General features: G+C 48.9%; 2 protein-coding genes across 6 annotated transcripts; one reads left to right on the plus strand and one right to left on the minus strand.

Annotated features, from left to right (window-relative positions):
* Positions 1 to 4,139: 4,139 nt before the first annotated feature.
* Positions 4,140 to 41,114, minus strand: AKAP1 (A-kinase anchoring protein 1). 5 transcript variants are annotated; one of them, XM_053570389.1, is made up of 11 exons: positions 41,097 to 41,114; positions 17,409 to 19,044; positions 14,291 to 14,424; positions 12,610 to 12,736; positions 11,939 to 12,066; positions 9,668 to 9,845; positions 8,211 to 8,361; positions 7,729 to 7,796; positions 6,024 to 6,097; positions 5,766 to 5,828; positions 4,140 to 5,226 (listed from the first exon to the last, which is right to left on the minus strand). In XM_053570389.1, the coding sequence occupies exons 2-11, from the start codon at positions 19,018 to 19,020 to the stop codon at positions 5,152 to 5,154; spliced, it is 2,610 nt and encodes an 869-aa protein (XP_053426364.1). In that variant the 5' UTR covers positions 19,021 to 19,044; positions 41,097 to 41,114; the 3' UTR covers positions 4,140 to 5,151. The 5 variants fall into 5 exon arrangements, with proteins under 5 accessions (XP_053426364.1, XP_053426360.1, XP_053426361.1 ...); XM_053570385.1 differs by lacking the exon at positions 41,097 to 41,114 and adding an exon at positions 40,850 to 41,068; XM_053570386.1 differs by lacking the exon at positions 41,097 to 41,114 and adding an exon at positions 40,135 to 40,630.
* Positions 41,115 to 54,778: 13,664 nt separating this feature from the next.
* On the plus strand, positions 54,779 to 55,344 carry LOC128570859 (thymosin beta-4-like). Its single transcript, XM_053570394.1, has one exon. It carries the CDS (start codon positions 54,841 to 54,843, stop codon positions 54,973 to 54,975), a length of 135 nt encoding a protein of 44 aa, XP_053426369.1. The 5' UTR covers positions 54,779 to 54,840; the 3' UTR covers positions 54,976 to 55,344.
* Positions 55,345 to 55,893: the final 549 nt, after the last annotated feature.

Consider the following 55,893-nt stretch of genomic DNA (forward strand, 5'->3'; position numbering starts at 1 on the left):
TTTGAAAATTCAGATAGAACATTTACCTCCATCCTCCCTACCCTCTGCCAAACTATCCTAAAGTTCATTTGGAACCAGGCACAGTGGCCCTTGCCTGTAATCCCAGTACTCTGGGAGGCTGAGGTGGGTAGATCACCTAAGCTCATGAGCTCAAGACCAGCCAGAGCTAGAGCAAGACTCATCTCTAAAAAATAGCGGGGCATTGTGTTGGGTGCCTGTAGTCCCAAGTACTTGGGAGGCTAAGACAAGAGAATTGCTTGAGCCATGAGTATGAGGTTGCTGTCAGCTATGACATTACAGCACTCTACAGGGACGACAAAGTGAGACTGTCTCAAAAAAGAAAAAAAAAAAAGGCTTGGTGCCTGTAGCTTAAGCAGCTAGGGTGCCAGCCACATACACGGAGCTGGTGGGTTCAAATCCAGCCCGGGCCCTCCAAACAATGACAACTACAACCAAAAAATAGCAGGGCGTTGTGGCAGGTGCCTGTAGTCCCAGCTACTTGGGAGGCTGAGGCAAGAGAGTCACTTAAGCCCAGGAGTTAGAGGTTGCTGTGAGCTGTGATGCCCTAGTACTCTACCCAGGGCAACAGCTTGACTCTGTCTCAAAAAAAAAAAAAAGACAAGAAAAAAATGTGCAAATGAACCCAAAACTTTTTTAATAAGAAAGATCATATGTAAGCTGTATCGGTGCAATGCAAAATCAGTGAAATAGTCTAGGCCTATGCTGTCCAAGAGGGTAACCACAAGCCACATGAGGTTATTGAATACCTGAAATGAAAGAGATGCTGGAAGTTTAAGACACAAACCAGATTTCAAAGTCTTAGCATGAAAAATGCTTTAAAATATCTCACCAAGATAATACTTTTATGTCTATTACACATTGAAATGATATTGGATTAAGGATAAGGGGTATTGGGTTAAGGGTAAGGGGTACTGGGTTAAGGATAAGGGATACTGGGTTAAGGATAAGGGGTATTGGGTTAAGGATAAGGGGTAGGGGGTTAAGGGTAAGGGGTACTGGGTTAAGGATAAGGGGTATTGGGCAGGAAGTAGAAAACCTGGGTCTGGACATCTTACAGTGGAGACAGTTTTCCTCACTTTTTGACCTGGTTACTCCAAGTTTCTCCTGGCTTTGTTTGTGACACTTAAGACTTTAATTTCCCACAAAAGCAAAATCATTAATTTCTCCTGATGTATTTTTTTCCACTTTAAAAACTTTTCTGTGTAGGGCAGGCTCAGTGGCTCATGCCTGTAATCCTAGCACTCTGGGAGGCTGAAGCAGGTAGATTAACCTGAGCTCACAGGTTCAAGACCGACCTTAGCAAGATTGAGACTCTGTCTCTAAAAATAGCCAGACATTGTAAAGGGCGCCTGTAGTCCCAGCCACATGGCTAAGGCAACTCTTGAGCCCAAGAGTTTGAGGTTGCTGTGAGCTGTGACACCACAACACTGTGTCTCAAAAAAACTCTTCTGTGGACTGGTCACTTAACAACTGGGGCATTTATCCAGGGATATGACTGAGGCAAGATTAGTCCACGTTGCTTTAGGAGTGTTGGGGCACAGCCTGGCTGTCTCAGCTCTGCTCTCTCCGCAGGTTCTAGGTGAAGGACCCATGGGGTTGGTGTGCTCGTCTGTGAAGGAGTCCCTGCCTTGGTGGGCTGTGTCGGTGACTGTTACCTGTCAGCATCTGACACGTACTAAACACTCCAGCTACTCATCTTGTTTTCTGTTCTCAAGGTTGGAATGGTTAGATGCGACATCGGTTCTCATCTGACAGATGTTGACGCCTGTAAGTGGCATAACCAAGGTTGTATAAGGTGTAGCAATAACTCCAGAATCCAGCCTCCATGGTGACATCAGAGAGGAAGTGTCAACACCTAGTCAGATAGTGAGCCCAGGAGAGGGTCCAGCCTCGGCACAGCTCCCGCCACCCACCCCCACACTCTGGCCAGGTCCCCAGACCTCTCCGCAGCACTGTCTCCTCCTGTGTTTCCAACTCACAAGCATCCCCTGGACGGCCCACAGGTAATTAAACAGAGACAGTGTCTCTCGTGTACTTGCCTGGAAAACCGACTTCCAGAGTGGCATAGTGAGGATCTGCAGGAATCTACGGTTCCTTAAAACCCAACAAAATTTCTGGCAAAATGGTCAAAAATTAACTTTTTCATAACTCTAGAAATTAAATGCCCACAACAATCTGAAAAGCATGTATTCAAGGAGTACACGCCCTCTGCCAGCCTCCAGCTGCCTTTCCCTCCTGTATTCCAAACCATGTTTCTTAAGGCCACCCTCGAAGGACAAGACCCTAAGGCAGGGTTTTTCAGCCTTTATCTCACAGCACATTTGAACCTATAGGTAAACTTCGCTGCATACTTAAATTATGTTGATACCCCCGCCCCCCCAAAAAAAGAGCAAAAAAAGGGTATACTATGCTCTAAATTTCTTTTGAAAATAATTAATGATCTTTAAAAATTCTCGTGGCACACCTAAGATCCTCTAACGACACGCTGGTTGAAAATCACTGCTCTAAGGCCTCAGTCACTGGTAGTAACCCATTTTCCTCATCTAAAGCTGCCAGATGGGGCCTAGTCCTCTTCCCTGCACTGGAAGTGTCATTCTATTCAAAACCTAGTGGGAATCCTAGTACGCTGGGAAGCCAAGGCACATGGATTGCTTGAGCTCAGGAGTTCGAGACCAGCCTGAGCAAGAGTGACACCCTGTCTCTAATGAAAACAAACAAAAAATACAAACAGAAAAATCAGGCATTGTGGTGGGTACCTGTAGGCCTAGCTATTCAGGAGGCTGAGGCAAAAGGATCACTTGAACCCAAGAGGTCAAGGGTGCCTGTGATACTATGGCACTCTAGCCTGGGGCAAAAGAGTGAGACTCTATCTCATAAAAAATAAATACATAAATAATAAAACCCAGAAGGGTTCCCTGAAGATAAAAGCCAGATCTGCACCTGCATGCCAGACTTTGCAAGTTCTCTCTCCAAACTAAGAATACCCCCAGAACCCTCTCATACTCCAGCAATGCTGGAGCTCACATAGGAAAAGCTTAGACATGGGGGTATCATGACCAGACTCACACCCAAGTGCCCAAGCTCAAAGCGGCTCTCCTGTAGTCCTAGCTGCATTGGCTGTAGACCACAGAAGCAGAGGACGTTTCTCAGATTTAGGTGCTTTAAGGTTGGTGCCATTATCTGGTCTTCATCTACTTTGTTTAGGCCACCTCAACAATGACCAGACACATCTGTTCTCATCACTTACATGCATCTGTTTTTGTATCATTATCAGTATAGTAGATTAAATAACTTAGAACGTACAACCAAAGAACGTATGATTCACTCCAATAATCTTGGCATTCTAGGAGGCTGAGGCAGAATGATCCCTTGAGCTCAGGAGTTCAAGACCAGCCTGAGCAAGAGATCCCATCTCTACTAAAGTAGAAAAATTAGCTAAGCATTGTGGCAGATGCCTGTGGTCCCAGCTACTAGGGAGGCTGAGGGAGAAGGATCACTTGAACCCATGAGTTTGAGGTTGCTGTGAGCTAGGTTGAGGCCATGGCATTGTAGGCCTAGGAAACAAGAGTGACACTGTCTCAAAAAAAAAAAAAAAGTTGTTTCAAAGAATACGTGACTGGATTTGGAAACCAGCGCTTTAAACTCTTTTTTTTTTTTTTTTGTAGAGATAGAGTTTCACTTTATGGTCCTCGGTAGAGTGCCGTGGCCTCACACAGCTCACAGCAGCCTCCAACTCCTGGGCTTAAGCGATTCTCTTGCCTCAGCCTCCCGAGCAGCTGGGACTACAGGCACCCGCCACAACACCCGGCTATTTTTTGGTTGCAGTTTGGCCGGGGCCGGGTTTGAACCCGCCACCCTCGGTATATGGGGCCGGCACCTTACCGACTGAGCCACAGGCGCCGCCCCAGCGCTTTAAACTTTAAGTGGGCTATTTAGATACTCAGTGGGGGAAATGGGAGGAAGCTTGACTGTCACTTGGTGGGGTAGGAAGAGAAGAAAAGGCCAGTCTTCAAAGAACTGTGGGTCTCCTTTACCTGTGGTCCTGTGGCCTACCTCCCCACTCTCACACCCACCCTCCAATGTTTGGGGGGGAAAAAATAAACTCAAAGCTCCAGGTTATACAATTAAAGATTTATGTAAGTGACTTAAGTTACTTATTTAATTGCACAATGCTGAAGCCAGTCTAAAAAAGAATCAAACACACCAACTGCAAGGTAATTCAATGAGTTCCTTTTTTTTTTTTTTTTTTTTAAACAAATTTTTACAGCAAAAAAATCCCCAGATCACAGTCTAGACCATAGTCACCCTGTCCAGTATGCAGGAAGCCACAGGAGCCCCTGGCAAGAGGGGCCAGGGTCGGCAGCTATGCTATGCAGAACTAGCTTCTACTTACAGATGACATGTGGTGTGGAAAAATCTCAGTTCCCTTTGTTCTCCAGTGTATCTTGTACAAAATATTACATTCTTTAAACATATTTACAGAGTTTGCACAAATAGAAAATGGTTATAAATTACAACCAGGCTTGGCAGGATAGCTGTTCCTCTACCCACTGACTGAGGTCAGAGGTGTGATGATCACTTCATATTTACATCTGCATTTAAAAAAGTCTGTGTTCCTAGAGACCTAGGTGAAGTTTATAAAAAGGGTTAAATGTCAGCAATTTATTTACATAAGCTGTACAAGTAATTGATACCAATTAATTCATGTCTTGCTCCCTGAAGAAGATTGTGAAGGAAAAGGAACCCTCTCAAGCCAGCACCACTCAGCCCCTGCCCATCTCCCGCAGTCTGCCTGGTTCTGGAGGGGCGGAGCTGGGAGGGAAAGGGAAAGGGCCTGGACAGAGGGGGGAATAGGACAACCTGGTTGAGACTAGTGTTCTTCAATTGTTTTTTTTAAACAGTGTAGAACCAGGTTAAGCCAACTGGTTTGTCAAATGCTATTTACTATGGCTTTGAAAAGAACCCATAGCACTACCCTTTTGAAATAACTTCTCAACAGGACTATAGTATGAGGGGAAAAAAAGGACTTTCTGGAGAGGATGTTATTCTGATGTTCAATCTTTGCCTTGAATGCCAAGCCTGATTTCAACAGTGCAAAAAAGACTCAAAACGCGGCTGCGGGACCAGGAGTCAAAGGCTTGCGTAGTAACTGTCCACCCACTGAGCAAGGCCACGCTCCACCAGTGACCGGTTGATCAACACCACCTAGAAAACAAAGTTCCCTTGAGAGCTGTGCCCAGGGCACCTTGGGGCTGCCTCTCAAGCCCACAGAGGCGCTCCCTCCCAGGCCCCAGGCTGCTACCACAGGTGACAGATGTGCAAGGGTATGGCAGGGCACTCATTATCTAGCTGGCAGGGCATTTACTTAGGTAGAATGGTGTGGCAATTGGCTTTTTAATATGTTGTTGAAATCTAAGCTTTAAATAACCCTCAGATGGAAGATGGTAGAAAGTCCCAGGTCTGGGCAGGTTCCTCCACTATGGCAATTACTGACATGTGGCTGGGTAATTCTTTATTGTGGGCTGTACTGGGCATTGCGGGGTGTTTAGCAGCAGCCCTGGCTTCTCCCCACTAGAAGACATGACATCACCACCTCCAGTGGGGTACCCAACGTGTCCCCTGGAGGACACTGGATTATAGTTATGTCTTCTGATTAACTGATGAAAAAACAATCCCAGAACCAGCCCAAATCAATCCATTACTGTTGGCCAGCAACCCAGAAGGAAAAGAAGGGCAGAACTTACTTCATCTCCAACCACACTCCACAGCTGAATCAGAGGGAGGCCAGTTGGACTGTAACTTGTCACCTGAAGAAGAGATAACAAAAGCATGATTTAAAGCAACTCCATGCATCTCTCAAAGGCTGCTGGTCAACCCAGGGCCCAAGCCACAGCAAGGGCACAATGTCAAGATCAGTTCCCAAGAAGCCCAGACCCTTGCATAAGGGAGGCAGGAGGCTTCTGGGGCAGACCCTGGCTGCCCCACTCCCACCCCAAACACACCTGGGCAAGCAGTGCCGTGTTGCCGGTCATCTCGCTCATGGCGGCATCTGCTTCCGGGGAAAAGTGGTCGTCATCTGTAGGAGGAAAGATGGCACTGAGGCCCTCACTGAGGCCAGGCATCCACGCACACACTGTTCCAGGAGGAACACTGCAGATGCCACGGGGGACTTGACAGGTGCACCGTGGAGACCCAGGTTTGCGTGAGGGACAGAGCCAAGGCCTCCACGTTATTCCAAGTGGAACAGCTCAGGTCCCTGCCATAAGCTGCCCACCTGCCAGAGGACAGAGAACAAAGGGACAGAACCTCTGCCTTCACTGGAATACCACCACCACCGGCACAACCCTATCAGACGCGGACCATATGTGTCTTCCACTCCATCAGTTACACCAAGTGGTGTCCCAGCTTTGCAGGCAAGAACACTGACATAAAGGTCGATCATCAAAGGTCCTCAAGTGGCGAAGGTAGAATTCAAATCCAGGCAACAGTGGCACGGCCCAACAGGGGCAGCCACCCTCTAGCAGGTAAGGTGCTAAGGCAGCATTCTGTTCTGTCAGATCATAAAAGTTATGTAGAAAATCACAGCCAAGGCAAGAGGTGACAAGGGTGGGAGAAACGGGTGTTCACAAAGGTCTACAAAAAATGGTATGAAGGAAGGAGCACAGACTGCTTAGACAGATGAAAAAACACAGCATGGGACACCCCCCACCAGTGTGCCCTCCACCATGACCCCAGCTAGATGGCAGTGTTTCCAATGCACTTGACTACTTCAGGCAAGCCAGACAAGATCAGAGAAACAGGCCTATAGGAGGAGGGGGCGGGAGGAACAGACTATCATCTGCAAACATAAAACCTCAAGCCATGAGTCGCTGTTTCACCACCTTCTACACACCAGTTCCTGGGCTTATGGAATTCTCATAGCCACGTGGAAAGACAGTAACCACCCCCCATGTTCTGGAGGCAGAAACTGAAGCTAAGCAATTTACCCAAGATCACACTGACAAGGCCTCATCTGGCCAGGCTTTCACAGTCTAAGGTGCCTGATGGGGTGTCAGGACAGTCCTCAGTGTGGCCCCAAGGAGCTGTGGCTAGAAGAATGGTACCACCAACCTCAGTGTCCACCCTTGACCATGAGGGCAAAGACTTTGGCCAAGTCTAGAAGGTGCCTTCATTGGAAGCCTCTCGATGTTGGAGGTCTAAGTGGAGAGCAGTGGACCCCGGTGGGGAGTCTATGGATCAGCAGTACTGGCCTCCCCCGACCTTCTTAGAAATGCATGTTTCTTTCTTTTTTTTTTAGAGACAGAGTCTCACTTTGTTGCCCTTGGTAGACTGCCGTAGCATCACAACTCACAGCAACCTCCAACTGCTGGGCTTAGGCGATTCTCTTGCCTCAGTCTCCCGAGTAGCTGGGACGACAGGTGCCTGCCACAACACCCAGCTATTTGTTGTTGTTGTTGCAGTTTGGCTGGGGCCGGGTTCAAACCCTCCACCATCAGTATATGGGGCTGGCACCCTACTCACTGAGCCACGGGCGCTCCCCAGAAATGCATATTTTGATCCAACTATTCACTCAAACTCTGAAAGTAGCAACCACTTGCATTTGCATTACACCCTCCAGGTGAGAACAAGGACTCCAAGAGAGACCTGCTCTCAATAACTTCCCCTCACCCCCATTCTGCCAAGCCAGAGGCCCTCCTAGCTGGTTACCTGACAGGGGCATCACACTGTCCAGGAGGACTTCTGCTCCCTGGAATGGCAGGGTGACAAAGTCAGACCTGGGAAGGCAAGAAAGGAACAAGTTTAACGTGGACATGATGGTTAACTCCATACCAAGCCGGTATTTATTTGCCTTTTGAATAGTGACACCCATGACAGCAAAGCAGAGGGTATATGCACAGAGGGCCACAGATCATGGCACCCATGGATGCAGGCAGCCAGCCTGACCTCAGAGGGACCTGTCACATCAAATTCCCAAAAAGGAACCTGCTTTACTTGACATGGCACTGGGGGATTCCTCTATAAGACTGGCCTTTTAGCTCAGTTTGGCTGGAGCAAGCGATTGTATTTCTATCAGAGTCAGCTGAAACACAGCAGGCAGGAAGAATTAACCCGCACCTGTGGCCTGGTACGATGAAGCCAAGTACGCAGAGATCACACATCTCAGGACCCTCTGGGAACTCTCCACCCACCTGATCTGCCGGAGCACGTCCACTTTCACCCTCTTGTACCCGCCGTAGTCCACGTATCGAATCTCAACTTCATTGGTCTCCTCGTAGGAGGCCACCACTTGGGCTCGCCACCAGGCCCCATCCACACCAGGGGCGGCACAGATGACTGTTACTGCAGGGCAGGAAGAGCAATGTGTGCAAACACCCAGGGCCCCAGCAGCCACCATGGTCACTGCTACCCACCTCCTCCCCGCAGTACTCCTCAGAGGCCCACACCCCACCAAGAGCTCAGAGGGAGGGAAAAGGCTAGATCTGAGAAATTCAGCCGAGCAGGTGTGCTGCCCCCAAAGCTATCCAGACCCAAAAAGCATTCAACCTAGATCCATTACTCAAGCTTACTAAAGCCTGAGATGGACACAGATTAACCAGAATAGGCCAAGTAAAATACAACACTCAGAGAATGGGGCCAGGGCCCGCTTTACCTTCTCAAGGGAAAATCTCAGGGATCCAGCACTCCTAAGTACAGCAGGTCTCCTCCGGCCCACAACTTGGATGGGGGACTCCTAGGCCTAAACCCCTCTTCTAGCCTTTGCCTCAGGAAGGTGCTGAGAAGAGCACCTGGGTAGCCACCAAGGCTGTGCTCCAAGGGATCACCAAACCCACCCAGGCACAGCAGGGGCAGATGGAACCAGAAGGTAAGGGCCACCCAGCAGCACCTCGGAAGCTGCCCTAGGCCAGCCAAGGTGAGGACTTAAGACACGGGGTCCAGACCCATAAAGAAAGCTGCTGCTAAGGTCATCTCTGGGACTCTAGTTCAGTCTTACTGCTGGTTAAGGTAACTTTGAGAGAATCTGATGGAAACTAAATCCTTATTTCTCAAAAAAAAAACACCAAAAAACCACAAAACCACACACAAAAATGCTACAGATAACTTCAAAGGTTTTTCTGATGCCTTGAAGTTCACTGGGGGACTTCGGGCTCCAAGTCTGAGCAGTGTTCTGACATTTAATTCCTGCGCTGCTATGGCAACAAAGCTCAAAGTGATGAAGGACCAGCTCCAGACCCCAGTCCCTATCCAGGTGTCACTTGGGCAAGTCACTTGACCCCACACTCAAATGACCCCACACTGCACAGGCTTGCTGGGTTTAGTAATCTTTTACATCAAGTGTTTTATGTAGAACACTTGCAGTATCTAACCCCAATTCCCGGAATAAGTGGGCATCACCCTGCTTAACAGATACCAAGAGCTGAGATCTGAATCCCTGCATCAAAACTGCATTCCAATCCCATCACTTCCTCAGCCAGTGCAAACACCAGCTTTTGCGGGCTGGGAACTCAGCTGCTGTTCCCATAATGGCCTCTTTGGTCAAGATCAAAGGCAGAACAGGCAACCTCTCAGGGTCTCCCCTTCCCAACCCTACTGCCTAGACCAGAGTGCAGAGCTCCCCACACATACCCCACCCTGGGGCAGCACTTACTTTCCACTGGGGTGGGCAGGGTGGGGATGCCGGGCTGAGAGTAGCAGAGGTACATCTGCTGGTCGAGGCTGCGCAGCGCATGGAAGGTCGGGTGTGTGTGTTGCTGCACAAACAGGTGTCCAGCGTTGACCTGGTTGACCACGATTACCTCCACAGTGATGCCATCGGGCAGCATAAGCTGCAGAGGGGAAGGGGTGGCGGCCACTGCAACAATCCCTCTCATGTTTGGGTAAGTCCTGGGGCCCCCATGGCAAGTCTCTGAACTGGCACACCTTTGATAATGGTATGCAACCCAGAACAATGTGCCACCCAGGGTCACAGCTACCTCACCACGGACACCACCATGGCTGCTGCCCTGTAAAACCAGGAGTAGCCTCACCTCAGGGCCGGGCAGGGAGGCTCTAAGCAGACACAGGGCACCCAAGAGCCAACTGCAGTGTGGTGCGGTGCTGGGCCTCACACAGGCATGGGCAGGGTCCACCCGCCAGCACTGTCTCCCCCCACACCTCACGGAGTCTGTAAGACCCAGGGAGGGTAAACATGGGAATGAGGTAGCCATGTTCCTCCTCAGGGAGGAACACCAACTCCGTGGGCCTGCAGCTGGCCCCAGGTGCCAAGGGCCTGCAGTATCTACTCTGCCTTCCCCCGGCAGCCTCCAGTCGAGTCCATGGTCAGGGTCTCTGAGTCTGATCTCGGCCGCTCTGCCTCCTCCTGCTTCCCCTTCATTCTGAGTCCTGCTCATCTTCAACACTCCTGACACACCCAACTCACTCCAAACACTTTGAACACAGGTTTGCTCAGTGGCCAGACCACACATTAACCTTCTGACTGTGAACAACCTCTACAGGCATTCAAATAAGATGTTTGGTGCAAACTCCGCCTTTACGCATTATTCATTTTGCAAATACAAACAGCTTTATCAAAGTCCTGGAAAAAGGAACATTTCTTTGTTACAAAAGCTGCATTTGCACAATAATGAATAGTAGCCTGCTATGTATCATACAAGTTGCTGGGATTGCTGCACCCCTCACTTGGCACCTTTTGCTTCTGAGCACTCTGCAGTCAAAGGGATAAAGCCCTAGAAGGGGCCACCACTGCTCTAAAATACCTGTCCTCAGACGCCGGCTTTCCCAATGTCAAGCTACAGGCAACACCCAGGGGGACTCTGGGCAGAGCCGGGTGCCATTCCACCATCCAGCAGGGTGGCCACAGTGGAAGAGTCCTGGCCCCAAGCCCTATCCCAGGCACTGCTGGTTTGGCGGCATCCGAGATCACCTCTCCAGTCCTAATGAGCCAAGCAGAATACAAGAGAAGGAAACTGCACAAACCACAAACCACTCAATTGTTCAAAAAGAAAGTGAGTCTAAGGCCACGACTCCTGCAAAAATTTTCTGATTCAGGAGCAAAGCATAAGGTAGGGCTCAGCCCACTCCCAAATATCCACAGGAAAGCAAAAGACCTCCTATTCCTTTCCCCCAGCACAAGGGTCTTAGGAAAGGGGAAAATAGAGAACTAAAATGCCTACCATCCTAAAAAAAATACCCGGAGGGCCAATTCCTTGGACCCACACACTCAGCCTGTCTGTGTGAAGCACAGTCAGTATAGTCTTCGGCCCACAGAACTCTGCAATTCTATTCCCTATGCGATGAGGACTGCCCACAGCCAGAGTACCCTGCAAGATGAGTGACAGGCCCCAAGAGACCCTGGAAACCTCAAAACATCAGTTCCTCCTTGGTCACACTCCTGTCTGGAGGGAACGATTCATTCTTCTTTAAAATCTATGTACCTCCTGGGGAGAGGGAAGGGAAAGAAATCCTTCACCAGAGTACTACTAGGCTTGGCTAGGTTTGGCTCCAAACAGAATGACCATGATAAGTCCTATCCAAATCCAGTATGGTGGGCCTGGGCCCCACCCAGGCCTCAGATGCTGAGAAATAACACTGATGATATAGAACCAGGCTTAAGGAGCCCTACACCAGTCTGAACACCTCATCTCCTTTCTAAGCAAACACACACATTAGGTGAGAGGGGTAGAGCTAGAGAAAGTGGTTCCCCCACACAGGGATCAAGAAGGTGCTAGGTTCCTGACAACACTTCACCCCTTACCCTTGTCCCCAGGCTAATAGCAGAACTGACCAGTGGAAGCCAGAGGTGAGAGGGCATAGGCATTAATGGGCGCTCTGCCTTCTTAGCCTGCAGTCTGGGGGCTTCTTGAGGTAGGATTTGGGGGAAGGCGTGCAAGCAGTCTTGATCACCCAGAAGCACGCTCACCCAGGATGTCATTGGCAGAGAAGGTAGCGCCAGCGAAGGCAGTGGGGGAGCGTAGATATTGGTGAGGTTCAGTTCCTTGAACTTCTTCCCAATCAAGTTCAGTGCTTTGTCTACGTGCTGCTGGGAGCCTAAATGGAGGTGGGGGCAGGATATACAATCACTGTGGGTAAGAGAAAAGTCACAGCACAAACAACCTCAGCCACAGAGCCCAATCCACAGGCCTTTCCTAATATTCAGGTGTATCTTTAAAAGGCAGCAAAGCACTTGAGTGCCACCCCCCTCAGATGACACCACTGACCCTGTGAATGGTCAGCGAACGTGTTCACTGGCAGGCAGGTGGGAAAGGGCCCGAGGGGAGTCACAGGCAGGGATCTTGTGTCCTTCTGTTCTACCAGGAAGCCAGGGTGGGGTGGTAGACACCCTGAACCTGGACCTGGAGCCCTGCAGCTGAGCACCCCTGCCTCTCCTGGACAGAGACCTGGTGGAGAGGGACCCGCGTCTCCACGCACCTGCAGGGAAGACACCCAACACCCTCACCTGGGATCAGTGGGGAGGGATGTTTTCTATTCAGAGACTCAGATGCCAAAAGGACAGCAACCGGGACGCAGGTGCCTCGGGTTACTTACGGCTCAGGTGAGAAAGCTAAACGCAAGGCAGCGGCTGCCACTGACCTTCTATGTGGCAGATCTGGATGCTCTGGGTGTAAGGCAGGGTTGAGATATAGATCTTGGCACCAGATGTTTGCTTCAGAAAACTCACATACCGCCCCTGCTTGCCAATTAGACGACCAACTAAGTGCTTCCAGAGAGAGAGAAAGAGACAGGAGGGTTAACAGAAAACCAACTCCCTGCACTACCAAAGACCTGCTTTTGTTTTTACACAAGGTCAAGCTAAAGTATAGTAGCTGTTAACATGTCAGCATTTACCTGCCAGGACTATTCTAAGCACTTAAACTTACTCACAGTACCTGTGTAACAGATGACTTCACCATCTTTCTACAGATGAGAAAACAAGCCCAGAGAGGCTAAGGGAACTCACCCAAAGTCACACAGCTGCTAAGCAGCTGAACTGGGCAGTCTGTCTCCAAGACCCAACAGTTGCCATCTCATCCTCAACAACGTGGCCCAGACCCAGAAAGCTGCAAATGCAGCAGCTTTCCCAAAACCCGTGCTATGCGAAGTTTCAGCAGCCTAACGATCAACTACAAACCTTCCCCTTCAAGTCTACTCAGGTCCAAAGATAAAGGGGCTCGATTTAAAAATGAAGGGTTAAGAACTCTTGGCCTCCCACTGCCAAGTGGCAGTCGGCTGCCTGCAGAGCATGAGGCCCACAGAAGTGCCCAGTGCACCAGAGTTCAAGGTGGACAGAAGTAGCCAAACTTAGCCATTACGTAAGACAAGCTCCAACACAATCCCAAATGAGCCCTGGTCCAGAGCCTGCCTTGCTGTGCCCTTTGTAACCACTGAAGGAGAGGAGGGCAGGGTTGTTACCCCAGGGAAGAAAACCACCAAGGGAGCCAGCAACCTGGGGTGAAAACAGCCACTGTGACCCAGAGTTCAGACCAAGCCAGTCTCCACCTCAGCACAGAGCCAGAGGCCCTGGGAGAACACAGCCTGCCAATTACTTCTGAGCCAGAAAGATACACCTAAAGACAAAGCTAATAAGTTTTAAGTCTTAACAGCAAGAAGCTAGAAACCACTTAAGCGCTCTGGAATTGGGGAGTGATGACGTAAATTGACATTCACGTGATGAATAATGCAGTTAAAATTACGGTGTCAACGAATAACACAGAAAATCAAATTGTTAAATATTTAAAGTATTAATTAAAGTGACAATTTCAGTCTTGTTTAAAAACCACAGGGTGTAAGAAAGAAATAAAAGTCGTTCAGTCACCCTCAGGGGTAAGATTAGAGCTACATTTTATTTTCTTCATACATTTCTATACTTTTCAAGTTCTCTGAAGTATGGATTTATGCTTTGCTCAATTAGAAATTGCACTTTACACTAGAGAGCTTAAGCAGAGCACAGTGAAGCAAGTCTGGTTTTTTTCCAAACAGATCTGAGCCCTGGAGTACACAAGAAGCGCCCCCAGGCCTGTGAGGGTAGCCTCACCAGGACTCGTCAGAGTCTGAGGAGCTGCAAGAGGCAGCTGGAGGAATTCCACACTGCAAGAAGCTCTCAGAACCGCGGCCAGACATGGCGTCCCTTTCCTCGGCCTTTGGTGCACACAGGGGCTCCTTCTGGTTGACCGTCCCTCCCTTGATCTGCTCCCCCAAGTCTAATGGGCCCGAGGCAGAGGAGCTTGCCGCAGAACTTGCTGCAGAACTCAGCCTGTGGGGACACAGCCCTTACCTTTGGCACCTCAATCTCCCAGATGATGAGGTCGACCTTCTTGGGGTTAGACCCTGCCTGGGCATTCTGGAAACTCTCGGTCTTCCTGAGGCTGCCACAGCTATCCACTGAATCCATGCTGTTCCTGTCAGAGCCTGCAGGGGGGAAAGCAGCAGGTGCACACCTGGACTCTGGCTCGGTGCAGACACGCACCCAACTTCCCACTGCCCCAAACCCCTCCTCAAGCTTGGCAGGTGACTATCAGCTCAGTCTAGAAGGTTCAGAACAACCCCAATGAAAGGAGGACTGGGGGTGTAGATATACCTAATTTTAGCCCGTCACTTAGAGTCCCACTTGCTTAACTGGCAGCCGCACCCAGCCACAGCTGCCATAGCAGAGACACAAGTGGTGAACTGGGAAGAAACAGACTGTATCCCGGGAAGGGGAGCCCGCATGGTAGAGGAGGAGACACACTCCGGGTCCGCAGGGAAGCCCGACCTACTGGTCTCCATCTCAACATCCTTCCACGAGTTCTGTCCCTCACCCAAGGGTCTCCAGTCCCAGACATCCAGGCCTGGGGTCACAGGTGGTGGCCTTCTGCCAAATAGAGCTAGACAGAGTCCTCATCAACCTCTCCATGGGCCCCAGTCTTATCCCTGATCAAGGCCTAGTGTTTCTCTGCCAGATGTGGACAAAGAACGAAGGGCATCCTTACCATCTGCTTGGGCTCAACTTGGGAACCCTGAATACTCTTTTGGGCTCAAATATGCCCGGGGTCAAAAGACTAAGCTAAAGTTCATTCACAAGAGGACAGAGTGGGAAGCAGGACTCTGGCCCAACTTGGCCTGTCCAACTCTCTCGAGACTGTGCCAAAGGGTCCACTGCAGAAAAACAGGGGTCTTGACCAGCTCAAGAGAAGTAGCTCTGGCTTAAATATGGACAACTCAATTGCCAGGCATAGATCACTCTGCAAAGTCTACCAATTAGGTTATTTTCTGCATTGTTTCTCTGAACCCTGGTCATAATCCTTTGCCAAGCAATCCATGCACTGCCTGGGTGCAGAGAACTAAGATTTACAGACTCTGCTCCCAGCAAGGAAGAGTCGCCTTCACGGTGACCTCCTCCCTCAACACCAGGGGCTCAGAATAGGCTTCACATAAGGACACTATCCCTCCTAAGAGAAAGTGGCTTGGCCAGCCAGCTAGAACCAGAGCAGGCTGAAAGAGGCAGGAGGATGGGGGCTCCACCCATACACAGACCCCTACCTCTGCCCGACAGAATGGGACTAACCAATACCTGCCACCCCAAGGGTACCCAGGAGTGGCTCAGAAGCACACCAGGATTCTAGCAGGCTGCACTCAAGGCCAGCTTTCAGCTTCCTCAGACAGACTGTCCCCTGGACCCCTCTCAGCTTCAACTTCCTCCCATACAAAGCAGGGCTGATGTGAACACACAGGGTGCTAGCCCAGTGCACAGCACCCACAGAGTGGTAACAAGGACGGTCTTACCAGGTGTCCACCGTGGTCCCTAAACCTCCCGCCCACCATGGCCCAGTTCTGACCCTAGACTCGGACGCTTTCAACACATGGGAGTAGCTGCTGCAATCAATCCAGAGGTGGCCATGACAAGGCTGAGAGGTAGCAGGCAAAGGGCAACGCCTCCATTCCTAAAAAATTTCACCGATTTTTAAAGATGCAATTTGGGGGGCAACATTTTAACAACCTGACGTTAGGGTGCATCTTATAGTATCTGGCCTCCTATAATCATGATTGGCAGCATTTTTTTCCCTTTAGGTGTACACAAAAACACAAGTTTTTTTTTTTGAGACAGTCTCTCTTTGTCACCCTTGGTAGAGTGTCGTGGCAGCACAGCTCACAGCAACCTCAAACTTTTGGGGTCAAGTGATTCTCTTGCCTCAGCCTCCCGAGTGGCTGGGACTCAGGCATCTGCCTTAAAGCCCAGCTATTTTGTTTATTAGAGACAGAGTCTTGCTCTAGCTCAGGCTGCTCTTGAACCTGTGAGCTCAGGCAGTCCACCCACCCCGGCCTCCCAGAATGCTAGGATTACAGGCACGAGCCACCACACCTGACCAAAAACAGCAGTGTCTTAATAGCACCTTAGACGAGGTAACAAAAGGTAGTATGCAGTACATGCTGGAAGTAGTAAGATTCCCAGTAAATACTCCCAACCCTCCCAGAGCTGAAATGGTAGGAGGGAGTGGCCCCAAGACAAAAAGTCAAAACCCACTTGGCGATTCGTGGCCTCTCTCCAGGAGAGAGGTGAACACACCCCAGGTGGCTGCAGAAGCAGGGTCTGGAGCTGCTGACCTGTCAGTTAGCGGTCTGAACTGTCTACGCTGGGGTCAGCACTCGAAAAACCCACTGGACACCTCGTTACAAAGTGCCCCTCTTTCCCAGGGGTGGAACTGCAGCTGCACAGAAAGAAAGTGGCTGAGGCTCTCTGCGAAGGAACAGGTGACAGCAGCGTTGGGAAGCTTGAGCCTCCCACAAGTATTCAAAGCTGTGGCCATTCTTTGGGCACTTACCCTGTAAGAGCTTCTGGAGGAGGGAAGCAGGTGAAGACATGGGAACAAGCACATGATTAAAAGGAAATAACCATTAAAAAAACTCACACCCATACTTGGAAATAAAGCTAAGGCCTCTCCATTAAAAAAAGAAACAAAAAAGAAAAAAAAACACCCCATTTAGAAGTTACCATTTAAGAAAAAGAGGCACCCTTAAGGTTCACCAATGTACCCATCTTTGAGCTAAACCCTTCTGAAAGGCTGGAAGCTGCACTGGCTAACAGCCAAGTTCCAGCTCCTGGGGCTCCAGGGCAACCTGACTTCTTGTTCCCCACCAGCACTGGGCTGTGCCCGCGCTCTGCGTGCTGGTTGGGACACAGAGCTCAAGAGGACCATGCTTATGGGCGGCACCTGTGGCTCAAGGAGTAGGGTGCTGGTCCCATATGCCGAGGTGGCGGGTTCAAACCTAGCCCCAGCCAAAAACCAAAAAAAAAAAAAAAAAAAAAAGAGGACCATGCTTAGCTGCCCAAGTAGCAGGAGGAAGAGGCTGATCAGCAGCCTGCCCCAAGCAGATACAGGGAGACCCCCATCCTCTAACACCTGAGACCCTCCTACCTCCCGAATGGTCTGCTTCTGCATCCAGGGTCCATCCATCGTCAGCCCCCAAGTCTGACAACTCCTCTTTCAGCACCCCATTGCTGAAGGGCACAGTACTTTCTGGCAGCGGTGGGGTGATAGCCTTGTCCCTAGGGCTTGAGTTGGTTTCTGTGCCAGAATCTTCAAGCCCTGAAGTGCTGAGGGAATCAGAGCAGTGTCCCAAGAAGGCCAGTGAAGGGACACCTTGGCAGTTGTCTGACACACAGGTGGCTTCTTCCACCAGGATGCTTGCCCTATCCAGTGACTCTCCAAGGGGGGTAGCCGGCTGGGGACAAGAGGCTAGGGAGATAGGGTATGCAGAGTTCTTTGGCTTATTGTCCTTGGTGGGGCTGGACAGAGGGCTGCTCAGGCAGCTCACATAGGTCTTTGGTGGTGGCAGGTCCCCTGCCAGCAGGCCTGGCGAAGGTGGGGACGCATCTGATGGGCTGGAGGCTGCCTCTGCTGCAGCCAGGGCAGGCTCCATGATGTCTTGACCCAGGACAGTTTTCATGCCGCCTGGGGCATAACTCTCTTCCTTTTGCCCTTGGAGCTGACCGGCTGAGGCCTGATGCATATGACCTGCAACCAGCACTTCTTCAGTTGCTTCCAAGATCACTTGAGAGATTATCTGGAAGGCAGCCTGCTCAATCTTCTCATCTGTATCCAAGCTCTCTTCTTTGCCCAGTTCTCCGGCGAGGTCTCTGTCCCAGGCTTTGCCACCTCTGACATGGGGTGCAGGCATCTCAGCATCCTTAGCCAGCTCCATGTGAGCCGACTCAAAGCTACTCAGCAACGTCTCTACCACACACTCTTCCCTCTGCTCCACGGGCCCGATCAACTGTGGTGAGCCACTCCTGCCCTTCTCCCCACCGCCTCCCAAGGTGGCCAGGCAGGGAGCCTTGCTATTCTCCAATTCTGAAACATGCTCCTGGGACAACAGAACTTCTTCTAGCACATTCTCCCCCAACACTGCATCACCAGTCCCTTCAGCCCCATGTGTCTCTCGTCCCCTCTCCCCAGGGCCATGCTTCTCTGCAGGAGCCGCAAACTGGCCTGACCGGCCTCGCCCAGGTGTCCTGACAAATGTGGACTCCTGCTTACAAACCTCAGCTGCTTCGTGAGGGAAGGGTACACCCTTTGGGGATAAAAGGGGGCACTCTGGAGGAACAGATTTGGCTTCGTCACCTGCCGGGGCCAGCTCCAACTTTACACTGTCATCTTTGCGTGTTCCTGGTCGAGATCTCGTGTCTATGCTGTTAGGAAGGCTGCTTGAGGACTCTGATCTTCGACGGGCCGGGTGTATCCGCAGCAAGGCTGGGGGCTCCAAAGAAGGCTTGCTCGCAGTGGATGGTTCCTTTTCTGGAGGCTCTGTGACACTTGGGGGTGTGGATATGACTGCAGAAAAGACATCTTCCCTGGGGAGGGGCTCCTTGATGACAGAGTCGGTCCTCAGCTCCACAGCACTGGCCTCCACCTGTTCATGCTGCCTGCTGACGTCGTCTTTTTTACGAGAGAAAAACCACCACCAGCCAAGGAGTGCAAGCATTCCAGGCAAGGCCAAGGGGAAGAGTGAACGGAATTGGAGTGCCATCCTGGAGGCTTGAAGTAACGATACCTGAGGAGAAAAGGGGAAGGGGGAGAACTGTCGTGAGCTCCAGGGAAGAGGGTATGCATGTGCGAGAGGGCCACATGGAGAGGCCGGAACTGCTGCCTCCCTCCCCACCCTTCCCCTGCCCTCAGCGAGGAACAAGCCCCTCTGACCTGCCCCCACTCATCCTCTGAATGATCCCCGCAGGTGAGCAGCCAGGAAGAGGCCCCTCCCACTCCATACTCCCTGATTCACACATACCCTTGAAACACAGAACCTTCTATTCTTAAACCCAAATCCCCTCTTAGTCGCTTTACAATACCAAATTCTCCCTCCGTTCCCCCAAGGGCCTAGTTCTGCTGTGTGTGGCATCTTTCTCTAAACTCCTAGAATGCGTTACCTATTCAAGTGGTGCTGCAGCTTTGTTATCGCCGTGAAATTCATATGTACACATGTCCCTCCCATGTTCCCACAAATCCACAAGTTAAGGCAATGGTAGCACGGTACTCAGCAACAGATGGTGAATAAAGGATGGCTAAAAATGCAAACGGACTGGGGTGGTGCCTGTGGTTCAAAGGAGTAGTGCGCCAGCCCCATATGCTGGAGGTGGCGGGTTCAAACTCAATCCTGGCCAAAAACTGAAAAAAAAAAAAAACATACAAACGGACAGGGAGATGCACCAGGACGAGGGACCAATGAAACACACAGCAGCCTGAAGACCCAGGTCAGACATGGAACTGGGTACAGATAGTCCCTAACAAATGACGGCTCAACTTACAATCTTTTAGCTTCACAATGGGGCAAAAGTGATACACATTCAGTAGAAACCATACTTCGGATTTTATTCTTTCCAGGGCTAGCGACATGCGATGGGACATTCTTGCAATGCTGGGCAGAGGCGGTGAGTGCAGCTTCCCTTCCCTGTGAGTGCAGCGGTACCCTGTGCTGCCAGATGATCCTACCCGGCTGAAGGTTAATCTGAGCGCATTTAAGGTAGGCTAGGTCGGTGGTGCCTGTGGCTCAAGGAGTAGGGCGCCGGTCCCATATGCCGGAGGTGGCAGGTTCAAACCCAGCCCCGGCCAAAAACCACAAAAAAAAAAAAAAAAAAAAAGGTAGGCTAGGTTAAGCTACGATGCTTGGTAGATTGGGTCTGTGGTCTCCAACCCACTGCCCACAGGCCACAGCAATTATCTTCCCCCATATACACACCAATCCATGGAAAAATTTGTCTTCGATGAAACCAGTCCCTAGTGCCAAAAAGATTGGGAACCGCCGGTTAGGTGTATTAGACGCATTTTCAACTTACAATGGGCCCATCAGCACACAACTCCACTGTGAGTTGAGGAGCACCCCTACTTTGTAGGGTTGATGAGGGTCCTAGGGCCCCACTGTGTAGTCTGGACTTTATTCTGCAGACAGAACCAGCCCAGGTCTGCAAGGCACATGCACCAACCTGTGTTTCCAGAATGCAATTCTGGTAACAGGATAAGGAGTCTATCAGGCAAAGGGAACCCAGAGACCTAAGCCAGGTCCCAACAAGGAGGAATGATAAGGATCTAGAAGGCAACAGACATGTAAAAGGAGGAAACTCAATTTTCTTCACCTGTAAGATGGGAACACATCTCTAACGGGATTGCTGGTACAAGGATTAGCTAAGATAAATAGAGTATTTTGCAAAGAAGGGCTAGCTCTTTTTAGAGGTTACGATGGCCTTATAACTAGAATTCTCGTATTCAGCACTTCCCATGCCAGCAACATTTTAAATCTATCTTCAAAAATTAAAAGTGTTTTTAAAATGCAAAATCCTCCAATTGACATGGAGGACACCTTAGTTTGGGTTTGGGTTTTGTTGAAGAGATAATAAATATGAATGTTTTAACAACTCTTACTGGTTGAGTTGACTTAATGTTCTCTGGCAAAACCAGAAGATCATCACTACTTTATTCCCAGGAGGTACTCATCTTCAGCCAAGGCTGGAAACCACTCAGTGCTCTAGGACTTTGCTTTTCAAAGTGTGGTCCATGGACAAGAAGTACCGAGTATCACCTGGGACCGGCAGGAACTGTATTATCTCAGCCCCAGCCCAGACCTACTGAATCAGAGCTGCAGTTTAACAAGACCCCAGGGGATAGGGTGGCACCTGCGGCTCAAGGAGTAGGGCGCCGGCCCCATATACCAGGGGTGGCAGGTTCAAACCTGGCCCGGGCCAAAAACTGCAAAAAAAAAAAGACCCCAGGGGACAGATAGCACAATAGCCTGGGAAGGAATGCCAGGTGGGTTCTATCCCCAAAGTGGGACATGCAGGGTGGGGAAGTGATGATGAGAGGGTCATTTCCAGAAAGCCCCTCTGTCCTTAAAGACAGACCTTCTTGCAAATACTGGCAGAGGAAGCAATGATAGCATCTGAAGTACAAAATAGGGCTAAGCAGTAACCAGGGCTCAGAAGACTTAGTATCAATGCCCTCAGCAGGACAGCTTCAACAATGCTCCCTTACTGTTTCAGATTCAAACATGCAACCTTACTAAATGCTTTCCTTTCTATCACTTAATCCTCAACCACCTGGTTGGGGATGCATTACTCTCTTAAAGGTTAAAATAACTCAATGTCTTATAGCCAAGGGAGGGGAACCCAGGTTCTAGTCTATGTTTAATCTGGAACCTACTAATTAGTAGGTCTGCGGGGAAGAAGCATTGCAATGGGCCAAGAAAGGAGAAAGGCTGTACTACCTTTTTAGAAAGCTTTAGTAATAGCTTTTAAAACCTTATTATAACTTGGGTGGTGCCTGTGGCTCAAGGAGTAGGGCGCCGGTCCCATATGCCGGAGGTGGCGGGTTCAAACCCAGCCCTGGCCAAAAACCACAAAAAAACCCAAAAAACCTTATAACTTTACCTTCCGACCCAGAAATCCCATACCTGGAATCTTAAAAACAAACAAACAAAAGACACAACAGAAAAGACTGCACTAAGCCAGGTGCAGTGGACAGGGCCTGCAGTGCCAGCTGCTCAGGTAGATAGCTCAGGCCCAGGAACGCAAGGCTGCAGAGTGCTAGGGCTGTGCCTGTGAATAGCCACTGCACTCCAGCCTGGACAACATAGCAAGATGCCATCTCTTAAGAAAGAAAGAAAAAAAAAAAAAAACCCACAAAGCCAGGTGTGGTGGCACACATCTGTAGTCCCAGCTACTCCATCTGAGAAAGATCATTTTTGAGCGCAAGGGTTTAAGACCAACCTGCGCAACATAGAAAGATTCCATCTCTTAATAAAAGTTTTTTTAACAATTAAAAAAATTAAAACAAAACAAAACACATTCCTCTGCCATAGATAGGTTTATAAGAATGCCCACTAGGTGGGTGGCACCTGTGGCTCAGTCAGTAAGGCGCCGGCCCCATATACCGAGGGTGGCGGGTTCAAACCCGGCCCCGGCCAAACTGCAACAAAAAAATAGCCGGGCGTTGTGGCGGGCGCCTGTAGTCCCAGCTGCTCGGGAGGCTGAGGCAGGAGAATCGCCTAAGCCCTTGCTGTGAGCTGTGTGATGCCACGGTACTCTACTGAGGGCAACAAAGTAAGACTGTCTCTTACAAAAAAAAAAAGAATGCCCACTAAGGCATCATCCAAAAAATGGGATTAACCTTTCAGAGAAGTCACTGGATACACTGGTGTTCCAGAAAGTTGATCACATGTACTGACATGGAAAAGCAGAAAAAAAGGTATAGACTTGGTGGGTACGCAACGTGCACGTGCTTATAATCCCGTGGAAAATCCGAGGACACATCACAAGCCACTGAGTATGGGAAAAGGAAGCATCCTGCAGCCATGCTGGACTCATTTATCAGTTCCAACAGTTTTTAGTAGAGTCCTAGGGATTTATTTAAAGATAAGAGATACTCTCCCTCTTCCTTTCGAGAGGAGAGTTGGGACTCGAGTGATTCTCCAACGTGGCTCCACTAACAGTATAATTTGGGAAGCTTTTAAAAACCAAAGGCCATGCGTGGTGGTGCCCAGACCAATTAAATCAACATCTCAGGGGAGACCCAGGCACCAGGCATTTTTTTTTTTTTTTTAAACCCAGGTGATTACAACATGCAGTCAAGTTTGAGAATCACTATTCTGTAATAACCCACAACCAACCAAAAAAGAGGTAGATTATATGAGATTTTCTTAGTATCTGCTTCATGTTCAATGTCTTTTGGCCCAACTGCAACCAAAAAAATAGCCGGGCGTTGTGGCGGGCGCCTGTAGTCCCAGCTACTCAGGAGGCTGAGGCAAGAGAATCGCTTAAGCCCAGGAGTTGGAGGTTGCTGTGAGCTGTGTGAGGCCACGGCACTCTACCGAGGGCCATAAAGTGAGACTCTGTCTCTACAAAAAAAAAAAAAAAAAAGAAAAGCACAAAGAAAGTTCAGTAAGGGGAAGAGGCTGGGTAAAGGGTGCCCTCGGGACAGGGCAGTGTACCCACGGCCTGTTGTCAGACCCAGTCCTACCTAGAAGGGCATACGCCAACAGGAAGCAGAGATGAGGTCTAAACCCAGGTTTTCATCCAGCCAGTAAGTTTAGATTCTGAGTCCCCATTAATCAGGCAATCCCATTTCAGCAGGGTTTATAGCTATGTTTCCCAAGCTATTCTAGCGATTCTGACTTCAGGAAAAAAGACTAAATGGAATGAGGAAGAGAGGAAGAAAAAGAATCCTAACCACCATCCCACGTTACACACCAAGGGGCCCAGGGCCAGAGACTCAGATTGGTGTGCATGACGGACGGGCTGCTAGCTGAGACACAAACTGCCTCTGGAAACAGCTGGGAGAGGCCCTGCACCTCTGGAACGAGTTGATTCCAAAAGTACAGCCTCTGCGACAGTTGCTGGTACCATCCTATTTTTTTTTTTTTTTTTGTGGTTTTTGGCCGGGGTTGGGTTTGAACCCGCCACTTCCGGCATATGGGACAGGCGCCCTACTCCTTGAGCCACAGGCGCCACCCTGCTGGTACGATCCTACTCAGCCTCCTGGGATCCCAGAGGCTGACTACTGCAGCAAAAAGCGGAGCAGCACTCAAACATGCATTCCAGTCTGCCTTCAGCAACTCAGTCCCTGGAGTACCCTGTCGCTGGGCTCCCCAGGTCTGTTCCGGCTCTAGTCCTCACCCAGCCAGGAAGCACAGAAACAGCAGCCAGAGGCCACCACACCACTCTGCAGCTCACTGGACATCACTACCACTTCCCACCAGAGCCTCCCAGCTGGCATTCTCCAGAGACCTAGATTCTAAGGCCCGCCTGCACCCTCCAAACTTGACTCCTGCACTCAGCTGTGGGTACCGAGATTTACAGACCAGGAAAATGGTTTCTGCAAAATTTCCAAGCTGGACACCCCCGCTTGATGTGTGATGCCAAATACTGCTACCCTGAGGGCCATGTCATCCAAACCCTGGAATCCAGAATGCCTCACGTTAAATTCCTCTGGATGGGAGCCAGAGACCCAAGGTTGAGGAAGCAGGAACTGAGTGTCACAGCTGCTACGCAGTAAGTGGCTCAGGGCTCAGGACAAAGCCCTTTTCTCCATGACCGCTTCCAGGGACAGGAAGTGCCCGACTAGAAGCACTCCACCAGCACTGGAGAACAGAGGAATGATATTCAACAGGGGAGGAAGGCAGAGTTTATTTTTAACTTGTTAGCAGGGGATTGTGATTAAAGACATGAGCTACCCCCTCACCCCCCCCCCCCCATCAAGAAGGGAGCCTAGAGGTCATGGGTCTTAGCAGCCACTCTGCCCAAAGGCCTCAGTTCTAACTGCCTGAGCCCAGCTGGGTCTCACTACCGGGGCCCACTGGGAGGGACCTCCGTGGGGTCCACAAGGTGATTGATGTCTTCCACCAGCCCCTCCCCTCACTTTCTTACCCAGAGCCAATCTCTCTCAGTCCAACAGACTTGGGAATTGGTAAGGTGCCATTTTCCCTGACTTGCCGGGTCTGACAGGCCCACAGGAGCAGGGGTAGGGAGCACCGGCCTTTCTTCAATGCCCAGACAAGGGGGCGGGGGTGCACGCACGCACACACACACCACTTCAGCCTTACAAGGTTTTTTGCTATCTCCTTTCCTTTTCTGGGCAAACTCTAGAGTTGCTCTTTGCCCTGTGGTTTTCGTTTCTTTTTTAAAGCTGAAACTCTCAAGACTGAAGTAGATTGAACAACACAGGCCCATAAGCCTTCACACTCACAACCTCTCTGCAGGCTACCTCCTCCCCCAGGGTCTCCTGCCCAGAAGCCCAGGACACTCAGAGCAGGCCTGCCTGTACTCAGAAAAAAGCCTCCCAGAAGGATGCCACTCGGCTATTTTGAATCTGTTGGAATTAAATAGCTGCCTGATTATTTTTAGCAGGTCCATTTGCCCGGGAATAGATGCACACTGGCTAGCTGCCAAGCGGTCACACAGAGCAGAAAGCGGGCACGTGCCCCAGCCACAGGCCTCAGCATTCATCTACTCACTCCAGGTTCTAAAAGGATCCCTTCTTTCTCTGGAGAGGTACCTACAGCTTCTGAGAACATCCCTCTGCCAAATAATGACCTCGCTCCTAACCCAAATGATGAATCCAGTAACTGCCGGCTAGAGCCTTCTGCTACGTTTCTTGTTAGGAAACAAATCCCTGGGAATGGTACAAAAAATGTTGGTCCCAATGACTAAACCAATTTGGCTGCAGTTACTGTGAAAAACAGCCACATGTAACTGATGGGAAAGTCCATCATAAAAACAACAGCTGAGGAGCCAAAAGGCCGGCAAGTCCCGGCTGGTCCTGTCAGTGAAGCTTCATCCACTTTGTGTTCTGTTCTGAATGGACGTTTACACATGCTCTAAGTTGGAGTTTGAGCATTCCTCCCATTATCCCAGTGTTCACACTGCCAAAGATTGTCCCCAGGTGTTCACCAACAGGCAAGAATCAGCCCAAGACACTCCGTCTCCAGAGTGCCACAAGTCTCTGCTGCAGGCCTCTTCCCCAGGCAGGGACATCGACCTTAAAGCCCAGCACTGCAGCAGCTGTGTTCAAGAAACAACGCCTGTAGCCCCAGATACACAGGAGGATCAGAGGATCACTTAAGGAAGGCGGCAGTGAGCTATGATCACACCCACCACATTCCAATCTGGACAACTGAGCTAAACTGTGTCTCTAAAAAACAAAACTAGGCTCAGTGCCTGTAACTCAGCAGCTAGGGCACCAGCCACATACACTGAAGTTGGCAGGTTCGAGCCCAGTCTGGGCCTGCCAAACAACAATGACAACTGTAACCAAAAAAATAGCCAGGCATTGTGGCAGGCACCTGTAGTCCCAGAGTTTGAGGTTGCTGTGAGCTGTGATGCTACAGCACTCTAGCCTGGGCAACATAGTGAGACTCCATCTCAAAAAATAATAATAATAATAAATAAAATAAAATAAAACAAAACACAAAACTAAAACACTTTTTTTTGGCCAGGGCCAGGTTTGAACCCACCACCTCCGGTCTATGGGGCCAGCGCCCTATTCCTTGAGCCACAGGCGCCACCCCCAAAACTAAAATACTTTTTTTTTTTTTTTGTAGAGACAGAGTCTCACTGTACCGCCCTCGGGTAGAGTGCCGTGGCGTCACACGGCTCACAGCAACCTCTTAACTCTTGGGCTTACGCGATTCTCTTGCCTCAGCCTCCCGAGCAGCTGGGACTACAGGCGCCCGCCACAACGCCCAGCTATTTTTTGGTTGCAGTTTGGCCGGGGCTGGGTTTGAACCCGCCACCCTCGGCATATGGGGCTGGCGCCCTACTCACTGAGCCACAGGCGCCGCCCAAAACTAAAATACTTTTAAAATTAAAAGAGAGAGAATGGCAGAAGGCTGTGGGGCAGGCAGAGGCACAGTCCCTCCCATGGAAGTGTGGCAGAGCAAGACCCCAAAAGTACCCTTGGTTTGTATCAGATGTGCTCACCTAACCCCTCATCAGGTTACAGTCACTCACCTTGCTTGTACATTCAAATGTGTGTATGCTGCTATAAGCAGTGGGTTCTCACCACCAGGAGCTCTCAATGTGTATGGAAGAATCATTCTCTCTCGCACTCACACATCCCAGTACCATATGTAGTCAAACTCAGAAGCAGGCAAAGGCTCTCAGGGCCAGCCAGCCCTTCCTCCATGGCCCCCTCCAGCTGCAGTGGGGTGGGGATGGGCCATCATACAGTAAGGTTCCAACGTCTTCATGTGAGAGGGAGCACAGCTGATGACCAAAGGAGTCTGACCCTGGTGGTTGAGGCCAAGGAGCCAGAAAGAGTCTCGACGGTTGCAACATGGCCAAAGTGGAGCAGGTCACAGAGGCAAAGGCCTGGTGACCACCCCCAGGGGCCGATGCTGTCCAATATTGGCAGCCACTTGGTCACAGGAGGTTACTGAGCACTTGAAATGCACCAAGTGTGACTAGGGAACTGAGTTTTTAATTTTATTTGATAATTTAAATTTAAATAGCTACATGCAGTGGGTGGCTACCCACTGGACAGCGCAGTTCTAGAAGGCGTTCACAGAAGACCCCAAGAAATGCAAGGGCAGGATAAATGCTGCAACAGCCAATACCTACCTTGCTGGGCAGTGTTCGGTCCTGCCACCAAGGGTGGGGGCGATGGTAAGTCTGGGCCACTAACCCTCAGCAGCATGGCTGGGCAGGGTTCAGAGTGCTGGAGCCATGCCTCAGGTGTATGGGTCTCAGCCCAGCCCCAGTGTCACAGCGCTGTTACTTTCATCCTTAGGGGCCTGAGTAAGCTGTGACTTCATGCGGCTACCCTAAAGATTCCAAATTAGCTCACAGAGGGGCTGTGAGGTCCTTCCCAGGACTGTCCCCACACCCTCCATTGTGATGGACCCAGAGCAGCCAGGCCAGCTAGTGTGGCCAGACCAGCTAGGTGCTGGGGTTGCTGCCTCCTCACCTTACAGGCAGACTAGCTGTGAGGGTATCACAGAACTCCTTTCCCAGCCCACAGTGCAGAAGGCAGGCTGGAGGCCTGGCCCAGTAACATCTGGGTAGGAGTAACTGCTCAATGACTCTTTTTCCAGCCCAGATGGAAACCCAGAGTCCTGCGCCCCCAGAGTCCAAGCACTGGGAGCTCCAGGTGAGAAGGGGCAGAAGCCTAAAATCCTATGTCTGGACATGGTCTCAAATTAAAACTGAAATTAACTCTGGGTCTGGAAGATTTAATAACAAAGGGGGCAAGACGAGCGTAAAGTACACAGCCTCCCTTCCCCTCTCCTCTGAGAGGCAAAGCTCTGGCAGGTCCCAGCCTAACCTCAGCCGGGGAGGGGAACCGTCAGCACTCCTGTGAAGGTCTTTCCCAGCTGCTTTCCTGGGAGGCAGAGCTGTGATTTTTAAAAACTCTGAGAACTAAGTCAATCCACTCTGCCCCTCGGCAACCATCTTGCTTTGCACGGGAATTTCAACAGGTACAGGGAGCTCTCGTGTGCAGCCACAGAAGACGCTACCCGAGGCTGCCCAAAAGGTATGAAGTGGTGTCTGGACAACAAGCTTGCTTAAAAGCCAATAAAGAGAAAAAGCGCCAGTGAAGAAGGCATGTGCTTTAAAAGAAATCAAGAAACGTTTCGGCAGCAGTCCTCAACCTATGGGTCACAACCCCTTTGGGGGTAGAATGACCTTTTCACGGGGTTCGCCTAAGACCATCCTGCATATCAGATATTTACATTACGATTCATAACAGCAGCAAAATTACAGTTATGAAGTAGCAACGAAAATCATTTTATGGTTGGGGGTCACCACAACATGAGGAACTGTATTAAAGGGTCGCGGCATCAGGAAGGTTGAGGACCACTGCGTTACGGTGTGTGGCAAAAGCCCCTTCACACCAGTACCTCCCGAGGACAAAGCAAAAAGGTTAAGACCCTGATTTCCCTAATGGCAGATGGTGCAGCACAACCAGCCCAGAAATTGTGTAATTGCCTAAGAAGGTAATTTCTAGCCAACAAATCACTTACAGAGACAAAGTATGTTGGGACACAAGTTGCTGTCCTGGGGGCACTTTGTCTTTCAGTTTCTTTGGGGGCAAAAAACAAAAGCAAATATGTAAACCAAAACATCACTGGCCTCTTCTCCAATAAGCCTGTTACTGCCACCCTTTGCCACTGCCCGTATGAAAGTTTGGACCAAGAGACAGTAATGCGTCCCACTGGGGTGGGGGATGAACAGGAATTGGGGTGCCAGTGTCTCCAGATTAGGATGTGCTAATGTCCTATGGTGGGGGGTGAGGGGACATTACCCTGAGTGCCAGCAGCACAGGAGCCAAGGATGGGGGGGCTGCCTCCTTTACCATGCAGATTTTGTTCAGCACTACCTGGTGCCCAAATCCAGATCCCCCTCTCCTACTTTCAACTTCCCCAGAAAGTCAATCCAGACCTTCTGCTGACCGGGTAGATGGGATCTATGGGCCTGGTCTTTGCCAACTTTCCACCAATCCTGTTTCAGCCACATACCCCCAGTCCATGCCCACAAAGAAGTCCACTCTTCTGACGGAGCCAGGTTGTTTCTTAAGGGGATTTTTGTTTTGTTTTTATTACAGGAGCATTACCTGAACAGCTTGTTTCTCGTTGGCCACGCACCACCCACACCTCAGCAAGCTACTAGACAATGGGTTCCCCAAGACAAGGGAGCAAACCAAGGAAGGATGGGGCGCTGAATGCAGGACGCAACCCAGGAGAAGGGGACAGGGAATTCCTAAGGTGAAGGAGGTGCAGTCAGGGGAAAGGGATCCCAGGAGCAACATGGAGCTCCTCTGTTGCCATGGCAACGACACAGCTGCCATGGCAATGATGGAGGCTCAAGAGAGTCAGGGCACTGGTTAGAGAGACACAGAAAAGTAAGTACAAAAAACTGAGGCAAGTAACTAGGAGGAGAAGAGGGGGCATAAGAAACATAGGAGAGGCGGCGCCTGTGGCTCAGTGAGTAGGGCGCCGGCCCCATATGCTGAGGGTGGCAGGTTCAAACCCAGCCCCGGCCAAACTGCAACCAAAAAATAGCTGGGCATTGTGGCGGGCGCCTGTAGTCCCAGCTGCTCGGGAGGCTGAGGCAAGAGAATCGCATAAGCCCAAGAGTTAGAGGTTGCTGTGAGCTGTGTGATGCCACGGCACTCTTCCAAGGGCGGTACAGTGAGACTCTGTCTCTACAAAAAAAAAAGAAAAGAAAGAAACATAGGAGAAACTAAAAATTTCACAGCTCTGAACAATGTTTATATTACAGTCATGTACACTCTAAATAGCAACATGACCAAAAATTGGGCTATCTCTATACTGGGAGCATGAGGGAAGAAAAAAGTACAGCAATGAGCTAAGTCCTATCTCCCACGGGAGAAATACAAACCAGGTAATTTTGTTCTTTTAAAGAAAGAAAACGTACAGTATTAGGAATATGCAGAGGCAGAGGCAGAGGCAAGTGTCAGGGAAGACAGCTAGAAGTGAAGGCAGCTGTCTCTAGAAGAGGGGGGAGGGAGGGTGCTCTGGGCAAAGAACTGTCCTTCCAAACCTTGTGCACACTCAAAAGCCAAATCTTCCTAAATGCAAAGCTTTGACAGACGTATGTTCTTAAGCTATATGCAAGTAGTAATGGACGCTCTGTTACCAGAGCTTTATGTTTTTTCATGTTTTGATTTCTTTCTTTTTTTTTTTGAGTCAGTCTCACTCTGTCACCCTGGGTAGAGTAACATGGCGACACTGCTCACAGCAACCTCAAACTCTTGCACTTGAGCAATCCTCTTGCTTCAACCTCACAAGTAGCTGAGACTACAGGCGCCTGCTACAATAGCCACAACACCCAGCTATTTTTAGAGACAGGGTCTCACTGTTACTCAGGCTGGTCTCGAACTCCTGAGCTCAGGCAATCCACGCACCTCGGTCACCCAGAGTGCTAGGATTGAGCCACAGCACCTCCTGAAAGCTGTGCCAGATCCATAGGCAGGTGGAAAGGAAGAGGGGAGAAAGTTCCAGGCAGGAAGAATTGATGTGTTTCTTGTTAACCACCATAACATGCATTTGTGTCAACTCATTTTTCCATAATTGTCAGCAATTTTGCTTCAGAGACCTCCAACTGCACTGCTATAATAATCTTAATAATCAAAAAGAGAACATGCTTACTGATAGTTAGACACTTCAAGAACCAAGGCCTGGGTCTCCCCACTTCACGGACTGGGCTAGGCCTCAAGGCTGGTCATGTAATAAAGATTTTTAAGGCGGTAGCTCACACCTGTAATCCCAGCACTCTGGGAGGCCAAGGCGGTGGATTGCCTGAGCTCACAGGTTCAAGATCAGCCTGAGCCAGAGTGAGATCCCAAAATAGCCAAGTGTTGTGGTGGGCGCCTATCGTCCCAGCTACTTGGGAGGCTGAGGGACACCCACGGTGCATTTTAGAAGGTGCATGTCAAATCTATGAAGTGTAGAGTATAATACAATAATTAAGAAAGTGTGGTGGGGCGGCGCCTATGGCTCAGTGAGTAGGGCGCCGGCCCCATATGACGAGGGTGGCGGGTTTGGACCCAGCCCTGGCCAAACTGCAACAGAAAAATAGCCAGGTGTTGTGGCGGGCACCTGTAGTCCCAGCTGCTCGGGAGGCTGAGGCAAGAGAATCGCGTAAGCCCAGGAGTTAGAGGTTGCAGTGAGCCGTGTGACGCCATGGCACTCTACCCGAGGGCGGTACCGTGAGACTCTGTCTTCTACAAAAAAAAAAAAAAAAAAAGTGTGGTGAAGGCTATGTTAACAAGTTTGCTGTATTTCAAATTGTATATAAAACCAGCACATTGTGCCCCATAAATGCATTAATGTACACAGCTATGATTTAATAAAAAAACAATAATTGCTTAAGCCCAAGAGTTAAGAGTTTGCTGTGAGCTATGACAGCACAGCACACTACCCAGGGCGACAAAGTGAGACTCTGTCTCAAAAAAAAAAAAATTTAATACCCACATGGGTGGAGAGAAGAGGGAGCCCTGAGACAGCCCTTGCACATAATGAATGAATTGCACACTGGGAGCACTGAGAGTCACCCAGTCCTTTTTTGTGCGCTGCGGTTCAGAGAAGGGTGGCTGGATGGAGCATTCTCGAAGGGAAGCTGGAGAGGAATAGTGAGGAAATACCTCTGAGAAGAGGTAGGGAGTGTTTTGAGTCACTGGATAGCGGAAAGCTGTGCCAGATCCAGAGGCAGGTGGAAAGGAAGAGGGGAGAAAGTTCCAGGCAGGAAGAACATGTGCCGACGTCCTAAGGCAGAGAGACAGCAAGAGGGGAGGAGACAATGATGGCAGAACACAGTTGCCAGCATCACTGCACATAAGGGGGCTCGCACTCAAAAGAGTAAGGCACTGAACTTTCTCCAGAGGGGAAACCGACTTATCCAAAGAGTCACGAAACCTTAGTTCTTAACAGAAGCGGCCTCTGTGGCTGGTAGCATGACAGACACCCTGTGTGGGTAAGCGGGGGCTCTCTTTTAACTTCAAGTTCTTGGCAAATACCCCAGGCCAGGAAGCCCTGCAGCCACACCAAACACTAGCCTTAGAGAGCTACTACTGCTAGACCCTCACCCTCAGCCTCTACCCTCTCAAATGAGACTGTTCCAATACAGTGGTCCCAGGAGGTGGGACATGCCAACATATACGCATAGCCCTGGGAAGCCAGGGACACACAGACAGGCATGTGCACACTCGCAAGTTAGTCCTTGCCACTTCTTTGAATAAGACTTTGCAAAAACAACCTTGCTCTGCAGCCAACATAAACCATAGGCAACCGAGGGCCTTATATGGCTTGAAACTTTAATCAGAAACAGATAGATGGGCTGGAGTTAGAAGCTACAAGTTAGAGGGAAGGAGGAACCAAAAAAAAAAAAAAAGGGAGAGAGAATATGAAGGAAAGAATAGCGAACCAGCAAACTTGTCAAACTCTGTCTTCAACCCTCTTCAGCCTCAGTGGTTTCTTTTTTCTTTTCTTTTATTATTAAATCATAGCTGTGTACATTAATGCGATCATGGGGCACCATACACCATACACCAAACCTCAGTGGTTTCTTAGTAAAAAATTCCTACTGGGGGCCATGGTTTTAGTTCCTCTCATGCTTGTATTTTCATTTAAGCCAGAGGACACTGGTAGGTAATCAGACTGCCAATCCACAGTTTTAGGGGGTTTTTTTTTGTGTGTGTGTGTCCAGTAAGTGGCTGGCCTCTAGGATAAACAACTTTACCCAAGGTTGGGGTTATGTGCTGTCCTGAGAACTCAGCTGCGGGGCAACAAGGGGTCCTCACTCCCAGGGAAGCAGTCCTGACCCCAGGCTCCCCAGCTCCTTGGGCTGTCTCAGTCACATGCCTGCCTGGCCCATGAGGCAGGCTGGGTCCCTGCCACAGATCCAAAATAGAAAAGGCTGCCCCAGGGACCTCTTAAGCAGCTACTCCCTCCGCACAGCCATGGCAGTTTTTAGGGTGACTTTATTCTCCTCTCCCTCCTGATTAGGCAGTGGCAACAGCAGCTCTGGCACGGGGATTTGTCCTGTACACTGCAGCCACATGCATTGGCCCCCCTGAAGGATGCCACCTGCTAAATATAGCAGCAGCACATGCTTGGCCAGGTGGGCCATACCAGAGTCAAAGGACAAAGCAAGGAGGTCATTCTCAGCACTGCCTCTTTTCCCAGACAGCTTAAGCGCTGGTCTCCCTCCAACGCAGCTCAGGGAAGTGAGGGTCACTCCCAATCCTTTCCCTTTGGAAAGGGCAGGAAGGAGATGTACAGAAGACTGAAGTGGCCTTCAGATCTGCCGGCCCTGTGTCACAAAGGCACAGTCAGGCCAGGCTAGATAGAGGTGGGAGCAGGGGCAAGTACTCCGGAGTGACAGGCTGCTGAGGACCAGGGGAATAGTCTGGTGACCTCCCTGTGACTAAGGATGTCTTCCGAGCAGCTTCCCTGGCTACCCAGAAGGCTTTTTTCCTCAGTCATTCCCTGTGCATTACAAAAGCACCTGATGGTTGCACAATTCTGGACAAAACATGGCTTTGGAAAGACCAGAGAGTTAGAGTAAGATCCTGAACTTCAGTTTCCCATAAAACAAAAGTCCTATAAAATGGGCTAAGGATCCTGCTCCTTCACATGAGGCGTGACTCAAAACACTAGAAAGACAGACTCAAGTTTCTGGTGATAAACAGTTTTAATCTTTTAAAAATCCAGTTTAGTTTTCTGGATGAGGACAGAGTGAACGTGCGGCCATAAATAAGAAACAGCCTCTGAGCACATGGAGGGTGTAGTGGGGTCCTGGGCAGAGGTGCCTGACCCAGGTCCAAAGCCAGCCAGCCCTTGTGGTGTCCTGGGATCAGCTTATACCCTGGGAGCCTCAGTTTCCTCACCCACAAACTGAGATGCTGTACTGAGATGCTGTACTTTTCTCTCACAGGGTTGAGAGAAAATAAAAACAGCATAAGTCAAAAAACCCACCTAAGTGCCAGTAAGTACTCATATGCACCTTATGCTGTCTGGCTCCAAGAAGAGACCTCACATTATATGCCAAAGGTCAGTCCAGCAGGTTTAAACAAAGCACATCCAGAGCCAAGCATGGTGGCTCATGCCTGTAATCCTAGCACTCTGGGAGGCTGAGGCAGGTGGATTGCCCTGAGCTCACAGGTTCAAGACCAGCCTTAGCAAGAATGAGACCACTGTCTCTAAAAATAGCTGGGCATCGTGGTGGTACCTGTAGTCCCAGCTACTTGGGAGGCTGAAACAAGAGAATCACTTGAGCCCAAGAGTTGGAGGTTGCTGTGAGCTATGAGGACACAGCACTCTACTGAGGGCAACAAAATAACACCCTGTCTCCAAAAAAAAAAAAAAAACACACCCAGGACCAGATGAAGGGGCATCCAGACATAAAGCAGCACCTCCCCGCTAGTCCCACACCAACACATCGGGACCCACACATGGCCTCACTCTCCCCAGCATCTTCATAAAGAAAAATGTCTTCTTTTAGATGGACTTGGGAACAAAATGAAAATGCAACCTAGAGAGCCCACACCACAATCCCACAGAAGTCATCAGGTGACAAAGGTCCAAGTAGCAGATCTGGTGACACCTGACATTTGGAGACCAATGACAATGACAGGTCTTGCAGAACCAGAAAGGCCCTTTATGATAAACAGGTTATCAAACCAAAATGGCTTTCTAAAGGCATAGCACCTAGCCCTTCTGTCCCTAGGCTCCCTACTAGGCTCCCCTCTCAATTCTTTCATAATTGATCACTGCTCCCCCCCCAACTGGCAGACCAGAACCCTCTTCTTAACATGCCATGCAAAGAAGTAATACAAATAATTTGTCACCAAAGCCGCTGAGGGAAGACCAAGCCCCAACATGTTGAAGCAATGAAGCTTTCAGAGTTGGGCAAAGAACACCCTAGCCTAGCACTGGCCAGCAAAATCATCTGCGATGATAACAATGTTCTTGACTAGCAATGCCCAGGACAGCAGCCACTATCCACACGAGGCCACTGAGAACTTGAGGTGGAGATAGTATCACTGAGGAAGTGATTTTTTAATTTTAATGCTTTCAAAAGTTTACATTTAGCCACATATGGCTAGTAGCTACCCTATAGACACGGCAGCAATAAACCCTTCTCCCCACCTAAAGATTAGGAAATAGTTATCTTAAAAAATAAAAATATTAGGCCAGGCATGGTGGCTCAGACCTGTAATCCTAGCACTCTGGGAGGCCCAGGCAGGCAATTGCTTGAGCTCAAGAGTTTGATACCAGTCTGAACAAGAATGAGGCCCCATATCCACTAAAAATAAGAAAAACTACCTAGAGGTCATGGCAGGCACCTGTAGTCCCAGCTATGGGGAGGCTGAGGCAAGGGGCCCACTTAAACCCAAGAGTTTGAGGTTGCTGTGAGCTATGCTGACATCATGGCACTCCACCCAGGGTGATGGAGGGAGACTGTCCAAAAATAATAAAATAAAAATACTTAGAACAGTAGCTAAGAAAACCTGAGATGAACAGAAAACAGTGGATTTTTTTTTTAAGTCTTTGACTTGTACTACCCACTCATGCTTCCCAGTCTAAACTTCAGGGCTCCAGGCGTTTTTTATTTTTATTTTTATTTTTTAAGACAACTCTATTTCCTGGGCGGTGCCTGTGGCTCAAGGAGTAGGGCGCCAGTCCCATATGCTGGAGGTGGCAGGTTCAAACCCAGCCCCGGCCAAAAAAAAAAAAAGATAACTCTATTTCCTAAATCTTTGGGTGGGGAGAAGGGTTTATTGCTGCTGTGTCTATAGGGTAGCTACTAGCTATATAAACCAGCCTTTTATAAACATAAAAGCCTTTGTAATGTTGATCTTTTAATGTTGTCTTTTATTATTTGAAGAAACCAAGAAACCCTAGCCAGCGTTGTGGCAGGTGCATGTAGTCCCAGCTACTTGGAAGGGTGAGGCAAGAGAATGGCTTAAGCCCAAGAGTTTGAGGTTGCTGTGAGCTGTGACAACACAGCACTCTACTGAGGGTGACATAGTGAGACTCTGTCTCAAAAAAAAAACAAACCAGGCTCAGCGCCTGTGGCTCAAGCTGCTAATGCACCAGCCACATACACCTGAACTGGTGGGTTTGAATCCAGCCCTGGCCTGCCAAACAACAATCATGGCTACAACCAAAAAATAGCCGGGCATTGTGGCGGGCGCCTGTAGTCCCAGCTACTTGGGAGGCGGAGGCAGGAGAATCGCTTGAGCCCAGGAGTTGGAGGTTGCTGTGAGCTGTGATGCCACAGTCTACCCAGGGCGACAACTTGAGGCTCTGTCTCAAAAAAAAAAACGAGAACCCCAGAAGACCTACAGGCCTACCTTGGGCCATAGCCAGGCTTCAGGTATGATAGCTGAATTCGACCCAGGGCTCTTGCCAGCTAAGCTGAGCAGTAAAGCAAGCCTTTTCAACCTTGACCCCTACACACGTACTTCCAGAACTCGCCTTGGGGCCCTGCTTTGTTCCCAAGTACCTGTGGGAAGCTGGGCTAAATGAGCACAGCCGGCCAGCAAGACATGACAGAGAACAGAATGTTTACTACCACCAGCAGCAAACTAGCAAACAAAGCCACAGAAACATCCAGATGGCAAGGACCTAGACAAAAGAAGGCAGGGCCGTTCCACTCTGCCCAAGAAAAAGTTAAGGAAAAGGACACCTCAAAAGCTGCTATTATTGGGAAGCCAATCCTCAGAATGTTGAATGATAACACACTCACTGCAACGATCTGCTTAGAAAGCAGTAGGAAGATCAGGAGAGAAGCCCACAGATTAAAGACTATTCCATGGTTCTTCTCACAAAAGCCCTCCCAGTTCAAGTCCAAATGCATACTTGTTAGTTTCCCTACCCCACAGTTTGTATTTTTATGATAGCCATTTAAACAATCCAGAATGACCTCCGGCTTCATCTTCATTGTACTCAGAGGTGAGGATTAAAGGATTAGGGCACTGTTTGCTTGTAACACCTAGCACAGTAACTGTCAAGGAAGAGGCAGCCTCCAAATTTTAATCCCCAAGTCCTCACTATTTCTCCAGCCAGACCTTGCCCTACTCCAAACATGCTCATTGATCCTGCTTTCTAACACCCAAGTTAAAATTAGGTGCCAGGGGGTGGCGCCTGTGGCTCAGTGAGTAGGGCACCAGCCCCATATACTGAGGGTGGCAGGTTCAAACCTGGCCCTGGCCAAATTGCAACAAAAAAAATAGCCAGGCATTGTGGCAGGCGCCTGTGGTCCCAGCTACTCAGGAGGCTGAGGCAGAGAATTGCCTAAGCCCAAGGATTTGGAGGTTGCTGTGAGCTGTGTGATGCCACGGCACTCTACTGAAGGCGACAAAGTGAGACTCTGTCTCTACAAAAAAAAAAAAGAAAAAAAGTAGGTGCCAGGGCCAGTAGGCTCAGTGGGATGCCACATAGGATGGGTACTTGATATGAAATGACCACAAAAGTGAAACAAGCCAGGGACATTACACCAGAAAGTGCTATGGAAAAAACAAAACCTGCCCTAGAAAGTAAAATTTAGGACTAAAATATACCCCATTACAGAGATTAGCAACTTTCAAACAGTATGAGATGACTTTGGCCCTCAGACTCACCACCTTCCCATAGTTAAGGAAAACTCTTCAGAACGACAAGCTGAAGGTATTAACTCATACCTGAAACAAATAACTTCCCCACAGTAGGAAAAACCAAGTTACAGGGAAGCTGGATCATTCCAAACTCACAGATAAGATTTGGAAGGAATGGCCTAGGGAAAAACAAGACAGCCCTCCATGTTCATGGGCCTACAAGCTGCTTGATCTTCAAAGTTCTGAAATGCCCACACCGTCAAGTCATGTGGCAAGCTAGAGCCAGGAGGTTAGCTGGCAAAGCTTGGGGAAACCAATTTGTTTCCCTTTTCCTTCCAACCAAGTTTCTAGGTCAGAAGCCAGGAGGAGTGGTGCTTTTAATAAAATGTAAAACACTGAAGTGATTCCAGAGAATGTCTCAGGGCTTGGAGGGTGGGGGAGCAGTGTTAAGCACCTACAGTAAACTAAGCTCAATTCAGTCTCACAAATATGATCTCAATTTGTCTTTAGGATGGGGAAAGAACACAGTGGAGGCCTTTCCCAGAAACTACCATTATACACCCAAAGCCCAAGAATAAGCTGGGTTACCAGGTAGCAAGACAAATGGCTTTAAAATATTGATGGTTAGCAACCTTAAACTGGAGACACTTTGACTTCGGCACCTGAGGCCACATACAACAGACACTTAGCTCCACTACAGTAGCCAACTGAGAATGCATTTCCTAGAAACAGCAGGGAGATGGGAAAGGTACTCCACCTACATAAATCTCACCCACAGGCTAGAATCAGTTCCCACAAGTTCTGGGCCATCACCTAAACTTGCATGACAAGAGAGCCCATTCAATCCAGTAAAGGACTAAAAGCTTTAGTGATTTGCCTATCTGTAGGATCCAGAGAACTTCCTCTAACCTAGAGCCACAGCAAATACACCCAGGAATTATCCAGAATCTACACAACTTATTAGAGGTGAAAGAGGAAAGGCTCTACACAAGTCAAAAAGGCTTCCAAAATATAACTTCACTTGTTTCCAGTGCTCAGAAAAAGTCTTAAATAATAAGCAGGTGAACCACTTGAGTGCTTAGAACAGAGAAATCAGATAAATGATCAAGCAGGCTGCCCACTTCACTTCAAAGATGCTCTGTACCTTTAAGACCAAAGTAGATAGGTGATGCTTAAAGTCCAAGCTTTGCTTTCTAAATAGAGTTCAAAAAAAAAAAAAAAGGTACTAATTTGGGAAGGACTTAGCAGTTATACGAGCATGTCAGTTTATTAGTTGCCAGTATTAATAGCGTTTTGTGAACTGGTGTTCCCTGATCAGTAACTAACGGACGTGGGTGGATGCGTTAGGTCCAGCAGCCTAGATTTCACCGTAGGAGATAAATATAAACACCAAAAAGCCTGCACTTCAGTAGGATAGCTTAATCTCACTAATTGCCCTGCGTCTACACCCTATCCGATTTGAGAGGCCTCCACCCCGCACCTGGAGCGAAGTCCACCGGGTTTGGGTTAATCGCCGCAGAGGAGCAGGAAAGCGTGCCAGCCAACCTGGACGTCTCCCCAGAAAAGGAGATTCCAGAACGCCCAGGGTTTCCATGCCGTCCGGAGTCGCTACTACACTGTTCACCACCACCAACACCTTTCCTCCCCTGTCCCTCCCTGGGCGGGGAAATAGAAGAACCTTAACCTAGGGCACAAAATAGTTGAACACTGGAAAGCCGGCCCTGCAGTTGTCCAGTCCCCGGCCTCTCCAAGCCGACTGTAGCTCCTAACCCCGGAAACAAGCGTGGTCACTCCAGATCGCTGACCTTAATTTAGGCTCCAGGCCGCAGGGGGAGGCCAACACGTGACCCTCGGCGCCCCCAGGTTGAAGTCAGCGGGCACACCAGACAGCCTCCACCTCTCCCGACACGCTTAAGGGGCTACACATGCTAATCCCCCTCGAAGCACCCAAGCCTTCGACCTCCGCACCTTAACTCGATTCAAAGGGTCCCTCCACCCGAAACACGATCCGGCCGGCTCGCACCCGGCCTCGAAGACCAACCTCCCCGTCCCGCAGGCCGAGCCTTTCCACTTGTTCTCCGCGCTGAACTCCAGGCGTTGGGCTACCTGCTCGGGGCTGCCTCCGCTGCCCGGCCTACGGTAGGGTGCAACCCAGGGCGAGCTCCAGAAGTTGGGCGAGGCTCCAGAAGTGCCCAATTAAACTCCAATTCCTCAGGGACGTAAGGGACTCCTGCAGGCTTGGGGGACCTCCCTGCCCTTCTGAGCACCTGGCCCTGCCCACAGCATGCCCATCCGCCGCCTCTCCCGGCTCAGACTGGGTACATACGACCTTTGAAAAGTAAACGCATGTGGGGCTGGGCGACCTTGGGTGGGACGCGCTCAGGGAAAGTTAAGGTGCAGAGATGCGTCCCGGGCGTCGCGTCCTCGCCCCGCAGATGAGGACGGCGACGCCGCGTGGGGGTACGGTGAGGCTGCAGAGCGCCGCCCAGAGCCGGGCACACGCGATCTGTCAGGAGCCCGCGAGCACACAACCCAGCGGGGGAGGACTAGGGGGCGCGCAGACGAGGGGAAGAGAAGGGCGCGTCTGACAGCGGGAGGTGGCAGGGAGCCCTCCGAAAACGATCGGCGTCCCACACTCTGTCCCCCGGAGCACCTGGAATGCGTGTCGCACCCTACACATGCACCCCAGGCTCCCACCATCCTGACTGCGCTGCCCTCGGGGCTTTGGCAGGAGGATCCCCAGGACCCCAACCTACCAGCTCCTCGACAACCGTCGGCGTGCAGACTCCGCACGCCGGCCCTGCCGGCCCCCCCGGCCCCGGCCTCTGCCCTGCGGCCGGGCCACGCGACGCGGCGCCCGGGCAGCTCCCCCACGTGCTCGCCCAGGCGGGTGGAACAGAGAGACATTAAATACTGAGGACGCGCAGCGACGTGCCCGCGCCGCGACGCAAAACCCCGCCTCTCTCCCTCGTGCCCCGGCGGCCCCGCGGCCTCCCCGCACACCTGCGCGTGCGCGCTGCCGGCCGCTCGGGGCCGTACCTCGGCCGCGCCTCTCCCAGCTGCGCCAGCGGGGGAGCAGTTTGGAGCGCTCCAACATCCCGCCGCCGGGAGCCCGGCCTCGCTCGTGCTCTCGCGAGAGGAGCTGTGATCGCGTCAGGGCCTGGGAGAGAGGCAGGTTGGGAACTTGCAGAACTCCCGGAGCCTAGTGTTCTCTGTACCCGAACTTCTTCTTGGGCTTCCCTGCCTTGGCTGTAGGCAGGCCTGAGGGGTCAGTTAGACCGTCTCTTGCTTCTGGTCGGTGCCCCCCCGGGAAAGGCGAAGGGGCCGGTGAGGGGCAGGGCTTGTAAGCTTTGAGCTTCCCGGTGACCATTCCAATTTCATTGTAATGCATAATTAGGTAGCCATTAATAATTGCTCAGTAACTGCATAATGTTGGCACCTGGCACCACTCAAATGCGACTTTCTTGCCCAACTTGGTAGTATCGAAATGAAACACTTTATTTTAAATGGGTTTCGGTTTATGATTCCTGTGTAGAGGTAGTCACCCTAAGTCACTGCCTCTGCTGGGAAGTTCGGGAAAGAAATCCTTTCCTCCCAGACAAGTGGAGCAGAGTTTCAGCTGGCCAGCCCTGCTCTCATTCTTAAGACATAAGGACTTAGCTTGGTGCCCGTAGCACAGTGATTAAGGCACGAGTCACATAACACTGAGGCTGGTGGGTTCAAACCAGGCCTGGGCCTGCTAAACAACTGCAACAAAAAAATAGCAGGGCGTTGTGGCGGGCGCCTGTAGTCCCAGCTACTTGGGAGGCTGAGGCAAGAGAATTGTTTAAGCCCAAGAGTTTGAGGTTGCTGTGAGCTGTGACACCACAGCTCTCTACTAAGGGCGACATAGTGAGACTCTGTCTCAAAAAAAAAACAACGACATAAGAACTTTACGTGAGCATTTCTTTGGGAAAAATACAGAAAAGGGCTCATGTTAAAAATTAACCATTAATTGGGAAAATGCTTAATCTTCGCTATTGATCAAATGCAGATTTAAATAGCGAGATACCACTTACTATACTTAGTGAGTTTTAAGTAAAATCCATAATTGCGTGGTGTGATAGATGCCAGGAAGGAAATAAATAGGAAGCTGACATAGGAAAACAAAAATAACAGGAAGAGACCTGTTTTAAGTCCTGTGGTCAGAAAAGACACAAGGTGAACTCTAAACTGAGCCCCTTGGATGAATGCCAACCTTGCATTCATTCACCTTGGATGAATGCCAAATTGCATATGGGCATAAGGGTTTAGAGGAGTATTCATGGCAGAGGCACAACACAGGCAAAAGCAAGAAACAGCTTCTGTGAACTGGAAGACCAATGTGGATGGAATATAGTGAGGGGGAATGTGCCGGGAAAGGAAGTTAGAGACGTAGAAGGACTATTTCTAGTTTTGGTTTGGGGGATTGTGGGGGGCAGACTGTGTCACTTTACAAGCCACAGTATATACTAAAGCTTGGATTTTATTCTACTCTGCTCAGCCCTGAAGCCAGACAGGATTCTGCCTCTGGGCCTTTGCACTTACTATTCCCTCTACCTGGAATATTCTGCAGAGCTTGCTCCCTCACCTCTTTTAAGTCATTTGCTCAGAGTTCAACAACTCATTCTCAGTGAAGCTTTCTCTAGGCTCTCTATTTAAAATTGTACTGCCACAGATGCATACACACAATACCCCTCCCTTATTCCTTCTTTATCTTTCTTTGCAGCCCTGAGCACTATCTAACCTGTGCTTTATTTTATTCATGAGATTATTGAGAGACTGGCACATAGAGGATATTCAGTAAAAATACAGCGAATGAATGAGAACCATTAAAAAGGGTTAAGTAGAGAATGGCACAATATAATTTCTGGGTTGGCTCGTTTGAGATAGAGTCTCACTTTGTCACTCTGGGTAGAGTGCCGTGGCGCCACAGCTCAGAGCAACCTCAAACTCCTAGGCTCAAGTAATCCTCTTGCCTCAGCCTCCTAAGTAGCTGAGACTATAGGCATCTGCCATATAATTTCTGTTTTTAAAAGCAAGCTGTGAGGGCGGCGCCTGTGGCTCAGTGAGTAGGGCGCCGGCCCCATATGCTGAGGGTGGCGGGTTCAAACCCAGCCCCCGCCAAACTGCAACAAAAAAATAGCCGGGTGTTGTGACGGGCACCTGTAGTCCCAGCTGCTCTGGAGGCTGAGGCAAGAGAATCGCGTAAGCCCAAGAGTTAGAGGTTGCTGTGAGCCGTGTGACGCCAGGGCATCCTACCAAGGGCAGTACAGTGAGACTCTGTCTGTACAAAAAAAAAAAAAAAAAAGCAAGCTGTGATCCCTATTAAAGGACCATGGTCATACTTTAAAGAACTTGAAAACATAGTAGTTTGTTTTATATGGAATCAGAAAAAAACTCAAATAGCAAATACATTACTCAGAAATAAGAACAAATCAGGAGGCATCACATTAGCAGACTTCAGGCTATACTATAAATCTACAGTGATCAAAACAGCATGGTACTGGCACAAAAATAGAGCGGTAGATTTATGGAACAGAATAGAAAACCAAGAGATGAACCCAGCTACTTATTGTCATTTGATCTTCAACAAGCCTATTAAAAATATTCAGTGGGGGAAAGACTCCCTATTTAACAAACAGTACTGGGTGAACTGGCTGGTGACCTGTAAAAGACTGAAACTGGACCCTCCACCTTTCACCATTAACAAAAATTGATTCTCAATGGATAAAACATTTAAACTTAAACTCTATAAAAATACTAGAAGAGAGTGCAGGGAAACACTTGAAGAAATCAGCCTAGGAGAATATTTTATGAGGAGGACCCCTGGGCAATTGAAGCAACACCAAAAATACATTACTGGGATCTGATGAAACTAAAAAGCTTTTGCACAGCCAGGAGCGCAGTAAGGAAAGCAAACAGACAACCTTCAGAATGGGAGAAGATTTTTGCAGATTATGCTTCTGACAAAGGTCTGATAACTAGAATCTACAGAGAATTCAAACTGATCAATAAGAAAAGAATAAATAACCCCATTTCTATGTGGGCAAGAGACTTGAACAGAAACTTCTCTGATGAAGACAGGCACATGGCCTACAAACACATGAAAAGATGCTCATCATCCTTAATCATCAGAGAAATGCAAATCAAAACCACTTTGGGATATCATCTAACTCCAGTGAGATTAGCTCACCTCACAAAATTCCAAAACTACAGATGTTGGCATGGATGCGGAGAGAAGGGAATGCTTCTACATGCTGGTGGGAATACAAGCTAATACGACCTTTTTGGAAAGAAGTTTGGAGAACACTCAAGGAACTACAAGTAGACCTAAATTCGATCCTGCAATTCCTCTACTAGGTATATACCCAGATGATCAAAAATTATTTTACGACAAAGACATTTGTACCAGAATGTTTATTGCAGCCCAATTCATAATAGCCAAGACATGGAAACGGCCCAAGTGCCCATCAACTCATGAATGGACTAACAAATTGTGATATATGTACACCGTGGAATACTATGCAGCCATAAAAAGATGGAGACTTCACATCTTTTATGTTTACCTGGATGGAGCTGGAACATATTCTTAGTAAGGTATCTCAAGAATGGAAAAAAAAAGTATCCAGTGTACTCAATACTACTATGAAATTAATGTAGAATTACCTACACACTCATACGAATGGCAGAACATATAGTCCAGAAAGTAGGAGGGAAGAAGAGAGGGGGGGAGGGGAATATGAGAGGAGGGAGGGCATTCGGGGGGACCTCACCTAATGTGCATGATGCAATGGTACATTTCAAAACTATTAAGAAATGAGTATAATTGTGATGGAGGTGTTACTTAGTTCAGTGTAAACATTTCACATGGTATATCGAAGCAGTACCCCAAATCCCATAAATGCATCACTGTACAAAGTTATGATTTAATAAAAAAATAAATAAATACACTAAAAGCGAGCTGTGGCTCAGTGCCTTAGCTCAGTGGTTAGGATGCCAACCACATGCACCAGGACTGGTGGATTCAAACCCGGCCAGGGCCTTCTAAAAAAACAATGACAATAACAAAAACATAGCCGGGCATTGTGTGGGCACCTATAGTCCCAGCTACTTGGTAGGCTGAGGCAAGAGAATTGCTTAAGCCCAACAGTTTGAGATTGCTGTGAGCTGTGATGTCACAGCACTCTACTGAGGTTAACATAGTTGGACTCTGTCTCAAAAAAAAAAAAAAAGGTGCCTGTAGCTCAGTGGGTAGGGCACGGCCACATACACTGAGGCTGGTGGGTTCGAACCCGGCCTGAGCCAGCTAAAACAACAATGACAACTGCAACAAAAAAATTAGCTGGTGCCTGTAGTCCCAGACACTTGAGAGGCTGAGGCAAGAGAACTCGCTAAAGTCCAAGAGTTTGAGGTTCCTGTGAGCTATGACTCCACAACACTCTACCTAGGGCAACAGCTTGAGACTCTGTCTCAAACAAAAAAAAAAAAAAAGCAAGCTGTAAGGCTTGGCGAGGTGGCTCACCCCTGTAATCCTAGCCCTCTGGGAGGCCCAGGAGAGTGGATTGCCTGAGCTCATGGGTTGGAGACCAGCCTGAGCAAGAGTGAGACACCGTCTCTAAAAATAGTCTGCTGTTGTGGCAGGTACCTATAGTCCCACCTACTGTGGAGGCTGAGGCAAGAGAATCGCTTCACCCTAAAAGTTTGAGGTTGCTGTGAGCTATGATGCCAGAGCACAGTACCGACCACAACGAAGTGAGACTCTGTTTCAAAAAAAAAAAAAAAAATAGGGCGGCGCCTGTGGCTCAGTGAGTAGGGCGCCGGCCCCATATGCCGAGGGTGGCGGGTTCAAACCCAGCCCCGGCCAAACTGCAACAAAAAAATAGCCGGGCGTTGTGGCGGGCGCCTGTAGTCCCAGCTACTCGGGAGGCTGAGGCAAGAGAATCACGTAAGCCCAAGAGTTTGAGGTTGCTGTGAGCCGTGTGACGCCACGGCACTCTACTGAGGGCGGTACAGTGAGACTCTGTCTCTACAAAAAAAAAAAAAAAAATAGATAAACCAAGCTGTAGGCCAAGTGCTGTGGCTCATGCCTGTAATCCCAGCACTTTGGGGAGCGGAGGCAGGAGGGCTACTTGAACCCAGGAGTTGAAGACAAGCCTGAGCAACATAGCAAGGCAAAAAGTGCAAAAAGAAAAAAATTATCCAGGCATGTGACACACACCTATAGTTTCAGCTGCTCAGGATACAGATGCAGGAGGATCACTTGAGCCAGGAGTTTGAGGTTGCAGTGAGCTATGAAGATGCCACTGCACTCTATCCTGAGCGACAGAGGGAAACCCTGTCCCCCTAATTTTTTTTTTTAAGACAGAGTCTTACTTTGTCCTCTTTAGTACAGTGCCATGGCTCCATAGCTTACAGCAACCTCCAACTTGTGGGCTCAAGCAATCCTCTTGCCTTAGTTTTTCTATTTTTAGTAGAGATGGGAGTCTCACTTTTGCTCAGGCTAGTCTGGAACTATCCACCTGCCTGGGCCTCCCAGAGTGCTAGGATTACAGGCCGGAGACCTCCCAATCTTTTTTTTTTAAGTGACCTGTAGCTGCTGTGGAAAGAATGGGTTAGAGGGAGACCAGTGTGTAATCAGGGAAACCTGTTAAGAGGCTGCTACACGTGGTTCAGGTGAGAAATGATGCTGTCCTAATCTAAAGGTTGTGGCCCTGGGAATGCTTTATTTTTTTTGAGGCAGAGTTGCACTTTATTCCCCTTAGTAGAGTGTCATGGCATCAAAGATCACAGCAACCTCAAACTCCTGGGGTCAAGCTATTCTCTTGCCTCAGCCTCCAGGTAGCTGGGACTATAGGCACCTGCCACAACGCTTGGCTATTTTTAGAGATGGGGTCTTGCTGTGGCTCAGGCTGGTCTCGAACCTGTGAGCTCAGGTGATCTACCCACCTCAGCCTCCCAGAGTGCTAGGATTACAGGCATGAACCACAGCTCCTGGCCTCCTGGGGATGCTTTAAACTCAAGATACATTTTGGAAGTAGAGCAACAAAACTCACTCTTGTTGGGGGTAAGGAAAAGGAAACAACGAACAATGATTCTTCTGGTTCAAATTACTGTATGAACTGGGGTGCGCTTTACTGAGAAAAAGAAAGATGGGCAAAGAAACATTAGTTTCTTTTGGGGCCCATTAAGTTTGTACTGTTTTTTGTGACCTCCAAGTATAAATAGTAATTATGTTGTATATGCAAATGTGGGGCTCAGATGAGTGGTCTAGGCAGGAAAGACCAATATGTATTGAAAATGTTGTAAAAAGATTTTTTTTTTTTTTTGAGACAGAGTCTCACTTTGTCCCCCTCAGTAGAGCACTCTGGTGTCATAGCTCACAGCAACCTCCAACTCTTGGGCTCAAGTGATTCTCTTGCCTCAGCCTCCCTAGTAGCTAGGACTACAGACACCTGCCACAGCATCCAGCTATTTTTAGAGATGGGGTCTCCAACTCTTGAGCTCAAGCAATCCACCCACCTCAGCCTCCTAGAGTGCTGAATTACAGTGTTAGCTACCCAGCCTGGCCTAGTTTTTTTTCTTTTTGAGACTGAATCTCGTTCTGTTGCCCAAAGCTAGAGTGCCATGGCCTCAGCCTAGCTCATAGCAACCTCTACTCCTGGGATCAAGCAATCCTCTTGTCTTGGCTTCTGACTAACTGAGACTACAGGTGCCCACCACAATGGCAGGCCAGTTTTTCTATTTTTAGTAGAGACAGGGTCTCACTCTTCTTCAGGCTGGTCTTGAACTCTTGAGCTCAAGGGATCTTCCTGCCTCAACCTCCCAGACTGCTAGGATTACAGGCATGAGCCACCATGCCTGGTCTGCTAATGACATTTTTGTCACTATAAACTACTTAAATTATCCTGTCATTTTGTACATCTTATACATGAGTGTTTTCAGTTCTGGAACCTGAGCATGGTGAAGTTTCTGAATCTGTTGTAAAGCTGAGTGAAGGCAGAACACTGAGGAGCATTGATCAAGGTAAATATCACCTGCAAGTCAGCCAGGGCACGGTGGCTCACGCCTATACTCCCAGGACTATGGGAGGCTGAGTAGGGCAGATTACCTGAGCTCACATTCAAAACTAGCCAGAGTATGAGTGAGACCCTGCCTTCCAAAAAAATAATAGTCAGGCCTTGTGGCAAGCACCTGTAATCCCAGCCACTAGGGAGGCTGAGGCAAAAGAATCACTTGAGCCCATGGGGTTGCTGTGAGCTATGACAGCACAGCACTCTTATCAGGGTGGAAAAAGTGAGACTCTGTCTCAAAAAGAAAGTTTTAAAAAGTCAGTCAGCAGGTGACGCCTGTGGCTCAAGGAGTAGGGCGCCAGTCCCATATGCCGGAGGTGGCGGGTTCAAACCCAGCCCTGGCCAAAAACCACAAAAAAAAAAAAAGTCAACCAACAAGACATGATTGTAAGAGGGACTTTACCTAACAAATGCAATCAGCGTAACCTGGTTTCTTGTACCCTCAATGAATCCTCAGCAATAAAAACAACAACAACAACAAAAAAAGTCAGCCAGTTTTCTCTTGTAATCCCTCCAACATTGGGGGCACATATTTAAGAAATCTCCTACCTTTCCCATTGGAAGCAACTCAAAGAACTTCTGAGTGCTAATAAGATAAACTGTGTATGTAGGAGAACCTCCTCCTTTCCACCCGAGTCCCAATCCCCTTAAAATGAAGAACTTTTTGGTTATTCTCCAGGGCCACGAATGTCTGCAGGGAAGAATAAATGACCTACTCCAGGAGAAGTCAATGGAAAGAGTTGGGGAATAATAATAATAATAATAAGGCTCTGCGCCTGTAGCACAGTGGTTATGGCACCAGCCACATACACCGAGGCTGGTGGGTTCAAACCCAGCCCAGGCCAGCTAAACAGCAATGACAACTGCAACAATAGAAAAATAGGCAGTCGACATGATTGCAAGAGGGACTTTACCTAACAATTGCAATCAGTGTAACCTGGCTTATTGTACCCTCAATGAATCCCCAACAATAAAAAAAAAAAAAAAATAGGCAGTCATTGTGGTGGGCACCTGTAGTCCCAGCTACTCAAGAGGCTGAGGCAAGAGAATTGCTTAAGCCCAAGAGTTAGAGGTTGCTGTGAGCTGTGACGCCATGGCACTCTACCAAGGGCGACAAATGAAACTCTGTCTTAAAAAAGAAAAAAATAAATAATAATAATAAGAGGGCTGAAGTGAGGTGGCTCAAGCCTGTAATCCCAGCACTCTGGGAAGCTAAGGCAGGTGGATCACTTGAGCTCACGAGTTTGAGACCCGCTTAAGCAAGAGGGAGACCCAGTATCTACTAAAATAGAAAAAAAGATTCGTCAGATGTCATAACAGGTGGCTGAGGTAAGAGGATCTCTTCAGCCCAAGAGTATGAGGTTGCTGTGAGCTATGATGCTGTAGCACTCTAGAGTAAGACTCTGTCTCAAAAAAGGGGGGGGAAGAGGAAGAAGAATGCCATTTAAATAACTAATACTTAATGAGCATTTAATGCCCAGCACTATGCAAGTACTTTATCTTAATCCTTCATCAGCCTCAAAAGCAAGATACTCTTATCTATTTCTGTTTCACAGAAATCTGCATCACTGTATTTGTTTCACAGACCTTAGTCACACAGCTGCAGAAGTGAGATTTTAACTCAAGCAATGTGACTCCAAAGCCATGGATTAACCAAATCCCTATATTGCAGCTGAAGGCAGATCCAGAGACCAAAGGAGCAGTTTTATACAGAAACACATCTGTGATGGGTAGAATCATAACCCCCAAAAATCTGTACCAGAGTAGATAATCCAAAATGACTCATGTTCTTATAAGAAGACACCCCTGTGAAGGCAGAGACAGAGAGAGAGCACCCCGGGAAGACTGAGGATGGGACTGATGCAGCTGCAAACCAAAGGCTCAAAGAATGCCAGAGATGGCCATCAAAACACCAGGAGGCAGGAGGAAGCAAGGAAAGATTCCTCTACAGCACTCAAACCTGTAGTTAAACTTCTGCAGCACACTTAAATTATGTGCTGCAGAACACAAAATTATGATTAAAAAAAAAAAAAAAAGAGTTGGCAAGGCACGGTGGCTCACGCCTGTAATCCTAGCACTCTGGGAGGCCAAAGCGGGTGGATTGCTTGAGCTCAGGAGTTGCAGACCAGCCTGAGCAACAGTGAGACCCCATCTCTAAGAATAGCCAGGCATTGTGGCAGGTGCCTATAGTACCAGCTACTTGGGAGGCTGCAGCAAGAGGATAGCTTGAACCCAAGAATTTAAGGTTGCTGTGAGCTGTGACACCATGGTTGTCTACTAAAGGAGACAAAGTGAGACTCTGTCTCAAAAAAAGAAAGAAAAAGAAAACAGTTAAGACTTTGAGGAAGTGGACATAGGTGGTGTATGCTATATTCACCTCTGTAGTTATTTGTATGGTTGACATGTTTCATAATTAAAATATTTACTTTGCAATGGGGTTTGAATCTGTACTAGCCTGCAGCACTGTAACCTCAAAGCAGTTTACTTAGTCTCTCAGATTCCTCATCCGTGAACTGAGGATAATAATAGGACCTATTTTGGGCAGCGCCTGTGGCTCAAAGGAGTAGGGCGCTGGCCCCGTATGCCGGAGGTGGTGGGTTCAAACCCAGTCCTGGCCAGAAACTGCAAAAAAAAAAAAATAATAATAATAAGACCTACTTCATGAGGTTGTTGTGAATAGTAAGTGAGATAAACTATGTAAAATACTTTGCCCTGTGCTGAGCACAATAAAGGAAAACTATTGGCTTGGTGCCTGTGGCTCAAGCAGCTAAGGCGCCAGCCACATACACCTGAGCTGGCGGGTTCGAATCCAGCCCGGGCCGCCAAACAACAAAGACGGCTGCAACCAAAACATAGCCGGGTGTTGTGGCGGGCCCCTGTGGTCCCAGCTACTTGGGAGGCGGAGGCAGGAGAATTGCTTGAGCCTAGGAGTTTGAGGTTGCTGTGAGCTGTGATACCACAGCACTCTACCCACGGCAACAGCTTGAGGCTCTGTCTCAAAAAAAAAAAGAAAACCTATTATTCCATTTCAAGTGCTTTCACCAATCAATCAAAAGCAAGTCAAAATTCTCTCAAAGAATAAATATTAAACAACCATGTTGTGCCAAGCCTTGTCTATGAGGCTGTGGTTACCAAAGGGAACTAAGCCCAGAATGGCAGGGAAGGCAGATGTAGATGTGTACACAGGTTAAGGCCGTGTGTGTGCAATGGGGTCAGTGTCATGATAAAGGTGAGTACTTGGTGGCAGGAAAGGTGGTAAACGTCAGTGCATTTCATTCTCTCGTGTGAGAGCTGGGGAAGATTGAATGCATCGCTGGTGCTCTTTCTATTTGGCATTCACCAAAATAAGCTCTATTGCTTTGGTTATCTTGTTGCATAACAAACCACCTCAGCTCCCCTGCTCCCCACCCCCCAGCCCCCCACCCCGGATCAGGAAAGACTTTATTAAAGAAAAAGCAGAATGGAGTCTGACCAGGAGTAAGCTGTCACCTCAACTCCTTTTTTTTTTTTGCAGTGTTTGGCCAGCGCTGGGTTTGAACCCACCACCTCCAGTATATGTGGCCAGTGCCCTACTCCTTGAACCACAGGCACCGCCCCCCCTCAATTCTTAATGACATTTAAAACACTGCAAGCTGGTTTTCAGCTTGTCTGTGGTGTTTATTTCTGCTGCACATGTCAACGGGGTGACTTGACTGAGGATGGAGGGTCTAAGATGGTGGCACTTGTGTCTGGTGTCTCAGCCAGGCTGGCTGGCCAGGCATTTCTTTCTTCTTGTGGTCTCTCTCTTCTTTTTTCTTTTTTTTGAGATAGTCTCACTCCATCACCCTCTGTAGAGTGCAATGGCATCTTAGCTCACAGCAACCTCAAACTCTTGAGCTCAAGCAATTCTCTTGCCTCAGCCTCCCAAGTAGCTGGGACTACAGGCATCTGCCACAATGCCTAGCTGGTTTTTCTCTTTTTAGTAGAGATAGGGTACCACTCTTGCTCAGGCTGGTCTTGAACTTATGAGCTCAGGCAATCTACCCACCTCAGCCCCCCAGATGCTATGATTACAGGCATGAGCCATCGTGCCCAGCCTCCCTGTGGCCTCTCTTAAAAGAGAACTGGTCCTATTTACAAAGTTACTCAGGGCACTCTGGAAGGCCAAGGTGGGTGGATTATCTGAGCTTTCAAGTTTGAGAACAGCTTGAACCAAAGCAAGATCCTGTCTCTAAAAATAGCTTGGTGTTGTGGCAGGCACCTATAGTCCCAGCTACTCAGGAGGCTAAGGCAAGAGAATCGCTTGAGCCCAAGAATCTGAGGTTGCTATGATGTATGATGCCATGGCACTCTACTGGGGACGGGGGGTGGGGGTGGGGTGGGTTGTGCCACCAAGTGAGACTCTGCCTCAAAAAAATAAATAAATAAATAAAATGACAGGCAGCGCCAGCCCCATATGCCAGAGGTGGCAGGTTCAAACCCAGCCCCAGCCAAAAACTGCAAAAAAACAAAACAAAAAACAGACCTAAGCCCAGATCTAAGCAGTATCACTGTGTTCTATTGGTCAAAAAAAAAGTCACTAGGGCTCAGCACCTGTAGCTCAGTGGCTAGGGTGCCAACCACATACACCAGAGCTGGTGGGTTTGAACCCAGCCAGGGCCTGCCAAACAACAATGACAATTACATCCAAAAAACAGCCGGGTGTTGTGATGGACCCCTAGCTACTTGGGAGGCTGAGGCAAGAGAAGCACTTAAGCCCAAGAGTTTACGGTTGCTGTGAGTTATGACACTATGGCCCTCTACCGAGGGCAATACAGTGAGACTCTGTCTCAAAAAAAAAAAAGTCACTAGGAGACCAAGTGCTGTGGCTTATTATCCTAGCACTTTGGGAGACCCAGCTGGGTGAATTACTTGAGCTCAACTGTTCGAGACCAACCTGAGGAAAAGCAAGACCCCTGGCTTGGCACCCATAGCTCAGTGAGTAGGGTGCCAGCCACATACACTGAAGATGGTGGGTTTGAGCCCGGCCTGGGCCTGCTAAACAACAATGACAACTGCGAACAAACAAAAAATGGCCAGGTGTTGTGGCGGGCACATGTGGCCCCAGCTACTCAGAAGGCTGAATCCAGAGAATTGCTTGAGCTGAAGAATTTGAGGTTGCTGTGAGCTATAATGCCACAGGACTCAACCAAGGGTGACATAGTGAGACTCTGTCTCAAAAAAAAAAAAAAAAAAAGGGAGACCCCTGTCTCTACTAAAAATAGAAAAACTAGCCAGTCACTGTGGCGGGCATTTGTAGTCCCAGCTACTCAGGAGGCTGAGACAAGAGGATTGATCAAGCCCAAGAGTTTGAGGTTGCTTTAAGCTATGATGCCATGGCACTCTATCCAGGGCAACAGAGTGAGGTTCTGTCTAAAAAAAATGGTCATCAGGCCAGCTGAGATTCAAGGGTAAGGTCAATAGGTGTCACTTTTTTTTTTTTAAGACGGAGTCTCACTATGTCATCCTTGGTAGAGTACTGTGGTGTCACAGCTCACAGCAACTTCAAACTCTTGGGCTTAAATGATTTTCTTGCCACAGCCTCCCAAGTAGCTGGGACTACAGGCACCCACCCACAACACCCAGCTATTTTTTGTTTGGGCTGGAACCCGCCAGCCCCAGTGCATGTGGCTGGTGCCCTAACCACAGAGCTACAGGTGCCGAGCCAGATGCCACTTCTTGAGGGGAGAAGCAACAGGGCATTACCGATATCTCTAACCTACCACAGCTATCCATTTCATAGCTGATTAATGACTTTGGAGGTATCTAAGTTGTGAGATTCTGGGTCTGCCGTAAGAGTCTATGGTGTGAAATGCATGTGATGTAGTATTGGAAAATCTCAGGATTCAAATTCACATGTCAGTAGTAACTCACTGTATAACCCTGGGGTAAGGCATTGAATCTTCTTCCCACCCTTCCCTCATCTGTGAGATAAGGAGCAGTCAGATCTAACTTCTCAGGGCTGTTTGAAAATTAGAAAGAATGCAAGGAAAGTGTTGGCCCAGGGTAGGTGAAATGATGGAGCAGTGCCATAATACTGCTGGGTTTGTTAGGTTTCTTGCCTTTCTTCTTAGGTAAAGTTACATGACTGGTATATTTGTGGTCATTTCTTCAGCATCATTGGAAAACTCAGGAGACTTCTGGGATTGCCTACCTCCCCCCAAACCTCAGCAATTATGCCATGGAGTTGGGGCATGACTTTGAGAATTTGTTCAAGCTTTTGGGAAGTTATTTATTTATTTATTTGGGACAGAGCCTCAAGCTGTCGCCCTGGGTAGAGTGCCGTGGCATCACAGCTCACAGCAACCTCCAACTGTTGGGCTCAAGTGATTCTCTTGCCTCAGCCTCCCAAGTAGCTGGGACTACAGATGCCTGCCACAATGTCTGGCTATTTTTTTTTTTTTTTTTTTTTTTTGGTTGTAGTTGTCATTGTTTGGCAGGCCTGGGCTGGATTCGAACCCACCAGCTCTCTGGTGTATGTGGTTGGCACCTTAGCCACTTGAGCTATAGGCACCCAACCAAGAAAGCAATTTAGTAATCCTTAACAAGAGTCATTTTAAAAGTTCGGATTCGGCGGTGGCCTCTGCACAGGTCGGACTCTTCCAGCTCTCGCACCTCGCTCCGCTTCCTCCGCGACCATGTCTGACAAACCCGATATGGCTGAGATCGAGAAATTCGATAAGTCGAAATTGAAGAAGACAGAAACGCAAGAGAAGAATCCACTGCCTTCCAAAGAAACGATCGAACAGGAGGAGCAAGCAGGCGAGTCGTAATGAGGCGAGCGCCGCCGGTATGCACTGGACATTCCACAGGCATTGCCTTCTTATTTTACTTTTTTAGCTGTTTAACTCTGTAAGATGCAGAGGTTGGATCAAGTTTAAATGACTGTGCTGCCCCTTTCACATCAAAGTATCCAGAGCTACTGACAATGAAGGCCACGCCTGCCTCTACCATCTGCCTGTCTGGCTGGCAGGGAAGGAAAAGAACTTGCATGTTGGTGAAGAAAGAATTGGGGTGGGACGACAGTGAAATCTAAAGTTCAAACTAAGCTGACCCCAGGGTTTCTTGCAGGCTGTAAAATGCAGTTTAATCTGAGTGCCATTTTTTTTCGTTCAAATGATTTTAATTGTTGGAATGCACAATTTTTTTATTAATGCAAATAAAAAGTTTTAAAAGCTGAAAAAAAAAAAAGAGTTCGTATTCTTTGACCCAGATTTCCAGAGAATTAACCCCAAGGAATTGATTCAAAAGCAAAGCAAAATCCATATACATCAAGCTTCTTATTGCCATGTTCTCTAGGGCAACTAACAAAACAGAGAAACAGCTTAAATGTCCAACAGTAAAAAATGGTTAGCCAAATTGTGAAACCAATAAATATTTATTGGAATGTTATGCAATTGCTAAAATGACAATTATTATTACACATAGCATGTAGTAGCATGGAAATTTTAAAAGATAAAATGGGCTCGGCACCTGTAGCTCAGTGAGTAGGGCACCAGCCACATACACTGAAGCTGGTGGGTTCGAGCCCCCTCCCCCCAGGGCCTGCTAAACAATAATGACAACTGTAACCAAAAAAATAGACAGGTGTTGTGGTGGGCGCCTGTAGTCCCAGCTACTTGGGAGGCTGAGGCAAGAGAATTGCTTGAGTCCAAGAGTTGGAGGTTGCTATGAGCTGTGACTCCACAGCA

Source organism: Nycticebus coucang, chromosome 18 (genome assembly GCF_027406575.1).
Source record: "Nycticebus coucang isolate mNycCou1 chromosome 18, mNycCou1.pri, whole genome shotgun sequence".
NCBI lineage: Eukaryota > Metazoa > Chordata > Mammalia > Primates > Lorisidae > Nycticebus > Nycticebus coucang.

Coding starts and splice junctions, on each gene's coding strand:
- LOC128570859 (XM_053570394.1), top strand. CDS start 54,841: ATGTCTGACAAACCCGATATGGCTGAGATCGAGAAATTCGATAAGTCG.
- AKAP1 (XM_053570389.1), bottom strand. CDS start 19,020: ATGGCACTCCAATTCCGTTCACTCTTCCCCTTGGCCTTGCCTGGAATG. Junction 9,846..11,938: donor CTCTGCCAATGACATCCTGG/GTGAGCGTGCTT, acceptor TCCCCTCTGCAG/CTTATGCTGCCCGATGGCAT. Junction 5,829..6,023: donor ACACGGCACTGCTTGCCCAG/GTGTGTTTGGGG, acceptor TCTCTTCTTCAG/GTGACAAGTTACAGTCCAAC.